Genomic DNA, 72089 nt, shown 5'->3' with positions numbered 1-72089 from the left:
CTCCCCAACTCTCCTTGTGCTCATTTCCTTGCTGCACCAGGGGCGCCTCGACTGGCCTCTCCCATGGTCCTCAGGTGGGGGGACGTGCCCTCTGGAGGCCGTGGCACCCTCTGGGCAGGGCCCCAGTCACGCTGGCTCCTTTCGTTCCTCCAGGCCACAGCGCACTCTCACTCAGGGCGGTCCCTGGGCCCTGTCCACCTCTTGAGGACCCTCCTACTGGTCCTGTGCCCTCTCTCCCTTGGGGGTCAGGCTCAGTGTGCCTGGAGCCTCAGTGCCATCATACTTACTACCCTCTCTGGGAACGCTCATCAAGGGGGCCCTTACCCATTTGACTCTGTTTCCCTGTAGGCTTGTCAACAGCAAGAGCGCAGGGCAGGTGCTGGCCCAAACCTGCAGGGTCATCTCAGTGCTGGCATCGCATGCAGTGGGTGCTCAGGAAATGCTGTGGACTCTGTGTGAGAGGATGAATTTGCAAGGAGAGGGCCCGGGGACAGAGGTCAGCCCGGACCACGTGTCTTCTCCCCGTTCTGGAGAGCTCGGGGTGGAGATTCTCCTGCGGAGCCTCAGTTAAAGGACCTGGGAAGGTGGAGGCTCGCTCTACTGCGGGCGGCCTCTTCCAGATGCTGCATGAAGCCCTCCCTGCCTCCTCGTCATCCCCACATCCCTTGGCCTTGAGATGGGCCTGGTTCTACCTTCTACCTTTGTTTCTCTCACCTTCCCAAGGATTCTGACTTAGCTGGTCTGCGGTGGACCCAGAAGGTATCTCCTTAAGTCCCCAGGCAGAGAACACCTGCTGATTTCGCCACCTCCGCCTCTCCTCCCTGCCGTGTGTCCACTCCCTCCGGCACCTGTGAAAGGGATGGGGATTGCCCCTCTCTCTCCCCTCTGGTTCACATTGCCAGGTCCTCTGAGCACTGAGTGGGCAAGGAAGAAGGAGGCAGCCCCTTCCTGGCTGTCCAGAAATGTCCCCTCTCATGCAGCAGGTTACCAAAGACCTGCTCCTCCAGGACTGGCCTAGGGGCCTGTCTCCTCCTCCCAGCAGCTTCTACCAAGTTGTCCAAGTGGATAAGAATGTCTCCTTGGCCAGGGAGACTTTGGGCTTCCAATGTTTTAGTGCCTTTCTGCTACGAGGAAAATTTCAAGTCAACACCGTCAGTAAATTCCCCGATGGACAGAACCCTCGAGTTGCGCCTCTGTCCTCCACCCACCCAGGAACATGATGGGTGGATCTGCTTCAGGGGAATCTGAAAAGAAACTGAATTTAGTAGCCCCACTGTTGACTACTGAAGGTGAGAGTCTTGAAGAGGCAAGAGGAAGGGCGCTAGCTTCTCCTTTCCCTGATGCTGTTGCCCTGAATGGTCCTCGGAACGTGCCCTTGACAAGAACTTACCCTTTCGCCACCCAGAAGGTGCTCAAGGTCACGTCAAACCCAGATCCTGACTCTCAAAAATGCCTCCGGCTGCCATGCTTGAACCCATGGAGTCATGATGGTATTGAAGGTAGCCCAGGTGAAGGGAAGATGAAAGAAAGAGAGAGGGACCCAAACTACGGGGAATACAGTGTTGGCCAGTTCATCTTTGACAGCAGACTGGGCAAGACGGTGGAAGTCTGGGGGCACCACTGTGTTATTTCTGCAGCATGCTAAGAGCTATCTAGAAAGGAAATTGTAGGGCAGCCCATGTAGCTCAGCGGTTTAGCGCCGCCTTCAGCCCAGGGCATGATCCTGGAGACCCGGGATGGAGTCTCACATCGGGCTCCCCAAGGGGAGCCTGCTTCTCCCTCTCCCTGTGTCTCTGCTTCTCTCTGTGTCTCTCATGAATGAATAGATAAAATCTTAAAAAAAAAAGAAAAGAAATTGTATGATAGGCAGTAGATTAAGCAAAGCTATCCTATAAGTTTGGATTAAATCATATATTGGTTTTAATACTTAATACATCATCATAGATCACATTTTCACAAACCACAATACAAGTTTAGTAAAGGCTTTAAGAACATGTTGGATTTTTTTTTCCTTCACTGAAATCTTCCTTCAAGTAAAGCATGCAATCAGTTGCATTTTATTCGAATATATATTTATATATATATAAAATCAAATGTCATTGACCACTGCTGCTGCTGGGTTTAGTCCAGTGTACAAAGGACAACTTCCATTCATATATTACCAGGACAACTCAGGTCTTGTCCCCAAAGAATCAAGTGCACATGCCCATTCCCTCTTGATTTATTTCGTGATTTTAAAGAAAATTGGGTAGAAGGTGGATAATAAAATGTGATATGGCATAAGAGGAAGGTTTATGTAGCAGAGTGTGCGAAGACCAGAATGGGAAATGGCTTAACGTCCTGCATATCGGGTCACATGCATCACCATCCACACGCTTCCACCCGACACAGGCCCATTTTCAGCTGATCAAATGTGTATAATGTGTATAGCAGTGTTGGTCCACGAGCTCCCGAAATAGGCATGAATTTGAACCCCATCATTCAGTTTTAGGTTCAGATTAGTGAGCCTACGTTTAGATTGATGAGTCACATAGACACAAAGGAGGAGGACAAGGTGTAGGGTAGAATGACCAAACTGTCTGGCTCACAAGAGGTCAAGACTGAGGGGCACATGAACAAGTGGACCAGAGAGGCCAGGAATGCCCGCCACGGATCCTACTGCTCACCCTCTAGCGGTCCTCTAACTGATGCCGGGAAGCCCAGGGCAACCTCAGAATTTTCAACATACTTATCTGCACTCGTTCAGCATCACATTCATGAAGTAGAGGGTCATCGAGCGCCAAGACTTTTGGTGCCCAATCGGTTCTGTAGACCTTTGGAGGACAAGAATTACTGTGGGGAGGAGTGCTGGTTAGAGAAGGCTGCTGCTGAGCCTGGAGAGACAGCAGGTGCACTTGGGTGGCAGGGAGGACAGGGTTTTCCATAGGGGTGAGCAGCCGCTGAGGGTGGGAGAAAGGGCGCAGGGAGCAGAGAGAGGTCCAGATGTGTCACGGATTGTGCAGTTCAGGAGGGTAGTGTGTGCAGTTGGAGCTGATGAGGGAAAACCTGGGAGCTCAGCAGGAGAATCAAGACACGGTGAGGAAGTCAGGAGCTGCTTCCAGGCAACTAAGGGGCTGATGGCATGGTGCTCTGGAGGACTTATGTCCAGGGGAAGAAATGAGGAATGTGGCTGTGAACCTGCAGCATAACCAAGTGACAGCCAAAGAGCCAACCGCACCGAGGAAACCCAGCTCCCCTCCAGAGGCTCTGCCCCAACCAGCCCCCGGAGAGGGCAGAGAAGCCTGAAGGGACAGGTTAGAGCCAGGATCCAGACCGAGGACTCCAGGTCATCTTTAGGAATGAGAGGTGCCCTAGAAATTATCCCAAGCCCCCAGATACACTGTCTTGCAATTCTGAGACCGCTGTGCGTGTTCTCTGGAATTGTGTCTGTACCCACGTGCATGGCAGGTGGTGACGCCGGGTGGCTCCCTGTTGGGGTGGGAGATTACAGGTAAGCGAGGGGAGGAGGCTGGAACAATCCTTGTGGTGGTGAGTTACAGGACAGACGCCGTGTGAGCTCGTGTTGAGTTCCTGTCGATGTAGACGCACGCCTGGAGAAGTACTTGAGGGGGCGTGAATATACGTCGTCAATGTGGTATTCGCACAAAATGTCCTTGCGCTGTCACCTGAGGGTCCTAGATGCGGTGACACCTCGGGAATGGGGAGCATCTCTGCCACCTGTTGTTGGCCTCTGTCAGCAGTCTCCAGCAACAGGCACCGGGATTCCTCAAATCTGTTCCAGGACCAGAACGGGGGATATTCAAGATGAACCTGTAGCATCTTGAGGCACTAGACAGCAAAGATATGCTCAACTCCACCCCCCACCCCCACCCCTCCCAGTGATGGGGATAAGTCAAAGGGATGCAGGCAGCGGGTGAAAGAGCTCCGATTGGCCAAGACTGGAGCAATTTGAACCAGAAAACATGACTTTGAGACAAAGTGGGTAGCCTGAAGGAGGGGTCAGGTGAGCAGAGATTTGGGGACCTTGGAGCATGAATTCAGAATGAGTTGGAGAAGACAGGTGAAGTTAGAAAGATTAAAAGTGGGTCAGAAAGAGAGAGTCTGGGATCCCTGGGTGGCGCAGCGGTTTGGTGCCTGCCTTTGGCCCAGGGCGCGATCCTGGAGACCCGGGATCGAGTCTCACGTCGGGCTCCCGGTGCATGGAGCCTGCTTCTCCCTCTGCCTGTGTCTCTGCCCCTCTCTCTCTCTCTCTCTGTGACTATCCTAAATAAATTAAAAAAAAAAAAAAAAAAAGAAAGTGAGAGTCTGGGGGAGTGGCTTCGGGTGGCCGGAGAGCCAGGCTTGTGGGTCATTTTGGTTCCATACACAGGTGGAGTAGGGTTTCACGGGGAAAGTCTCACCTACACCCTAAAGACTAGGGCACTTCTATCCTGAACCTCTCGTTTTCCTGAGAATTAAGATTTGCTTCCATTTTCCTTTCAGAATAGTCACTTGACATTTTCCTGGGAACGAGGCTGTTCTTCCCGCCCCAATTATGTTCCCTAAAGAGTGGAAGGATGCCCTTTTAACCACGGCCGTGCTGCGATTTGCTCCAAAACAAGCCAGTCAGTTGTACTCGTGTAAAACATCAGCAGGACTGACACGGCACCTGCTCTCCACATTGTAACGGGCCAACCGGGGAGCCAGGTGCTGATTAGTGTGGGAAGTCCCGGTGCCTCTCCTGCTTGAATCCATAAACACTCCAGGTGGCCTGGGGCGGGGAGCCCTGCTCCCTAGGGCGATGCCCATGTGCTGGAGGGCTCCCCCTCCGCAAGTCCCCAGCTGGGGGTGGGAGGGCCACTTGTCTGCTAAGGGGGCATAAGAGTTGTTTCAAATTCCTAGGACAAAGTTGAACAGTGTGGGTTTGAAATTATCACGACAAGAAAGTTTCCACAAACCTAGATGTAATTTGGGCCACCTTTGCTCCGGATGTGCTGCTTAAAAAGAAACAAAAACAGCCTCAGAAAATTCTTCCTGTTGGAGATTTCAGAAACGGCAGCGCTGCTCCGTAAGGGGGGAGGAGGGAGGAGCCAGGGCCCCTCCAGGTGAGCTCTCGTGCTGAGATGCTGAGCCCCTCCAGGTGCCCGTGCCCGGCACTGGCGCTCGGCACTCGGGGAGCAGCCTTCTCTCTCAGCCCACATGGGGGGGGGCAGGCTGCAGGTGCTGGGCAGCCCCTCGCCACAGACACTTGTGCCTGGGGATAAGGGTCCCAGTTTCCTAGCCCCGCAGGTGAGGTCATCCCCAGGTGTGCTCACTGCTGCATCCCGGGGTTTTCTGCTGGAATGAGTCCCAGCTGCTCACACACTGATTTTTAAATAAACTCTTCACTCTGTGACAGCACTCTATTTCCAGAAGAGTGACCAGGACAGTAGGACGCTCCCATATATCCCACATGCAGTTAACATCTTACAGGAGTCGGCTGCCCGTGTCACAACCCGTGGACTGAAATCGATCCGTTCTTATTAACTAAAGTCTGTACTTTATTCAGATTTTAACCAATGCCCTTCCTTCTGCCTCATAGATCCCACCCAGGGTAACGCCTTACGTTCACTCATCATGTCTCCTTAGACTCCGAGAGACAGATGGTTTCTTAGGCTTCTCTGGATTCTGATTGACGAGGCGGTTTTTAGAAATTCTACTCCAGCATTTCGTAGGACAGCCTTCAACTTAGGTCTGTCTGCTATTTTGTTTTCACAGGTTTACCCGGGGGTTATGGTTTTTGGAAGGAAGACTGCAGAGGTAAATTGCCTCTCTCCTCACAGCACATCAAGGGTACATGCTACTGACAGGACTGATCACTGTCTGTGTTGACCTTGATCACCCGGCTGAGGTGTTGTTTGTCTCCAGGTTTTCATAGTCTTTGGAAGAGTTGCTATGCACAGTTCACACCTAAGTGGTGGGGAGTTGCGCTCCACTCACTTGAGGGCGGAATATCAACACATATATTTAAAAAATTCTTCTACACAGAGCATCTGTCTTTCCTTCCTTCATTCCTTTTTTCTTGTCTTAATCATTGATTTATATTTCTTTATTTTTTAAAAATTGACAAACTGATTTTAAGCTTCATATGAAAAGCGAAACACCTAGAACAGCCAATTCAATACCAGGGAAGAACAAAGCAGGAAGACTGACACTACCCAACTTCAAGACTTACCATAGAGCTACAGTAATCAAGACAGAATAGTATTGATGAAAGAGTAGGTGTGTGGGTTGATGGAATAGAATAGACAGCCAAGAAATAGACCCACTGAAATATGGTCAACTGACCTTTCGCAAAAAATTAAAGGCAATTTAATGGAAAAAGGATGGTCTTTTCCCCCCAACAGATGGGGCTGGCACAGTTGGATGCCCACATGTGAGAAATCAACCAATCAAACAATCGATCAATGTAGACACAGACCTTAGAGCTTTCACAAAAATTAACTCAAGATGGATCACAGATCTAAAAAATAAAGTGGATTAAAAATAAAAATGAAATAAAATACTACGAAACTTAGAAACCAGAAGAAAACATAGGAGAAAACTCTGGTTTTCATCATCGTGAGGTATGGTGATGGGTTTCGACATAACAACAACTTTCTTTAAAACCATGTGCTCTGGGGCACCTGTGTGGTGCCAGTTAAGCCTCTGAGTCTTGATTTCAGCTCAGTGGGGGAGTCTGTTTGAGATCCTCTCTCTCCCTCTGCCCCCACCCCCGCTTGCGCTCACTTTCTCTCTTTCTCTCTCTCTCTAAGTAAATAAAATCTTCAAACTCCACCCCCCACATGCTCTGTGAAACCAACTGTGAAGATAGTGAAAAGACAGGCACATGCTGGGAGAGACATTTGCAAACCATATATCTCATCAATGTATGTACCCAAAATGTATAAAAGCCCTTAGAACAATAAGAAAATAACTGAATAAAAAATGAATAAAAGGGATCCCTGGGTGGCACAGCGGTTTGGCGCCTGCCTTTGGCCCAGGGCGCAATCCTGGAGACCTGGGATTGAATCCCACGTCAGGCTCCTGGTGCATGGAGCCTGCTTCTCCCTCTGCCTGTGTCTCTGCCTCTCTCTCTCTCTCTCTCTCTCTGTGACTATCATAAATAAATAAAAATTATTTTAAAAAAATGAATAAAAGATCATAACAGATACCTCACAAGTAAATATATCTAGGTGGCAAATAAACATGTAAAAATACCGTGCTCAGTGTCATTTTTCACCAGCTAATTATAAGTCAAAACAATGAGATACCACCACACACCTGTTAAAATGACCAGACTTGAAAATAACAGACACCAATAAGCACGGTAAGGATGCCGAGCAATGACCTCTCGCTCACCCCTGGTGGAAATGCAAAATGTACAGCCACCCTGGAAGACGCCGGGGTCGTCAAAGCAAGTTCCGCTCCATGACCCGGTGATTGTACCCCTAGGTATTTACCCAACTTTTGGGAAACTGTTCACGAGAAAATCTGCACATAAATGTTTACAGAAGCTTCATGCACAGTCTTTGAAAACTGGAAGTAACCCAGACATGCCTCAGTAGGTGAAGGGACAAACAAATTGTGGCATCTGGTGGAATATTATTCAGTAATAAAAATAAATAAGGTGTCAAGCCAGGAAAAGCCAAAGAGGAGACTTAGATGCATCGCTAAGTGAAAGGAATCAGTCTGAAAAGTCTGCGTACTGTATGATTCCAATTACATGACATTTTGGAAAAAGGCAAAAGGCACCTATTGACAGTATATCCACCTGCGGTTGCCAGGGGCTAAGGAGGAGGGGGCGGGAACAGATGAAGTCAGGGTATTTTGGGGAATATAACTGCTCTGCGTGGTACTGTAATGTTGGATACGTGACATTATGAATTTGTCAAAAGCCATAAAAACTTAACAGAACAAAGAGTCAGCCTTAATATGCAAATGTTTAAGAATCATTAAGAGGTTGAAGGATCCCAGGAAGAAATAAAGAGAATCTCACTGTGTACCAGCAGCGTAGAACGACCTCCCTGGAGGGGATGAGACAAGGTGCTGAGCTAAGTAACGGGAGTTTGTAGGACCAAAGGCAGAGGATTTGGACATGAGCACTGTTCCCTAGTGAATAAAGTTCCCCCACTCCGTGGGGATGTGGGATTATAATCCTGATATCACTATACATCTACACTGAGAGTTAACCGCCTAAACAAATGGGTGTCAGATGGAGGGATTCAGGTTCCCACTGCGAGGGTGGAGACTCCTGAGAAGCAGGGTTGCATGACCCATGTGGTTATGGATTAGGGTTGGAGGCACAGTGTGAACCCATGTTTAGGTTCACATAGAAGCAGAGGCGTGCATTTAGAGATATCTACAGATACGTGCAGACACACGAATTAGTAATATGAACATCTATTTTTTTCCTCGGTCAGCTGGGAAGACCCGGAAACCATGCACTCTATTAGAAGTGAGCATCCCTAGTATGCAGCTTAGTGCCCAGTACTATTCTCCTTGGGAGAATGGCTTATTCTGGGGATGTGCCTGGAGCATCTTGTCATGCAGGAAAGAAAGGAAGTGCTCAGACAAGCAAACAAACAAAACGACTCATTGATGAAGTGTGTGGAAGAGCACAGGAGTCAGCTGAAAAGCTCCCAGTGGCCGAAGCTGGAACAATATGAGCAAGAAAATGCATAAGGGAATATTGGACTAAAACACAAGTTATAGAATAAAGGTCCATTAGTCTGTAAGGATATACATTAATGATTAAATAAAGGAATCAATGAATAAAAGAGAAGAGACAAATCTCCCGCGCAGAATTCCAAGCAGTTTATGTAGATGCTCTGGGTCTTTGTGAGTAAGATCGTAACTCTCCACTGCCTCAGTGTTAGCTGTGCCCAGCACTTCCATCCAAAAGGCACAGAACAGAAAGGGAGAGAAACAGTAACTTTTCAGCAGAGAACTTTGACGAACACGGCCTCAGCCAGGTGATCAGCTCGGCCCAGATAGGGACGCGTCATGCCAACATTGTAGATCCTTCCTGGGATCTGATAGGAGTAGCGCTTTACTTCTGCACTCTTCCAAAACCCATCACCCCAGTGAAACTGAGAGAAAGACATCACACAAATCCCAAGAGAGGGCATCCTACAACACACCTGACCAATACTCCTCAAAATTGCTAAAGTCATTGAAAACGAGGGAAGTTGGAGACATTGTCACAGCCAAGCGGAGCCTAAGGAACCATGATGACTAAATTCAATGTCATTTCCAGATGAAATCCTGGAGCAGAAGAAGTGTGTGTGGGGGGATATTATGTGGAAGCTAAGGAGATCTGAATAAAGCATAGGCTGTCGTTAATGGTGCACCAACATTGGCTCACGAATTGGGACAAAGGTACCATAGTAATCTCAGATGGTTAATCAGAAAGAAAACTAGATATAACGCATATGGGAACTCTCTGTACTATTCTTCTCAATTTCTCCGTAAATCTGAAACTACTATAAAATATAAAGTCTGCTATGTAAAAAAAAAATCTCTATTTGAAGTACTCAAGATAGACGTTGCTCAAGGCCAGGTAGATTTTCCTGAAAGATGTAAATTTTGATTATTTTTCCAGCTCTGAGAACAGAGCAAAGAACAACGAGACAAGGTTCTCAGGATGCTCAAGATTTCTCCTCTGTGGTGGCGCTGCTCTTACCTTTCTGTGTGACACAAAGCGTGCTCTGCTTGGTGTTTTCTGGCACGTGCGTTTGCCTTACCCTCTCCTAGTGATGCGCTACCCACCTGGAGGCTCTCAGCTGGCCATACTCAGCTCCAAAGTCCCTGGCCCAGGGAAGCATCTGACAGAAAACATGTCGTTAGTAAATCCCCTTTTTCATTTCCCGTAGGCTTGTTAAATGTCTATTCTGTGCTGGACGCTGCCCTAGGTCAAAACCTAGGGCCAGAAGGCATTGAAGACACCACCTAACTCCTCCCCGTGGGACACCACACATGCTCGCAAACGACCTGTGGACGGATAACCACCAGGTGCGGCTTTGTGCCAAATGCCTCTGGAAACGATATGCATGCAGATAATTTCCACGCAGAGAGAATTAGACATTCACGGCATGCCATGCCCCCAAATGTAGTGAGCTGTTTGGATAATGACTTTGTCATATATAACTTACACTAATAAGAGCAAGATAGCTCTAAATTATTGAAGATACTCAGGAAGGCAAGAAGAGGAGGAGAAACCCCACACATTAACTGCCCCCTCGTTCCTCTTGGTCAAGAAAGGGCCATATCTGAATGGGAAGAACTGCGGGATTAGGGAAGCTTGATTCCAGTATGATCTTCCCCGCCCCACATTCTCCCCGTAAACCAGCCCACGTGCCTTAATTTTGAGACCGATCCGTTTACCAGCAATCATTTAGGCGTCAAGGTATGTTCAGATAATTCACTCTTTTCACTTCCTCATTTGATAACTAGTGAGGTGGACCATGAGGAAAATATCCTTGCCTTCCTGAAGTCTTCAGTCTACTGGGAAAGATAGAAAATGATCCAATAAGCAAGTAATGAATGTTTTTAGTACTAGTATTAGACATCTTCCTATGACCACCAACTTAGCACCTTGGATGAAGCCATCGCTCCTTATCTTTCCCCGTGCAGTCCCTTCCCTGGATGGTCATTACATGTCCCTGGCTCTTGATCACCCTCATCCCACCCACTCCTCCACCTGCCCACCCTCAGAGGCTTAACCCCACCACGGCTCCTCCTCAACCTGACGCACCACGCTGCTCCTCCCCCACCGCAGAGTCTTCAGTGTTGGAGTTCACTCTGCCTGGAATCGCCTTCACCACCCCAGCTCCTTCTCACCCTTTGGCTGTTGGATTAGATGTTGTCTCTTTGGCAAAGGCTTCTCCAATAATCTCCGTGTAGGCATTGACTCCTCCTGGCTCTGGAGGTGAGAAATCTGGGTTTCAGCCTTGAGTACACTTGTGGGTGCAGCTCTGAGGCATTTCCAGCTATATTAGAACTGTTCTATGAATTCATTATCTCTACCAACTTCTGTGAGATTTGTATTTTCTTTGGCAAAGAAGCCGGAATGTGGGTCTGAGTTGGGGCCAGAAAAATGGTACGTGGAGAGCGAGTATTAGTTGGGATGTGAGCAGGGGTAGATAGCTGGCTGCAATCAGCCAGGGTCAGGCAGGGCAGAGGGAGGGACAGGTCAGCCACATGTGTGCAGGTGAAGCCAGGAGGGCAAGGTTCAGGGCAAGTGGAAGTCCCATGGAACTCATAACAGCAGCATCCACTTAGCACCTTGGGAAGCTCCTGGGAGCCAAGGGCCCGGACAGATGGGAAAGGACCACTCTTTCCACCTCTAAAGGAGTAGCACCCACTCATGGGGTGACATGCAGGCTCAGCGAGTAACACAGTGCCGCCCACGCTGAGCTCTCAGTTTCTGACACAGGTGACAATTAATCATTCACTTTGCTACACACTGTTTGAGAGCCGGCTAATGGGCTGGGGACCCTCTTGCACGATGCAGGGCTCCACAGGACGCTGATGTCTGGAGTGGGACGTGGGGCATCCTGCAGAGTTGGTGCAGGTGCATTCCCATGCTTGAGATACCACTTCATTGTGGAAGAAGCTTCTGGAGCCAGGGAGACTTGGCCTCATCTCCCAGCTCCGCCACCCACCAGCTGTTTGGCTTTGAGACGAAAGTAAGATAATAATTAATAAAAGCACAGTTAAAAATGACTCCTCCAGTTCCAAGTTCATCATCCTTCTCAACTGTTGGGTTGTGGAAAGGCCAAGAAATAATGCTCACGGAGGATCTGGCACAGTGCTTGGCATCCGGCTGTCACCCAGCCCGAGAGCCTGCATGAGCCCTCGGGAGGGGCTCCAGCTTCCCAAACCCTCCGGCCCATCTTGCCAAAACCACAACATATGTCACCCTTACCGCGCATGGCACAGAAGGGGAATGTTGGTTGGACTTCATTGCACGTGTCACAACCACAGAACGTGCCTGCCTCCAAACACAAAAACAAAACCCCGCTGTTTCCTAACCTGCTACACTGCATTCAGCGCGGCCTGGTTGCAGGACGGGGCAGGTCAGGCTGGTCCGTCTCGCCATCACCACACAATTAATATGTGAAGCTCATCTCACAACATTGCCTTCCTAGGGCTTTGTCCATCTTCGTGAAGGCCTGGCTGGCCACTTCCTGATGTGAGCCCCTTGGAGGTATCCACCCTGGTGGTTAGTCCACCTTCTCCCACTGTCCACGGTGACTAAGACGACAGAGCCACCGGCTGTTCCCTGTCATTTTCCTGTCATTGCTGAGCGTGCATGAGGGCTGTTGTGAAAAACTCCAACTGTTTCCGGGAACAGGGGAGGTTGACTTGGAAAGCTAAAAGCCCCACCAGGTCCCCATTGAGAACCCTTGTGGCGCCGTCCCCTTAAAATATGTAAATATGTCGCAACCTCATGTAGAATGCACAGCCTGGAGCTCTCCAGGCTGATTGCTCAGATCTGAGGATTTTCTGACAGTTTGAGCACTGGAAACAATGTGAGAGCGAGGAAGAGGGAGGGAAGAGGAGCAGGAGAGAGAGAGAGAGAGAGAAAGAGAGAGAGAGAGAGGTGGTGGGGGGCAGACAGCACAGAGCATCGCATTTCTCTTCCTTAAAAGAGACACCAACGTTGACAGAACCATCTTTTTATTTTCGTGTTAGGATCTCCAGAGCATTCTTATTTAGGTAGCGGTCTTTCAGAAAAGATACCGTTTTCAGCAAAACACACAAACACCTAATTCACTGGGGTGATATTTGCCATGGCGATTTTGTAGATGAAGAGCTATTTTGTAGTGTTTTGTGAACAAACTATTTTTAATAGTTGTAGGCTGATTCTTTCTTGGTGGAAACAATCCCATGGCTCCTGGCAGATTCCTGAGCTTCTGTCTCCACTTCCTGTGGAGCAATGGGCCCAGGACTCATCCCTTAAATTCCAAACAGGGATGTCCTGGGGCATGGTGGTCAAAGCCTTTGGATATCCGACTTTCCTGAATGAGGGTCATGGGCATGGGAAGTCACGTCTCGGTAGGACCCAGGTGAGGTTTGTGGCAACACAGCAGGAAGATATAACGGTTATCAACATTTACACACCCAAGAACAGACCAGCAAGATATATGACACAAAGACTTACAGAATTGAGGGGGGAAGGAGATCTCCACTAATAGTTGGAGACGTGAGTTCCCCACTCCTAGTAACGGAGGGAACCCCCAGGCAGGAGATGTGAAGGAAAAGTGTAAATATAGAGAGTTTGAGCAGCACAGCTCACGGACTGGCCCAAAAGACACGCACAGAACACGCCACTCAACTATGACAACACACACACGCTTCTCCAGGGCACGTGACATTCTGCACCACAGATCATAGGTTAGGACTCAAGTTAAGGAAATACATTTCAAAAGATAAATCTCATACAAAGTCTCTCCTCTGACCGCAACGAGATGAAGTCAGAAATCAGCAGCAGAAGAGAAAGCCAGAAAACTGACAAATTTGTGGAGATCAAACAACAGACTCTGAAACAGCCGATCAACCACGGGAGAAGTGCAGGAGCAAAGAAGAGGTAGAAAATGCCTTGAAACAATGAAAATGAAACACAAGAGGCTGAAACTGGCCGGTGCAGCAGAGCAGCGGCAAGGGGGGAGCGTACAGCGACCCATGCTCACACTACAATAGCACAGGTCTCAAACCAACCGCCTGACCTAGAATAAGGAGAGCAAACGAAACCCAGAGCCAGCAGAAGGAAGGAAATAATGAAGATGAGGCAAGAGGGACGAGACATAGGGACGAGAAAAACACCGAATAATGCAACTGAAGATTGGTTCTTTGAACAGATCAAACAAATTGGCAAGCCTCTCCTTAAACGCACTAAACAAAAGGAGAAATTCAAATTACCGCGATTGGCAGTGGGAATGGAGACATTTCTAACCATTCTACAGAAATGAAAACTATTCCGAGACTACGATGACAACGGTGTGCCAAGCATTTGGATACCCTAAGTGAGAGGAGCAGCTACCTACAAACATGAGACCCACCAAGACTAACCCATAAAGAAGTAGAAAATCTGAAAAGACCTAGAACTCATTAGGATTATGATTTTAATCATAACCAAAAGTCTCCCAAGAAGAAATTTAGGAAATAAATAAAAGAGACTTATGAAAAGCAGACTCTTTTTTTTTTTAATTTATTTATGATAGTCGCACACAGAGAGAGAGACAGAGGCAGAGACACAGGCAGAGGGAGAAGCAGGCTCCATGCACCGGGAGCCTGACGTGGGATTCGATCCTGGGTCTCCAGGATCGCGCCCTGGGCCAAAGGCAGGCGCCAAACCACTGTGCCACCCAGGGATCCCGAAAAGCAGACTCTTAATACAGAGAACACACTGCTGGTCACCGGAGGGAGGTGGGTTAGGGATGGGGGAAGAGGGGACAGGGATGAAGAATGCATCTGTCAGGATGAGCACTGAGTCACATATACAACTGTTGAGTCCCTCTGTTGTACACCTGAAACTCCTATCACGCTGGATGTTAACCATACTTCACTTAAAAAGAGAAAGAAAAGGAAGGCGTTCGACCAGATGGCTTCACTGGTGAATTCTAACCAAACATTTAAAGAACTACTACCTATGCTTCTCAAGGTTTCCCAAAAAATTGAAGAGGAGGAAATATTTTCTAACTAATTGTATGAGGTCAGCAAAGACACTAACAGAAAAAAACCAAAAACACTGCAGACCAATGTCCCTCATGGACATTGATGCAAAAATACTCAACAGAACACTGTCAAACTTAATTCAGCAGCATATTAAAAGCATTATACACCACAACCAGGTGGGATTTATTTCTAGAACGCCAGGATGTTGTAACATATGAAAATCAATCAAAGTAATACACCACATTAAAAGAATGGATGAAAAACCCACATGGTCATCAAAATTGATGCAGAAAAAGCATTTGACAAAAATTCAACACCCTTTCATGATAAAAAGAAAAAAAATAACCCTCAAGAAACTAGGAAGAGAAAGAAATTGCCTCAACATAATAAAAGCCATATGTGAAAACCCACAGTGAGAAGCATCATGTTCAATGTCAAGGACTAAAAGCTTTCCCTCTAAGATCTCTGATCTAATTTAAAGGACAACTTAAAAAAAAAAAAGCAATGATTGTGAAATTGTGTTGATGGGTATAATGTATCAAATATAATTTGTATGACAATAACCGTGCAAAGAGGGGGAAGAGAATAAAGCAAAGTTTCTGAGTACCACTGAAAATAACTCGGCTCTAACTCAAAGTAGATTATTGTTTTTAAATATTTTATTTATTTATTTGGCAGAGAGTCAGCACGAGCAAGGAAAGCTGCAGGCAGAGGGAGAGGGAGAAGTAGACTCCCCACTGAGCAGAGAGCCCAGCGCAGGACTCGATCCCAGGGCCCTGGGAACATGACCTGAGCCGAGGGCAGATGCCCAACCGGCTGAGCCTCCCAGCTGCCCCCAAAGTAGACTATTTTAAATTAAGATGCTAATTATACTCGGAAGGAAAAGCACTAAGAAAATAATTTTAAAATACGGTAGAAGAAATAGTAGGGAAATTAAAATATTATGCTAGGAAATATATATATATTTAGCTCTAAAGAAGTCAATAAAGACAGGACAGAGGAATAAAAAGACGTAAGACATATAGGAAACGAATAGCAAGATGGCAGATGGCAAATTATACCTTATCAGTAATTAGACTGAATTTAAATTTATTTTTATTTATTTTTTATTATTTTTTTAAGATTTTATTTATTTATTCATGAGAGACACACAGAAAGAGAGAGGCAGAGACACAGGCAGAGGGAGAAGCAGGCTCCATGCAGAGAGCCTGACGTGGGACTCGATCCCGGGTCTCCAGGATCACGCCCTGGGCCGAAGGCGGCGCTAAACTGCTGAGCCACCCGGGCTGCCCTGAATTTAAATTTAAATGGATTAAACACTTCAATCCAAATCCAGAGGCCAAATAGACAAAGTCAGATCCAGCATATGCTGTCTACATGAGACACTACTGAAGATTCAAAGCCATAAGCAGAATGGAAGACACAGGATGGCAGATTACTAACATGCAAACAGTAACCAAACCAGAGCTGGGGTGGCTCTGCTAATATCACTCAAAATTCACCAAAATGCAAAAAAGGAATAAATAAATAAATAAATAAATAAATAAATAAATAAATAAATATAAAGTTGTTACTAGAGACAAAGAGGTATATTTTATCGTGCTGAGAGGGTCAGTTGACCAGAAAGGAATCATGATTAAATGCATATATACACTTCACAATCGGGTCTCAAAATACACGAAGGATATAGGGAATCGAGGCAAGAAATAGGCGATGCAGCGATCCGTGCAGCCTCCCAGGGACAACCCTAACGGGCTGAAGACTGAGGAGGAAACAGAGAGAGTCTCAATACCATACACCAGTGAGACCCTCACGTAAACCCGCAGAGCACATTCCAGAGCCATGGGACCTTCTCCAGGGTAGACCATATCATGGGCCAGAAAGCAGGATTTAATCAATTTTAAAGGGCTGAAGTCATTCAAAGCAGGCTCTCTGACCACAACGGAGATGACAAAAATTAATTACGAAAGGAAATTTGGGAAATTTGCCCGCACATGGAAATTAAACCACACACTTCCGTATAACCAGTGGGTCAGAGAAGACCTTTCGAGGGGGGATTAGAAAACACTTTGAAATGAATGAAAGCAAAACACAGCACAGTTCTTAAAAGTTTTTAAAGAAAAAAGATCTTTGGTCAACAACCTAACCTTCCACCTGAAGAAGCTAGAGAAAGCAGAGCAAGGCAAGCTCAGAGCCAGCAGAGGGAAGGAGGACAAACAGTGTAAGTTCTCATCCATTTGGGGAATATAAATAATAGTGAAAGGGAATATAAGGGAAGGGAGAAGAAATGTGTGGGAAATATCAGAAAGGGAGACAGGACATAAAGACTCCTAACTCTGGGAAACGAACTAGGGGTGGTGGAAGGGGAGGAGGGCGGGGGGTAGGGGTGAATGGGTGACGGGCACTGAGGGGGGCACTTGACGGGATGAGCACTGGGTGTTATTCTGTATGTTGGTAAACTGAACACCAATAAAAAATTAATTTATTAAAAAAATAAAAAATAATAAAAAAAAATAAAATTTGATTTTCTTCCTAAAAAAAAAAATTAGAGCAGAAATAAATGGAACAGAGGGTAGAGAAGCAGTGGCGGAGATCACTCTGAAATTCCTGCAGGAACGGTGCGCTGTGTGATTTAGGTTTGTTTCATGGAAATCAGTCTTTGAGAATGCGCTGCACAGAGGGAAGCTCTCGGGGGTTCAAAGGAAATCAGGACAGAAAGGAGCACAAGAGGGGTTCTTTCTGTGTCTTCTCGTGAGCAAGTTGAGAGGACAAGTGTGTGTTTGTGAAAACAAGCACACGCAGGAAAAAAAAATTTTCTCTTGGTGAGAAGTCTTCAGGGACATTAGAACCTTTGGAGCAAAATGCCATATGTTCTTTCGGATTGCTTCCATTCCTTACTTTTAATCTCTGCGCATTTTTGTCCCCATCGTGGCCACGGGCAGTGACATTATTTAAATAAATGCATGTTTTTAGACATCGATAACATTTTACAAAACCACATTCAAAGAAAGTTGCAGGCTTATTTTCATTCCCTGTTGATTTTTCCAATCTGATGAGTTAAAAAAGTTTCCTCACTTTGTTTGAAGTTACATTTTCTTGATTAATACTGATTAATGGGTTCTTGATTAATACTGATTAATGCATTTCCTCTTTTGTCAAACAAGTGTTTGCATTTGTCATATACAATGCAAATAAGTTCCAAATTGGTCGTTTAACTTGAAGCATTTTTACGCCTATGTGTGTGATACAATGCTTTGGTTTTGTCAACTCTATCGGTATTTTGTATTTAGGATTTCTAATGTCATGCTGAGAATAATATCTTCTTCTGGCAAGACTGCATACTTTAAAACTAAATTTTCTTCTAGCTATTTGATAATTCTTTTTTACATTAAAGTTTTCATGTATCTGGATTAATTTGATGTAAAGAATGAGATTTTGAAGTAATTTTATTTATTTCCCAAAACTTGATTAATCCCATCATCATTTACATGATGATACCTCCTCCATTAACATGGCTGCTAAGCCAGACACTAAACCCTTCCAATATGCAAGGAGATCTTGTTCCATTGATCCATATATTTTGATACCTTTGCCACAATTTTTAAAAAAGATTTTATTTATTTATTCATGAGAGACACAGAGAGAGAGAGGCAGAGACACAGGCAGAGGGAGAAGCAGGCTCCATGCAGGGAGCCTGACGTGGGACTCGATCCAGGGTCTCTGGGATCACGCCCTGGGCCGAAGGCGGCGTTAAACTGCTGAGCCACCCGGGCTGCCCAACACAATTTTGTTTTTATTGTGGCAAAGTGCATATAACATTTGTCATCTTAACCATTTTACTGTATCTTATTTTTATTTTTTAAAGATCGATAGATTGATTTTAGTGCGAGAGAGAGAGAGAGTCTCAAGCAGATTCTGAGCTGAGCATGGAGCCTGTCACAAGACTCTATCCCAGGACCCTGAGATCATGACCTGAGTTGAAACCAAGAGTTGGTCGTTTAACTGACTGAGCCACCGAGGCACCCCCACCTTAACCTTTTTACAATGCACAGGTGAGAGGCGTTAAGTAGGTCACTCGGTTGTAGGATGATTACCGCCACTCATCTACAAAAACTTTCCCATGATTTTATGTTCAAATAGATCCGATAAGACGCTTTATTATCTTTTTCTTTTAGCATTTCTATTCCTGACGTTTATTCTTCCCAGTGAAATTTGAAAATATTCTGTTTGGTTTTCCCTCAAAAAAATCAATCTTAGGAATCCGGCTGGAAATAGATTATTGAGTAGGGTTTGCATTTCGAAAACAGTCAGTGTCCCCATTTCAAACCTGGTATCCTCAGGTTTTCAGTATCAGGTCACTGATAACGTCTCATTGTGTCTACTTATTTAATTATTTTCTCCTCTTGCTAAAAGCTCCCAGAGATGCTGAACAAGCTCATGTTGTCTTTTGTGCATTTCTAGCACTTGATTCTGGCTGGCAAATTATAAGAACTCAGTAGATCCCCAATATGTTTATGAATGATAGATGACATATTTTTATGTGTGATTTGTGTATGTGTATTTTATGTGTGATTTGTGCTTGTTATTTTATTTAACGGATATTTGGTGCAAGTTACCGGTGTCACTGGAGTGCATGAAGCATGATTTCCTGGAGATTATACTCCACTGGATGTGGAATGTTCTGAAAAGCCATCTGTTACAGATGGAATTATGTCTCCCTGGAAGCCCTATGTTGGAATCCTAGCCTCCAGTACCTTGGAATGTGACATTATTTGGTAATGGGGGTCACTGCAGATGTAATTCATTAGGAAGAGGCCATATTGGACCAGAATGGGCCCCAATCCAATATGACTGGTGTCCTCATGAAAAAAGGAAATGTGAATGCAGACATGCCTGCAGGGAGAAAGCCATGTGATGGTGGAGGCAGGGATCCAGATGGAGGCGCATCTACAAGTCAAGGAACACTGCAGATCACCAGAAGGCTGGGGACACTCATAGAATAGATACTTTGTGAAGCCCTCAGAAAGAACTCACCCTGCCCACACCTTGATCTTGACTTCCAACCTCCAGAGCAGTGAAGCAATGGAGCCACCCAAGGTGATATCCCGTTCGGAAGCCTTATCACACACAGCTTCAGGTTTGGCTGCTTCTGAGCCGTGTCTCTTTGCCTTGCAGATGGCCACCTCCCTGCTGTGTGTCACATGCTCCTTCTCAGTGCTCATGCCTCCCTGCTGTCTCTCTTTCCTGATAAGGACATCAGTCCCATTGGGTTAGGGGCCCACCCTTAGGGCCTCACTTAACCTTCATTATTTCCCTAAAGGTCCCATCTCTAAATATAGACATGCTGGGCATTTGGGTTTCAACAGATGAATTTGGGGGAAGGGGGACACAATTCAGTTCATAACATACATCATCCATCAATATCTGAATGTGTGTCTGAAAGGGTCCTGGATTAGGCAGTGATATTTTAGCTAGCACTTCCACCTATAAGGCTCTTAGAGAATTGAAAATTGGAAGAGTTCCTTGGAGTGGCTGTGGAGGTAACAGCAGAGCTGGGGGGGCTGGGATCACAGAGGGTGGGCTCTGCTTGGTGTAGAAGGCCTTAAGGCACATATTTCAGTTTTCTCTGTTTTACTCAAGGCCAGCTTCTCTTCTCTGGATGCTGGTGTCTTGTCTAGATGTGTCTGGTCACCTCACAGAGGTACTCAAGTGGCTGAGCCACGTCACCTACTTGAAACGGCAAGATGCCTCCTTGCTGCCTCCAAGGAGAGCTGGTTACAGAAGAGGATCATTTTCTTTCTTTCTTTCTTTCTTTCTTTCTTTCTTTCTTTCTTTCTTTCTTTCTTTCTTTCTTTCTTTCTTTCTTTCTTTTTTTCTTTCTATTTTTTTTTAGAAGAGGACCATTTTCTATTGAAATAATCACACATTTCAGCTACAGGTTGGGTACTCAAAAAAATTAATTACACAAATAGGAAATGCATAAATTCTCTTGCAGAGAGAGAGAAAGAGGATCTTCCGAATAAAACTAAAACCGCTGTATTTCTTAAGGTTTAAAAATATTTTATATACATTATGTATTTGCATAGAAAAATACATACTTTAATCAATCTGAATCAATCTGAACACCCCCCCCCACCTTGTACTCTGTGTGATGTTTAGAGACCCATCCCTGCTAAAGGATGGATGCTGTTCTTTCATTTTGAATTGCATGTGGTCTTCCACTGAAAAAAATAGACTGGTGTTAATTTAGTCAATTTCTTACTGACAAAGTTTCTCCCAATTTTTTCCCTTTCTGAACAATACTGTGTAGGTTTTGAGCACAATCTCGCCATTAATGGGATAAAGTAGTTGTAATACATATTAACCTCACTTTGCTGTAGCCCTCAGGTGAGAGTTTTATTTTGTTTTAGTGTTTGAGTCTTGTAGTAATTTTTGTGTGATTTCTTTAATTTTCATTTCTATAGGGATGCCTGGGTGGCTCAACGGCTTAGCGCCTGCCTTCACCCCAGGGCATGATCCTGGAGTCCTGGGATCAAGTCCCATGTCGGGCTCCCTGCATGGGTCCTGCTCCTCCCCTTGCCTGTGTCTCTGCCTCTCTCTCTCTCTCTCTGTGTGTGTCTCTCATGAATAAATAAATAAAATCTCTTAAAATTTTTCATTTCTATAAAAGAAATGCATTTCTTTTTTAATCCAAAAGTGTACTTGGTTAGAACAAAAATGAGTTGAGTTCCCAAACAGCCCCACCCATGTTATTTAAAGCCTGCGCTTCTAGGAATAGTATTTCTGCAGGGCTGTGTGTGTCAGCAAAGCCCGAATGTCCCACCTGACTTGGAAGGAAGGGCTGGTGCGAGGTGACTTCTGTGACAAAGGAGAACAAATAACCTTCAATAAATCAACTCCGAGAAATGTACGCAAAGAGCCAAACCAATAAATCAAGCTCAACAGCTCCGGAGAGAAATCTCAGGCTTATCCCCTTCTTCCTCAGAGGCTCCGGCAGCAGGCTTCTCTCCAGGCCGCTGCAGCAAGGCCGCCAACCACAGACCTGGCTGCAACGAGAGCTCAGCCTTCGTCGGGTCCAATCAACGAGCCAAGGGCAAGGGGTCTGCACCCTTAAGAGTGACAAGTTCCTGTCGTACCACCCAAACACAGGCTTTGTGCAACTCTGTTAAGTGTGAAGACTGTTCTCTTTGCTTTACTCCATTCCTTTGTCTGGTGGCCTCTACCTTTCCTTCCCCAGCAAGGCCATCGCCAATCGCTTCTTCTTTGATGCCGGTGATGGAATCTTTCACTCCTCTCTGGTGACATCCCTTTCCACTGAATAGAGAGAAAGTCCACCATCATCACGGTCACCATCAACCTTACACCATCATAACCAGACACACCACCACCACCAACGTCCCTCTCCACCTCTGTCATCACCAACATCTTTCTTCTCAGGGGTCATCCCGTCAGCTGGCATTCAGGGAATAGTCTGAGTAGGACATTCTGCTCAGAGTGGACCTCATAATTCTGGTACAAGGTAAGTGCTATTATTGCCTCCATTTCATTGATAAAGAAACTGAGGCACAGAAGGGTGAAGTAACTTACTCAAGGTTATATGAGGGTCTGAGTCTCTTGATTCCATTGGATAAGGGAAGAGTCAGTTTCCTTTATGGCTTAGTTTGAATATCCTCCTCTCATTTGGACTAAGTTTTCAAAGAAAGATCAGCTATAATAATATGACCTAGGCTCTTGGCTTTTTTTTTAATTTATTTTTTATTGGTGTTCAATTTACTAACATACAGAATAACCCCCAGTGCCCGTCACCCATTCACTCCCACCCCCCGCCCTCCTCCCCTTCTACCACCCCTAGTTCGTTTCCCAGAGTTGGCTTTTAAAGTATAGTCTCTCAACAGCAGCAGCAGCAGCAGAGTCTGAGCTCTTAATGTAAATACTGATTCTCAAGCCCCGACCCCACCCAGATCTACAGAATCAGCATCTGAATTTTAATTCAGGTGATTCACGTGCAGGTGATTTGAGAGCTCATTGAAGTCTGAGAAGCACTATACAGATACACATCCCTTGTCCTTGTGTAGAGGTACATCTGAAACAGGCCTGTGGCTTGGTCCTACGGAGGGCCAAGACACCCGTTAAGACTCATCTACCATTGTCCCACTCTCATAGGCAATGTTGAGAATGTATTGGGGGCAGGTGTTACCAACTATTTGCACTTGCAAAGCAAAAGGACTCATGGCCAGTGTTTCCAGAGCAGCATGGAGGGCTGGAGGTTGAAAATTCTCCTTGGAATTGGAGTTACGGATGAGCTATCTGCTAGACCTAACCATGCCCTCATCCTAATGGAAGATTGGTTCACAGCTGGCTCCCTGCACGGACGCAAGCTTGCTGACCCAACTCCCGCTCGGTGTAATTGTGTCTGTGTGGACGGGACGCACTCTGTCTTTTACCTACGTCAAAGGAAATTGAACATCAGCCCCATTTGTCAGGCTTTTTGGGACCTTGGATTCTTCATGCATAAACTGGGATAATAGAGTGGGGTCTGTCTTTATGATAGGATCGTGGCAGAGACCAAACAACAGAGTTCACGTAACGACTGGTGACAACTAAACAGAATGAGGTCTGTGACGTAGTTAATAGCATTGCACTAGGGTCAAGTTTTGGTTGATGTTGTGCTGCAGTTGTATAGGATGCCAGCACTGGGGGAGGAGTTCAAGGGACTCCCTGTGCTACGTCTATAACTTCCTGGGAGCCTGGAATCACACCAGGTGATAGTATCATGCAGGGACCTTTGCTTGTCAACAGCACAGGTTGAATCAAGCCAGGAAGGAAATCTTTGGGAAAATGTGGAGGAACTTGGGAGGGCAAAGGAAAGTACAGAATGGCCAGGGGAAGGGGGCCAACCTTCTGTTCCGGAGGGACCTGCTGGCAGGAGCCAACTAACAGCCCCGTCTGAGAGACCCTGCTGGAATGCAGGTGCCCCTAACTCAAAAAAACTATGTATCTCCATACTTATTATACTCCAATGATTCTTAATTATAACATTTAGCCTTTCCTGCCGTCTCATGCCTCTTCTTGTAAGCCACACGCTAGGCTGGGAGCCTGCGACCGGCCCTGCGCAGACCTCCTGCGGGAACCTGTGGTCAGAGAGAGCAAGGTACATGGGTCCCAGTCCTACCTCACTAAACTCAGGAAATCTCCAAAAGGATTTGGAAGTATTGTCACCAGAATTTAATAGGCAGCCAAAGAAGCACCCAGAACGCCATATGCCTGTGCAATGGCTGCCAACGCACAGACGAGCTGCTGTGGAGGCTGGTGCCTGGCGTGACCCCTCCCATCCCGGGCATGAGGACATCCTGATGCAGGCATAGTGGGGATTTTCCTGCATGGCTGTGCTCCACAGACTTCTGTTTATCGTGTGTGTGTTTACACTCCTGTCATGAATTTTAGTATGCACAGATTGATTTTTTTTTAAAAGAGGAATAAACAATAGCCACCTAGAATCCCTCATTGCTCATATTGACACATTGTCGGGTATATATCCTCCTAGCTCTTTTTTTATGCACTGAATGATATTTTCTCAAACATTTAAAGCTGACACTAGGTAGGAGTTAGAGCCTGGAAGCACCTTCTCTGTCGATTACTTTATTTTGATTTTTAAAGTCCTGACGGAAGCAACGTTGCTGTAATTTTCTGGCTGGACATCTCCAGGGTGGACGTGGATAGACCCCTCTGTCAGTTTACACCTGCAGAGTGACAGCTTTCAGAAAACTCAGATGCTTGTCTCATAAATAAAACCTAATAATTGTGTGGCACGCCGTCTCCCGTTGTCGGGAGTGACGGGGGCATCTCATTTTTGGAGTCTCAGGAAAACAAAATCTTTTTAAAAACATGCAGAGTTCTCACCCCTTGCCCCTGCCGACATGGCGGTACCTATTACCGATGACAGCTGGGGCCACCCGGAGACGGAGGATGCTAATGCAGGGGTGACACAGCATCATCGTGCGGTTCATAAGAGCTAAGTGAATTGTCTGGGGCCGGGGTCTGCAGGGCATCAGCGTGGGCTGTGAGGCCCCCCGCTTGGTTGTGGAACACAGCCGTGGAGTTCTGGGAAGAAATACTGCACTTGGTCAAGGCGTTCCATGCTCATGGCACCGATGTGCCAGTTCTCACTGTAGCAGCCCCTCATAGGCGACTTTCTGGAAACAGTGCTCCGGGATGGAGCTGCTGGTGGAGAAGAGCATCTCTAGGTGGGCGATGCCAGCTACACATGTCTCAGGAATTAGTGACCTGCACGCCACTGCCTCCGACCGCAGAGGCGCAGTCAGGAGCCAGCCAGACTGCGTGGGGTCACGTCCTGGATCGCTGTGTGCAGAAGGACCATCTTGTGGGGTTGTCCTGAGGACTCCAGGAGCCAGTGCTCCAATAGCATGAGCCCCCAAGGCTGCTGGGCCTTATTGAGCCATGGGAGATGTTGCAGAGGTAGTCACCGGGCACTGGAATATCAGGCCTGTGGCCCTAACTGATCACCCATGTGCATGTGGATGTCGCCACGGGGGTCTATGGGATCCGGGCCCCGCTCACCCCTCCCACCTCTTGTCACCTCCTGCCTCTCCCTGGCTCACTCGGCTCCCCTCGCCCTCACCTTCCCTTTCCTCTGGTCTTCTGATCCTTGCCTTCACCCCTTCTTCTCCCCGACTCATCTTCAAATGGCTCGTTCTTACCCTTCAGGTCTCAGCTCAAACATTGCCGCTTCCCTGCCCTGCCCCCCGGGGCCTCCTCCCCGCCCCGTGATTCTCTATCATGTTTATGTATTTTATTACTTTATAGCACCTGCTGTCATCTGGAATCATCTTGGTCACTTGTTCCTTTGCGGCCAGCTTCTCTCCTCCCAGCGGACCGCATCCTCCATGAGGGCAGCATCATGTTCGTTTTGTTTGATCTTTGGGCCTCCAGCACCTGAGACAGAATCTGACTCCTTGCAGGGACCCAAGGTATATTTGTTCAATGAAAGTATAAATCTTTCTAAGCCTGTTTCCTCATCTGCAAAGCGGGATAAATGACAGCACTTGTGACTCAGCATTTTCATGAGAAGCGAATTGAGCAAGACGTGAAGACGTGGCACAGGGGCTCATCCGGGGGCTCAATCCACTAACCTCATCCTTAATCACGTGGGTGAGAGAAGTGCACCATTACCCACGCTACGTGGCCAGCTGAAGAAAGTGACAAAGAAAGACACAGTACGATTGGGGTCCAACAGCAGCAGGGTGAGGCGAGGAGTGCAGGAGGGGGTGGGAACAGGAGGGAGAGACATGGGGCAGAGAGGCAGGATGACCCCCCACCCCGGGCAAGGCTGCACGTGAATCTGCTGGGAGGACAGAGGGAAAAGCCAGTGGAGAGTCTGGTGGGCATATGGAGAGTGTGTGTGTTTTGAAGGCCCCCTTACCAAGGCCCCAGAAAGCAGATGCAGGAGGGCTGCGGCTGGGGTGTGAGCGTCAGAGAAGTCTGATAACACAGCGCAGCTTCTCTCTTTGGAATCCGACGTTCAAAACAACCCCCAGAAAACAAACACACCTCCTCTCACCCTGGTCGGGAGGGAGAACAGGCTGTAGAAGTGATCCAGGGAAGGACTTGGAATCTCTCTGCACCGAAAAGTCTCCCAGGTGAAGGAAACACAACAATGTGTGAGGAGCATCAGGAAGGCGTCTCTCACGCACTTTCCCTGGGAGCGGCTCCCTGCTCCAGCAGGAACCACCAGCTAATTTGGAGCAGGGTGATTTAGAGGGCTGTCTTTGGACTCTAGGTTTGCACCTGTGGATTTTGCATATGGGGCAAGCTGCAGGTGCATAGACGTAATTGCATGTCAGATGCTGGTGCTTGGTTAGCAATCCATCTTTCTTTTGGATGAAAATGCCTCATCACTTGTGCACAGCGAGGGCTGCTCCCTTCCTCCCACGCACACCTCTTCTCCACCTTCCTTCCAAATAATGCAGGTGTGCATTTGAAGCCCACCTTTGAAACAACTGGGACTTAGCGATGTATTTCCAGCATGCGATCTGGGAGGGGATCCCTGTGGGGTGAGTCAAAAACATCACCTATCCCGGGAAAGCCAGCGATGGACAGTGTTGAGGCTGTTGTTGAGCACAGAGGAGGCCGACGGGCTCGGGAGCCCTCGGCTCCGCAGGCTCCCAGCTCCCTGGTTTCCAGCTGAATGGAGCGGAGGCCGCCTGGTGTGCAGACGCTGTCTCATAAAGCAGCTCTGGATTGCAGCCGCCTTGGCCACGGCCCACTCTCGACCCTGTTGTGAAACCACAGCAGTTCCCGTATAATCCATCTTTCAGCAAGTTGCGGAGCTGGGGAGCAGCCGCTCGCGGAGGCCCAGCCGCGTGGTTCCCTGGTACGCGCTCTGCTGAAACCATCACAGATGCGACTCTTTGTGAAGCCTCAGTAAAGTTACCATGAACTGGCCATAAATCAGGAGCATTTTAATGACCTCAGTGTGAGAACAGTTTGCAAGGGAGGAGAAATGTGCCGGCTGGGTCTGCTGGGGTCCCCCCGCCCCCAGGAAGGGACACCTGTGTTTCTGGCCCGCGTCCACCGCCCTTCTCTGCTGCTCCCCAGCTTTGTCTGGGACATGAAAGTGAAGAGTGCTGTGTCTCCCTCTCTCCAGGAAACACGACCAACTGCAGAAAATCCTAGTTCCCTGCACCGAGGATAGAATGAGCTTTCCTCCACTGAGCCGCATTCTCCAGGGGGAGAAGGAAATTGCAAAGCAAAATTTTGAATAATTTGGGATGAAATGGAGAACAGAAATTAATGTTCACATGCTTTAAGATGCGATTTGAAACTGGATGTGTGTGTGTGTGTGTGTGTGTGTGTGTTTTAAAGTAGAATTGTTCTTAAATCCATTAGGGCACTTACATTCTTAAAGCTAAGTTTATTTGGATTACTTTTTGGTTAACTTCTTAGTATGGAAAACATAAAATACACAGAAAAGTATAGAGAGAATAGTTTAATGATCCCCCTGTGCCCATCATCCCACCTCCATGATTGTACTTGGGTCATTTGTAAAGGACTTAATTTTAAAGTTCTCAGGCTGCCTTCTTAAATCAGGTCAAACAGCACCGTCCACTGTTCTGCTTGGGGCCTCCACGTCTTCCCTAAATATGAGCTCACACCATAGTCGAAAGCCTAAACCACCAACTGCTGTTCTCTTATTTGTGTCTAAAACTGAAAACCAAAGGGGAAATTGCATCCTGAAGTGCTCCATGGCATCTCTTTGGAGAACGGCCAGAATGCTGGAAGGATGGAGGCCTGAACAGAAAGAGTCCTGGGTACCTTAGGCTCCCAGTGTCAGCCAGAGGTCACCTGCTCTCCTTCATGGGGAGTTCAGCAGTCACACCTTGGCAGCCATTTGGGAACTGAGTCACGAGCTCTCACACCTTACATTACAGTTTTTCCGCCTAAAGGTGTGATGTTAGCAAGCCACGTGGCCCCATGCCTGTAGACAGGCAGCCCCCTCCCCACAACCGACTCACAGAGTTGCTGAGAGTGCTCTTACACACCCAGTGTGCAGCATTTCTCATAAAGGACATGCAGATAGGATCAAGTGGAAGAAAGAGGCTTCAGGAGGTAGCCAGGATTGGAGGTAAACTGAGGAAGAGTTGGAACCTCCCCTACTCTGGAGCAATGTGCTAAAGACACAGGCAAGCCAAGCAGGATGGGGGCTAACTTGCTCGGTGTGCCCCCTCCTTGTGCAGAAGCAGCGAGCCTGCACCTGGCGGTGGGGCTGGAAGGGAAGGGCGAGCGCTGGAGACAGCAGTGACCTCACTCTGACGGAGGTTTAGGATGTTTAGAACAAGGGCAGGATGGGGCAAAGATTCCAAGTGCGGGTGTCAGGTGGCTCATCAGTGCTTTACTCACAAAAACAAAAGACTTGGAAACATCTAAAGTGTCCCAGATAAGCAATTGATCATATAAATTAGACGTTGTTTATCTAATATGACATGTCACCATTCAGAAATGATCATGAAGGTCTATACTTAGTGATTAGAAACTGCTTTCACAAAATATTATTCAGATAAAAAGTAAATTGTGAAGAAGCATGAGATCTAATTTGGTAATCTGTGTGCATCCCCATCTAGGTATTTATTTGTACACAGAAAACAGAAAAAAGGGGTGTAGAAATGAAAAATTTACATGGTCACAGCTGTGTTTCAGGACTCGGGGATATACCTACTTTCTTTTTTATGACTTTTTGTATTCAGTAAACACCTTGATCTTATACAGAAATGACACGTTTTACATGAAAATAAATCTCTAAATATTACCAGGAAGACCACATTGAGGCAACAGGACACACCGATGGGCATATGAGCAGAAAACAGAGCAAGTGAACCTTCCGGGGAGCCCGGCTCTTCTGCACCGTGTTTATCTTCTCAAACCCTGAAGTTGTTTTCCATAAAGCTGCTCATCCAATCGAGCTGTGTTCTCCACAAGCACGTCTGCCATCTTTCAGCACCTGTCAACTCTGATAGAAGTATCAAAACCAACCTTTTCTGGTCTTACGCCCGTCTCATTATCTCTGCATTTACTGCCGACTAATCCAAGAATGCTGTCTCGCCTTTGCCCGTGGACGTGGTGGTAACAGAAGCCCGGAAAAGTGGATGGGATAGCCTTCGTGGCCAAAATTCCTCTTTCCCAGAGAATGGTGAGGGATTTCTGCCTAACATTTCCCCTCTCTCGTTTAAAATGCGGATCTGAAGCCATCACAGGTGGCTGGTGTTAGCTCCGTGCATCTGTCTCATTTCACGAAAAAGCCACTCAGACATCAGGAGCATTATTTGGGAATCAGTAATATCTGTTTCAGGGAGACCCTGTGTCTTTCTGTGGCATGAGAAGAAGTTCAAATCGCGAGGGAGCAGATGCTAAAGCAAAGGAAACTATTACCCAAATTAAGCCCTTTTAGACCATTTTTAATGGTGATAAATGGGCAAAGTTGCTAAATTAGACTGAGACCATAACTCATGTTGGATGGTATGAAGAAGAATTTAATTTAGCTTTATCTTCTTAGAAAAATCCCAGAAAAAAAAAAAAACACCACAAACTGAAAATAGTAGTTCTTTGAGAGAATGAGTTTCAGAATCAGAGCATTAGCTGCCCGAGACAATAGTGAGCACTTAAGCTCTCCCCAAAATCACAGCAATAAATCACTTAAAGGCAAAGCAAAATTTTCTCCAGTGGGTCTACTTAACGACTGACAAACTTAAAAGACCATATCATGTTCTGTGCAGGAAGCTTGAAGATGTTTATTTGTTAGGGAGGATTGAACTGGCTTAATTCTGCTCAAATTTATGTAATGTTGAAACTTTATACTTTTTATCAGTTTACTTCCCAACACCTCCAGATCAAATATAATCCTCACTTAATAGACTACAGGATTAGAGATGCTTAAAGCAGTCTTGAAATCATGTCTGGTTTTGGAAGACCTGTATCTGGACCCCATGAAGTGTTTATCAATGACTTGCCTACAGACCACCTGCCCGGGAGCCTGATCATAAGGAGACCCCTAAGCGGCTCTCAAGGGCACTAAATTGAGGAAAACAATGTTGATGAATACACGGAGTCTAATGTTCCTTCCTTTTACAGCAGGAGTTGTCTTCTTTTGCAAAGAGTCAAATAGTAAATATTCTAGGCTTTGTGGGTCATACAGTCTGTATCGCAACTACTTTACCGTTGTAGTCTGAAGATAGATAAAAACAATATGTAAAACGATGGGCATGGCTGTGTGAGAATAAAAGTTTATTTGCATAAATGGGAAGTGAGCCAGATTTGGTCCATGGGCCATAGATTACCAACAACCTACTCTACAGGCAGCATCACATGGACTTTAGCTTCGTATTATCACCATCATCATCATCATCACCATCACCACCATCACCACCGCCATCATCATCGTCACATCATCATTGTTCCATTATCATCTTATTATCGTCATCATCAATGGCTGCAACAACTTCATCACCACCATTACCATCCTATCACCATCATCAACATCACCATCCCATCACCATCATCATCACCATCCCATCACCATCTTCAGCATACAATTATTTTTTAAGATTTTATTTATTTATTCATGAGACAGAGAGAGAGGCAAAGACACAGGAAGTGGGGAGAAGCAGGCTTCCTGCAGGAAGCCTGATGAAAGACTCGATCTCAGGACCCCGGGATCATGCCCTGAGCCAAAGGCAGACATTCAACCACTGAACCACCCAAGCACCATCTACGATTACCATCGGTGTTCAGTAACGGCCACGACAGCCAGTGGAGATAGCGTGTTCTTAGAGCTCAGCGCTACTACTCTTGCTCAGGATACTCTTCTAGGTCATGTTCCTTTTTTTGTGATAGATAAATTCTTTTCCCTCCCCTACAAATTGTAGTCAGCTACTCTGAATAGATGAGAGGATCCTCTTCAAGGCCATGAGATTTAATCTGGAAAACAGACTGGTCTGACCCAAAAATATTAAGGAAATTTTGTTCATGTCATTATGCAGGATACCTTCTGAGCCTACATGTCAAATTCTTTGTAATTGAGTTGTTTGGAGGGACTCTATGAGCAAGATCATCTTGTTTCTCATTTATAACCCCCCAACCTCAGCCCCCGTCCCATGCAAGGGGGCTTTCTTTCTTTCTTTCTGTCTTTCTGTCTTTCTCTCTTTCTCTCTTTCTCTTGAATGAACAAATAGACATTTAATTCAAGTAGCACATTAGGCATTTCTTAGGGGATCACCCACTCCATCCCCCTTACAGACAGCACATCTGAGCACTTCCATGTGTCCTGCTGGCACATGGCCAGAGAAAATTCTCCCTCAGCTCAGGTGATACAAAATCTAAATGTTTTCAAAGAGTTTCCCCTCAAGACTTTCAGGGGACTGGAAGTTTTGGTATCTTCAAGGGAAGAAATTGAAATCTCAAAGCCAACCGGAAATGGACAAACATGATATGGTCTCATTCATTTGGGGACTATAAAAATTAGTGAAAGGGAATAAAGGGAAAGGAGAGAAAATGAGTGAAAATATCAGTGAGGGTGACAAAACATGAGAGACACCTAACTCTGGGAAATGAACAAGGGGTAGTGGAAGGGGGGTTGGGTGGGGGGTTGGGGTGACTGGGTGATGGGCACTGAGGAGGGCATTTGGTGGGATGAGCACTGGGTGTCATGCTAAATGTTGGCAAATTGAACTCCAATAAAAAAAGTAAAAAAAAAAAAAAAAAAAAAAAAAAAGTAAAAAAAAAAAAAGAAATCTCAAAAAAAAAAAAAAAAGAAAATCTCAAAGCCTCATGAAAGAAGTCAACAAGCACTCAGTGAGATCTTGACCATGCCACCACAATGCCTCACATGGTCTATACCAGCACTGAGCTTTGGACTGAAAGGCCTTCGGTATTATTACTGTTTGAACAGAATTATTAACTTCCCTGACTGTGCTTTTTTATATACTCATCAGACAGTTTTCTACATTCCATCTTTCTGTGGTGCCTGCTTAATGGTTCTCTTGCGATTGATTAGCTCTTGCTCACAGCAATTTGAGCATCACTATATGCATATAACCTGACCCTTCAGCTCAATACTGCTCAATGGATATTGCTCTAAAAAGGTGCATCTGGTTAATTTTACATACTTACCAAAGTTTGCTTGTGCATTTGTAGAGAGGACCATGGTACTCTCAGTTGCCATGACAACTAGAGGAGAATCAACGATCTGGGGATGTCTCTGTTCCCATGAGATTCCCCCCCCCACCCCCGTCACCCAGGCATGATTTCCAGAATCAGAGCTGGTCACCTTTTAATGGATACAGATCCCTTAAAATTCAATGAAAAATGTCAGTGACATTAATTAGATTCTCTAGGAGTCCAGAGGAGAAAGAAACTTATGCTTCTTAACCACTCACTGTGCCTGAAGTTGTGGGGTATTCCCACAAGTTTTCTCATGAGATGCACACCACCGTTTGGTATACGTGATGTTAGTTCTGTTCCTATTTTGTTGAAGCTGATGAAGGTCACCTAGCCAAGCTGTGGGATGCAGTGGGGACCTTCACCCAGAGCCTGTGTGTTTCCTCTCTGATGCCCACGTTCCTTTCCTCACCAGCCCCTGGGACTCCAGCTCACAGGAAGGGACTGGACCAGTGAGCGCTAAAGCCTCCTTGAATTTTTACCCTGACATTATCCACAGACACCCACAATAGTGGGAGCAATTGCTGAGTCTTTTTCTGTAATGTGACTCTTGACCAGGCAGAAAAAATCCAAGAGGCAGAAGACACTTGATAAAAAGAGGAGGGAGGAACAGTGGATTGATAGAGACCATCTCTACCATCCTCGTCTTTTATGTCCACAGTAGGCATTTCTAGAGTGTCTGTTTGGGCTCCATAGGAGCCCTTTAAACCAGGCAGGGTGCACACTAGAGGAGAAGGGACCAGCCCGATGGGTGCTTGAGTCCAGCTCCAGCCAGGGCGCAAGTTCTCCGAACCGCATCCTGGAGACCCACAGCTCAGAGCCTAGTGTGGGTGCAGAGCTGCCGTGTGGTGGGGAGGATGGGGTTTTGGAGAGAGGCCAGCTTTGACGTGAACACTGGTTCCGCCATGTGACGTTGAGCTACTCCTCCACTTTCTGAATTCTGTTCCTGGGCTGTGGAATGGGGGTGCCAGCCGCTCTTACACTGGGAAGGGTTACACGCAGTCAGGAAGCTCTCAGGGAGGCGCTCAGCATGGAGCAAGGCCTGTTGGGAGCAGTGGAAGCAACACATTTATTGATTGAATAATTGCAATTTTCTGTACTTGGGGGGTGGATGCAAGTGCATTTTTTCTGGGAGCTGCTATAAGTGTAAGCCCAAAAGGGGCGGCTTAAAGCAACAGATGTTTATTCTCTCAGAGTGTGGAGGCCAGAAGTCGAAAACCAAGGTGTCAGGAGGGCCGTGCTCCTTCTGAAGGCACTAGAGGAGGATCCTTCCTGCCGCTTCCAGCCTCCAATGGCTACAGGTGCTCACTGGTTCAGGGTGGCCTCACCTCCAGTCCTCTGCCTCTGTCTTCATATTGTCTTCTCCTCTGCGTGTCTGACTTGTACGGACACGTATGATAGCATTTAGGGCCCACGCAGAGGATCCCCACCATAGGCAGCAGGGAGGAGAGAAAAAACAGGGAGGAGAGAGGCCATAGCCATGTGCTTTGCAAAAGACACAAAACAACTTGCAGCAAGAAGCTGCAGTCTTTGAAGCAGGCATGCTGGGTCTCTGCACCTGGGTGGGTTCTGCAGGGATTCGTGGGAAAACCAGTGAGCCCCGAAGTCCCAGGCTCAGAGGCCACGTGGAAGCAGCACACAGGCATCATTTCCTGCAAGCGCTCACGTTGTGTTCTTCTACTCAGCTTCTCTTTTTCTCCATAAGCCCCCGTGGGCCCCAGCATTTGAGTGGGTGTAAATTGCACGTCTCTTCTGGGGGTTGAGTTGGAGAATGAGGAAAATGATAGATCTTCTGCAGTTGGTCGATTTTGCTGATGGAAGCGCATTTCCTACCTGAGGCATCCTGGGGTCCCCCGAGAACTATCACTTACTTCTTAAGCCAGGAGACGTATTTATGGCTGGTGGAAATGGTCCCATATCATCAGAGGATCTTCCCTGCTGACTCCCTGGGTGCTCATTAGTTTGGTATATCAGAAACTCCCCCACCCTTTGCAGAAATGAACAGTTCAGCAAAAAACAAACTCATTTAATTCAAATTTAATTAAAGTTGGAACCATGTTTTTTATTCTTCAGTCCTAATTATAATAATGTTACTGTGCATGATATCATTGAAAAACACGGGGGTTTCAGAGGGGGGAGCATATGGGACGGTGTCGGCTGATGCAGGAAGAATGCAGAAGAAGGCGGCTCATTTTCTCACTCTTGGAAAGTTCTGGTGATCAAGGGTTTTCTAAGAAGGTGGCTGTTTAAAATGGAAACTCCTCTTTCAGCAAATAATAGATCCCAAGGAATGAAACTAATAAAAGTGTGTGTGTGTGTGTGTGTGTGTGTGTGTGTGTGAAGGAAAATAAAAAGCTATCAAACAGTGTAACGGGGCTTCTGAGAGTAAACAGTCCTGGTTAAGACTGGATGTGTTCCATAGCAAATCTCAGGGTCTTAACCCCAAGAAAGTGATTTCTTACCCTGCAGGTGTTGGGAAGGTGGCGTTCCACAAGGTAACTAGGGAGTCCGGGCTCATTCTCTATGGGGACGACACCTGCTGCCGGGCCCGGGTCGGACCGCTGAGGCCTGAGAGTCGCATCCCTCCCACAGCAAGTCCACACACGCCAGGTGGTACAGGAAGCAGTCACACATCCAGGTGCGTCCAGGTGCCGTTCACGTGCGTCAGGTGTGTCCAGGTGCGTGTTGTCCATGGCGGCCTTCACGCCGCAGCAGCAGCACTGAGCAGCTCCAATAGAGGCTAGAGGACATGCAAAGCCCAAATTGTTTATCGTTACTACTACTGGGCTTTGCTGTTTGCTATCGTCCTTCCTCTTTCTCGGTCCTCTGCAGAAAAACAAGATAAAAAGCCTTGGTCTGGGGCCTCTGAGTCCTCGATGGGCGGGAGGAATCACGGTGGGGCAGCGAAGGCTGGTGCACAGCTGCGGGGTTCTAGTTCTGCCTCCCGGACTCGGGGGGTGGGGGGACCAAGGGGCAGATGAGGAGGGGGCGCTCAGAGGGGTGAAGACGTGGGCGGATCGTGGGCGGGAACTTGCCGAGGGCTTCCCAGAGCACCCCTCCTCCCCACAACAAACTTCTCTGCTATCAGGGTGAAGACTGTGGGCTCGGCTGTGAAGGATGTGCCCCGCCAGCCCCCCCATCTGCCCCAAGGGCCCAGGGACCTGGTGTTTCAAGGGACCCAGACCCCTAGGACCAGGAGCCAAGTGCAAGCTAGCTGTCTATAGATGCTGAGAAGCAAGTTCTAGATCATTCTTCTCCATCCCCCAGTTGACCCTGGCTGCTTCCCAGCCTCCCCCCCACCACGGGGACACCACGATTCTTCCCAATGTGAGGTGTAGGAGTCAAGCGCCTGCCCTTAGGAGTCAGGAAAACATGCCAGCCCCTGAGTCATGTGGCATTGAACCAATTACTTGTTTTTTTCTGGTTTTTGTTCATCTTTGACAGAGTAGTGATAGGGAGGATCAGAGGAGAAAATGATGTTTCGGGCACAGCATGGAGCACACAGCACCTGCTCCACTGTGTCAGCGATTTTTATTATTCTCAGCAAACCACTCAAGGGGAGGGGGGAGCGCCTAGACCCGGGAGGCTGGAGGACTCGTGACTCGACACCTCAGCCTCTTTGGCCTTCTTGTCTCTTGATTGTGACCAGCTGGTTCCACCTCAGGGCCTTTGCACTTGCTGTTCACTCTACCTGAATCCACTTTCTCCCATGTGTTTGCACATGTGGGTTCTTGTCATCTGTGAGGCCCTAGTTCAGATATCTGTGGCTCACAGAGGCCGTGCCTGACCACCTGATCGCTGCTTGCTTCTTGTCTCCCAATTGCCACCATAAGTCACATAGGCTTCTTTGTTCTCTTAGAGCATGATCGCTAATGCTGATTATCTTGTTCACTAGTTTATTCGTTTTCTCTTGGTGTCTCGCCCTCCGAGAGGTAAACACGAGACGCAGAGCCCCGGAAGGGGGCTTTGCTCAGAGCTGGATCCCCATAGCTGTGGGCTGACCCAAACAGAGCAGTTGGCTGGGCCAAAGGGTGCGGCAGTGGGAGGAGGGCCAGACTTAGGGAAGAGCTGGGGTGAAGGCCACGGGGCCCGGGAACGAGCACGCAGCCATGCCTTCTCCACCCTCACTGGGAGGAGAGTCATTGTGGGCTGCACGGGGCTAGCCGAGAGCCCTGCATTTTCTTCTCAAAACGGATTCAGTGCCTGTTTTCACGCATTCCCTCCTCAGCCACCCCGAGCCCTTTGGAGCAGAAATGCTCCCATTCCCTGTCAGAGCTTCGTGGAGAGTGACTTATCGGGCAATTTCAGAGAGGACATTCAGGAAGAAGACATCAGATGTAAGAGGTTGCAATGAATGTTCAGAGGTCAAAAGAATTGGGAAATGCCTTCATGATTTTTCTCTTATGAAGGCAACACAAATACTAAAATAACAAATGTGTGAAGCCCAAGCCCCTTTCCTGCTCTGTGTGTTTTATGCAGCCTAAAAACATGTCTTTAGAGCTTTCTTTGAGTGATTTAAAAACCAGATGGGAGGCAGCAAACAGACTGCATCTGTCCCAGTAATGCCGCCATTTATTTCCTGGGTAAGTGAGTAGAAATGGCGTCCGTGTGCTTCTTGCCGAGCGCTGAGTGCAGAGCATTTGGCCTCCAGCGAAAGCCCAAATAATTTCTATGCATGATGAATCCTTCCAATAACGAGGCCCTGCAAAGGCAGGATCAAATCATAGTCATTAGCTCCTGGTACTCTTTTCAAATGGATGCCTCAGAGTCTTTGCAGCGAGCGCCCAGACAGAAGTTGAGGGAGCTCCTTGCAATTTAGTCTGGCATTTATTATTCTTTTTTGTTCTTTTGGAAACATAATAGGTTAAGTTGAAACTTCAAATGCGATTGTTGAGAAAGGCAGAGAAATGTCAATTGAGCAGAATTCCTCACTCAGGAGCAGGTGATGGATCGGGACTCTCCACCCGCCTCCCCCAGGAGCATGTGGGCTTTCCTAGCTAGAGGCGAGGAAAGAGGCAGCAAATTCATATCAAATATTGATCCCCGTCCCTGATGCTTAGATACACAGGACTGGATTGATTACCATCCCCAGTGTGTGACACAGCACTGCCACCATGCAAGGACCAGCTTTTACCTTCATCTCTTGATCTTCTGCCCTCAATCCCAGATTCCTTCCAAAGAGGCTCCTCTGCTCCCGTTTAAATATCATCCAACGCATGTCATCGTGCACTTCATCCTGCTTCCCCTGCTTTCCTCCGCATTGATCCATGCCCCACGCACCTGCTCCTCCCTGGCACAGAACATCCGGCTGCTCGTCTCTTCCACACTTGGCTCATCCCTCCTCTCCTAACAGCTGCCAAGAAGGCTTCTTCTCATAGTCACCAAACTCACTGCGAGTGGACATCCCTGTGGTTATTTGCTGTTTGCATCTCTGTGAAAGCAGACACAGGGGTTGAGTCTGGGTCTGGAGGGACATTCTCAATGTCACTGGCTGTGTCTGTGAAAGGGGCAACGATCTTCACCGCCAGGCAGCTGATAGGGCTCCTCCAAGCCCTCGTCACGTGACTTCTCGTTTCTGCCAGTTGGGCCGACGTGGGATCCCACACTGATCCCACACTGTGTCAGTGTTCCTTTCTTCACTAGCGTGTCCCAGCCTTTTGATCCCTGTCAGTCAGGGCTTATTCTTCATTGGTGCTTTCCTAACATTTGTCTGTTTCTTTACTGGTCTTCTCTCCCTTCTCTTGCTGATTTGCTAGAGTTTCCTCTGTATTCCAGATATGAATACTTCATCAGTTATTTACATTGTAAATTCCAATGTCAAATACTTATCCATCAAAAGATGAGATAAAAAGAACTGATGGGCAAAGCCCAAAGTTCAGATATCTGTTATTTCATCTTCTGAGTGTGGAACACAGAGCACACCCTCCATACACCTTCCCCTCCGTGAGCAGACTGGATAAAGAGAATAATGGAGAAGCAGAGTGGGCTCATGGGGAAAGAACGGTTTGGAAGTGAAATTGACCTTTTAAATAAATCAACTCTAGCTTGGCCACTGCCAGGCCAAGTGACCCAGGACAGGGTCCTCACCTATGGTGACTTCAGATTTCACATCTGCCTCCCAAGAGGTGTGAGCTGGGGACACACTGAAAGCAGAGTCAATATGCTGCACGTGTGAAGGCTTCTAAACAGAAGTTAGGGCTTTTGTCTTTCTTTATCTCTTGCATGGGGTGGAAGAGAATCAATATTTAAAATAAAAACGCTGGAGCCTGAGCAGATTTGGATGGATGGATAGATGATAGATAGATAGATAGATAGATAGATAGATAGATAGATAGATAGATAATACAAATGGATGAATAGATGGATGGATGAATGAATGGATGGATACATAGATAGATGATAGATGGGTAGATGGATGATAGATATATAGATAGCTAATGATGGATGGAGGATAGATTGATGGATAGATAGATAATATGGATTGATGGATAGGTGATAGAAGGATGGATAGATAGATAGTATGGATAGTTGGATGGGTGGATGGATAGATATATAGATAAATGATAGATGGATAGATGATATAGATAGATAGATAGATAGATAGATAGATAGATAGATAGATAGATAGATAGATAATATGGATAAATAGATGATGGATGGATAGATAGATGGATAGATATAGATAGACAGATGATGGATAGATGATGGATGGATGGATGGATAGACAGACAGATGATAGATGGATAGATGATAGGTGGATAGGTAGATAGATGATACATGATAGAGCAAATGAGCCACTCTTTAATCCCTTATTCGTATTTTGTCTTCCTCTGATAGAAACAGAAGTGGAGTTAGCCATTAAACAAAAATCAACATTTAATGATGTTTTAATAGGATGAAGATAGTGTATAACTTATGGCTTCATTTTGCCCATCCAGCAAACACACTCAAAGGTAAAACCCGTGCCTACGTCTGCGGCCGTGTATGTGTCTTTATCTTAGCCCCCCTCTCCCCATACTAAATGAAACATGCAGAAACAGTAATAGCATTTACTTTTAAGTGTTGACATTATAATTCAATTGTATTTTTTCCTTTTGCTAAACATTTTCCTATTTTCTCTAGAGTTAATAAGCAATTACATGTATAATAATGAAAAGATAGAATGTACTAAAATAATATTTATGGAGCATATAACATCTTAGAAAATACTTGCAGTGTGTTAATGAAAGGAACCTGTTGCGAAGTTGTATATCCGTGCTGGTTGCGACTGTTGTTCAACCAAACCAAACAAAATACAAACAGGAAGAGAAAATACCCAATGCCTGGGACCCTTCCAGCCGCGCTGTTAGTTTCGCATTTTTCTTTTCATTGTTTTTCTTTCCCTGCTGTTCTTTCCTCTTTTCCTACATTCTTATCTTCTTCCTTTTTTTAAATCTTCTTCCTTTTTTTGTTCTTCTGAGATGTGTTTATTAACCATATTTCACTTTCTGACTTATCTCACTTAACATCGTGCCCATGAGATCTTTACTATGTTTAAAATACCATAGAGGCCTAGGAAAATTTCAGTAGTATATAACCATCATTTTAAAGAGATTTCTTCTACCAGCAAATTCCATACCTTAGCCCTCAAACTCCAGGTTAATCAGAATATTAATTTTTTTTTCTGACCTTCTGTAAAGCTGGAGGCCATGTGAAAAGTCTTTGTAGACTCCCATTTAGGAAGCTGCTTGTGTGTGTCCCAGGGCATGTGGCACATACACATTGCATGTATACACCTGCACACGGCATGCATGCATGTGCCCACATCCCAGCGCTTCCTCCAGTCCAAGCCTCACAAGCAACAAGTTGTCACCTGGAGAAGGGCCCTGGCAGGTGCCCGAGTTTGTCCTGCCAGCCTTGGTCAGCACAGTGATCAGACATGATGGCAGTGGTTGCTATGGACACTCTCCCTTCCTTTCTTGTTCCTCCCTGTGCCTAGTCCTTGAGCTGGAGCCTGGGCTCCATCATCTCCACAGGGGTAAGGATCTGGGATTCCAGGGGTACGTAGAGTGGACAGCCACCAGCCTGGGCCCCCCAGGATACCTGCTGCCTCAGAAGCCGCAGAGCCTGCGCGGTCACTGCCCATCCCTAAACAGAGCACACATAGACCCAAGTGCAAGGCTTTGTGGGGAAAAAATGCTCCAAGTTGGACGTTACCACAAAAGCCACTTTGGAAGGAGCAGAGGAACAGAACAACTTCCTTTCTGTCTACCAGCTCTTCCCAGTCCTTTCTCATTTGGCCCACAGGGTTCTTTGGGAGGCAGTCATCACAGACTCCAGCTTCTCTTGGAAGATCCCTACCACCAGGTGTGAGCTCTCCGAGTTTGGACCCTCTCTTATGGTTTGGAAAGGTTGGTCTCAGTACCAGACATTGTTTCATCCATATACATTTTATCAGGGATTTTTTACATCAATATCTAATTGACACATAACACTGTGTGAGTTTAAGGTGTGTAACGTGTTGATGTGATACATTTATATATTGCAATATAATTACCACCACAGTGTGAGCTAACATCTCTATCACATCACATAATTATCATTTCTTTTTTGTGGTGAGAACAATTGCAATTAGGATCTAGTCTCTTAGCAACTTCAAAGTTTATAATACAGTATTGTTGACAATAATAATTATGCGGTGCATCGGATGTCTGGGTCCATCTTCTCGTTCCAACTGTGTACCCTTAAACAGCATCTCCCCAATTCGTCCGCCCACGAGTCCCCAGTAACCACCATTCTACAATCTGTTTCCGGAGTTCAGCTTTTCTAGATTCCACATCTGAGTGATGCTGCACAATATTTGTCTTTCTCTGACTTATCTCACTTAGATCGTGCCCATGAGATCCAACCAGGTTAACACAAATGGTAAGATTTCCTTTTCTCATGGCTGAGCAATATTCCATTGTATATATACACCACATGGTCTTTACCTGTTCATCCATGATGCACACTTGGCTCTTTCCACGTCGTGGCTGCTGTGAATAATGCTGCAGTGGACATGGGAGTGCACATGTCTCTTCAATGGCCTATATTAATTTCCTCTGAATGTATACCCAGAAGTCGAATTGCTAGATCCTATGGTCATTCTATTTTTAAGATTTTCAGGAATCTCCATATTTTCATACTCTATGAACCAATTTACATTGGTTCATAGTGCACCAGTCTTATATTTTCTTCACATCCTCTCCAATACTTGTTATCCTTTGTCTTTTTGACAGTAGCCATTCTGACAGTTGTGAGGGGATATCTCATTGTGGTTTTCGTTTGTGTTTCCCTGATGATGAGTGATGTTGAGGATCTTTTCATGCACCCATTAGCCATTTATTTGGATGTCTTCTTTGGGAAAATGTCTATTAAGAGCCTCTGCCCATTTTTTAAAAATTGGATCATATGGTTTTTTGCTCTTGGGTTGTAAGAGTTCTTTCCGTATTTTGGATAATAAGCCCTTACCTAGTACATAGTTTGCAAGTATTTTCTCCCATTCTCTAGGTTGATTTCTCCATTTTGTTGATTGTTTCTTTTGCTGTGCAGAAGCTTTTTAGTTTGATGTAGTCCCACACGTTGATCTTTTTTTCTTGTTTTGCCTGTGCTTTTGGTGTCCTTTCCAAAAAAAAAAAAATCATTGCCAAGACCGACATGAAAGAACTTCTTCCCTGTTTTGTTTCTATCAGGGTGTTTTAAGTTTATTTTTTTCCTATCACTTGTTAGTTTACATTCAAATTGTGAGATGGAATGCAGCACAACATTTGAGCCAAGCATTGGAGCTAGGCAACCTAGGCTTAAATACCTGCTCTGCCACTCACCAGCTATGCAAACTTGGCAAGTTATCGATGCTTTGTGCCTCAGTTTCCTCATGTCTAATTGGGAACAAAAATAAGTCACTATGAGGATTGAATGAGTTATTACATTTAAAATGCTTAGAATGGTGCCCAATACAAAATAAGTGCTTAATAGATGTTAGTTATAATCATCATCATTATCATTGCCAACATCATCATCATTACCATCACTATCACCACCATCACCACCACCATCACCACCATCACCATCACCATTGTCATCATCACCATCACCACCATCACCAGCATCACTGTCCCATCACATCAGTGGAACATCATTACTGTCATCGTCATCAGTGGAACATCATTATCATCATTGTCACTATCATCACCATCACACTGATGATGGTATGGGTAAGAGGTCGGGCTTTGAACTCTGACACATACGGGTTTAAATCTCAGGTTCACTGCACAGTAGTAGTGAGATCTTAGGCAAGTTTATCCTCAGTTTCTCCATGAAATAGCATATAACACCTTTCTGAAGGGGCTTATTCTAGTGATTAAATTAATGACCCTTATGTGTTGATTATAGTACCAGGTACATGGCAAGTGCTTAATAAGCAATATATATAGTAATGTATAATAAGATATGATTATATTAATAATATTAATATTATAGTAGTACATAATATATATCAATAGGGCTATATATGCATATGTATGATATATATTTTAATTGAGTTTATGTATAATTATATATACACAAATGTATATATAATTATATATAAATATATTACTTATTATTATACATACAATATATAGTAATATTTTATTATCAATATACAATTATTTGATAATTATGTCAATATATTCTACATTATTTAGTAATTACATTTATATTATATATACACTCAATTAATAATTTATATCTCTCTATATAACACATGTAATATATACATCTATACACATACACATATATGTGCGGGTCCTAACCAGCTTTTCCTATCATGCTTTAACACTATAAACCCTTAAAATTTTAAGCTGGTTTTGCTGTTATTACCCTGGAGATATTTTGAAAATCCCCAGTCCCCTTTCCTTTTCTCACGGGCTCCTGTCTTGCATGATGAGCCGTGGGCTGGGCAAGCCATGAGCCGTCTGCAGGAGGATGCAGGCCTTGTGGCTCTGGAGGACCAGCGTCTGGCAGAGGCGATCGGCCCACCTTGGTAAGTGGAGGCGGAGGGCGTTCGCGGCTTGCTGGCCCAGCCTCTCGCTCTCAGTAGGAGGAAAGCCCTCTCTCTCTGCCGGTGTTTGTGCCTGGTAACTGGACCTACGGCCCAGGGTCTGCCATTTTGTCATGAGTTATTTATACGCCATTGTCTTTTCTGCTAGGAATCCTGGGAGCCTCTTGAAAGCACAAAAGATCCCACTTTTTTTGTTGTTGTTTTTTGAATGCTGGTTATTCTTTTCCTCTGTGGTGTCACATCTGCAAGTCATTTTAACCAGTTTGGGCTATAGTTTCCACTGGAAGCATGGGCATGGGCGAACTGGCTGGGCATGTGCTGGATAGCCACCCATTAAAGCATGTGTTTAGGGTCATCTACTGTGTGCCAGGGACTGTGCTAGGACAAATGAGGGCGACAGCTCCTGTCTGGAGGAAGCTCATTTAAATGGGAAATGTCACATGAGCGGTCACATAACCAGTTAGCACGGAGGCAGCTCATTTACTATGAGAGCACAGAGGAAGCATAATCCAAGTATCGTTGCTAGGAATGCATGAAATACAGAGAAAAAAATTATGAGTGCGAAGATTAAAAAAAAAGATTATATGGAGAAATATAAATAGATCCACGTTGCTGGACCACAAATTGTGATTCATTTATTAACTCATTGAACAACTATCTAGCCAAACACCTGTTATGTGTGGGAATCCAGGGAGGAGAGGTAGAAGTTGCAGAGAAGCTGACATGGCCCCCCGTCGTCCCATGTCTGCTTCTGTGGGTCACCTCCTCTGGCCTGTCATTCATGACACAGTTCCTCAAGAAGCATGGTTATGAGATTACCTGGGGCAGGGTGAAAACAAAAAGTCAGATTTCCAGACACCCTCCCTGGAGATTCTGATTCAGTAGGTCTATGTTGAGGCCAAAGAATCCGAACTGTTAATGAGCATCCCAGGGGATTTTCATTACCTAGAAAGTCTGGAAGCATTTTCAGTTGGCAGTGACAGAGGCGATGTATTTTTCCCTAATGTGATGCTGGCCTCGGGGGCAGGACAAGGGGCAAAGGGGCACCCAAGAAGTAGGATATGGTGGGGGGATGCAGGAGAAAGGGGAGATCTGGGGAAAGGATAGAGGCTACATTTGGGAGGCAAGGAGTGGGTCCCAGCTTCTTTGTGAAGATCAGCATGGCACCATCTTCTGAGAGAGACTTCAGGAGGAGGAACAGGTTATATGGGATCCAAGGGAGTGCTTTATGTGGACATTTTGATGGTCAGTTGAGTTTTGGAATCTCTCAAAACCAGGGATGACCCCTACTCTCTTCTGTAGGCCACACCCTAGTTCTGTTTAACATAACACGAACATTTCAGGGCATCAAGAATTGAAGATCCATAAAGATATCATACTCTCTTTGGCTCCTTTCTGAATGAGCATTTGATCACATTTAGATTCTGTCCACATAACCCCAGCCTTCTGTCCGGCGTTGGGAACTTGGACTGCGTGAGTGGTCCTGAGCCCGAGCAGCTGTGACTCACCGTGCGAGGAGTCATCCACAGAGGGGACGAGGTCTGTTCTCCAGCTGAATGCATCCCCAGCTCTCCATCTACTCCAAAATTTCCAAAGGCAGCGCTGGAGACAAAATTAACTCACAACTTCCCCCAATGCTCCCTTCCATTAGGACAATGGCTCTCAGCCCTGCTAGCCCTTGATCACCTGAGAAACTTTAAAGCACACAGATGCCCAGACCTTGCCTACAGAGATGCTAGTTTAGTCGTTCTGGAATGAGCCCTTGGCATGCAACCAAACTGGTTGCCAGGTGATTTTAATGAGCAGCCAGGCCTGAGAGCCACCACATTATACCTTACCCTGCCAACGTCTTCCCGTAGGCAAATCCTATTAGCCCAAGACATGGAGCCGGTCTTCTCTTTAAATAAATGTGACCTCCAGGCTGAACTGGAAAGACTTCCCAACAAAAGCAAGGACCTTATATATGTTATTCTTTTTCCTGCACAGAAATATGGCTTCACTCGGAAAGGATGCAGTGACCTTCGGCACACTTTCCTTAGAAACGAAAGGTCTATGAGCATTTCTTACCATTTAGAGCAATAACATTAGTATTTAATTCTTAGTTTCTGCTCAGTAGAAATAATCGGTCCATCCTTTGCCCCTTGTGGGTTTTTATTTTTGTTGGATCTAGAGAAGGATTTTCTAATGCTCAAGCTGCTTAACAACAGTGGAGTTATCTTGAGAGAGTCTAGGGTTTGTGGAAGGAGAGTGTGCCCTGGGATGCATGTACATGAGTCCATCCAGCATGTCATCACTAGGCACCTACCTGCTCTAGGTAAGGCGTGGTCTGGTCCCCATGGGCCCCGGGTTAGGGGGCCCAAGCTCCACAGTGGCACCAGCCTGCATTCGGGAAACCACTCTCTAAGAAGACTGATTATGACACGGTTGGCACAGCATCACAGAGCCTTCCCAGCCTTTTATTCTGAGTTGGGTCCTCTCCCTGAGATCAACCTGAGCCTTACTCCTCTACGCTGGAGCTGGAGCCCCTGCCTCAAACCCATACAGGTCCGGGAAGCCACACTGCAGTTGTGCAACTATGTGCTTCACTGCAGGAAGCGTGTGGATTCCTGAGGACACATGTCCTGACATCTGTCCTCCCAGCCCCAGCAAGGCAGGGCGCAGCTCCATTACTTGCTGTGGAAGGTGCGTCGTCCAGGAGGCCTTTAGGGCTGGTCAGAGTGGGGCGGCTGAGTCCTAGGGCTGCGGGGGTCCTTCCTGTTCATTTGCACCACCTCGAGGTAATCGGCTAAATGCTCTCTGACCCTAAAATCTTTGAAGATACATGTGGGGAATATTGGCCAAGAATGGGGAGGAATCAACCCAAATTGTTCCTGATGACGGCCCAGTACTGAGACAGTGTTTTATATGATTCCAAACAGAGGACGCTTTTCCCCGTGAACTGTTCATTCTCTGGGGAAAGTTCCAAGTGATTGGCCCAAGCTCCGTGTGACATGCTCAGGCGATAGACCGACTGTCCTGGCTGATTGTACGTCAGTCTATAGGACTCACGAGCAGGTCTTCTCCCGACAGCGGATCATCGACATCAAGAAAACATCACAAACGTGTTTGCAAGTCAGGCCCCACAGCATGTCTCTGGTCCAGGAATACTTGCCACCTCTTCCCCTTCTCAACAGCTCCATTTAACATTTCTGCTCCTCACGCTAATGCTTCATGCACTTTGTTTGTAAACTAGAAATCCAAATGAATTAAGGAGAAGGGGACGATGGAGAACGTGGCCAGATCATTTCGATTCTGGCCACAGAGTTGCTGCAGAGGCGTGAACTTGCTGCACGGATGTTCCTCCGGGAGGCCTGTAGCTGCCCCTACAGAGGCCAATTTGGGATGATTTCCTTCGATACTCGAGTCACAGAGCATTCACTACCTGAAATAAGAAGTACAGGATTTAAGATCATAAACTTTTCCTGAACATACTTGCATCTCAGCCCATCATGTGGTTCTTAGGAGATTCCCTGAGGCCCTCCTTGAGCTGTGGGTAAGGTGATGCCTTTGGTTGGGGCTGCTGGCCGATCTCTTCCTCCGAGAGGGCTGTTTTCGAATGGGTGGGTTGCCACTTTGGAAAGCACTTTGAGGCTAAAATAGCTCGTAAACATCATTTATCTCAATGGTTACAGGGCCCATCGCTACTGGGTGAGCTGCCAGAAGACCATCCTTTGCTTCTCTGGGTCCACAAAGTCAGCTCTGGACCAGAGACTAGACCGTCTCAAACCCAGGCAGAAGGCCAGGCGGGGCGTCGATGTAAGCTCTTTATCTTGGGCTCTGAACTTGCGCTCTGAGGCCCAGATTTAACTCAGATTCTCACATGTTGGGGAATCAATCATTTGAAAAGAGCATTTGTCAGCTCTGGTGTTGATTCCTAGGAAGCGGAGACCCGGCTCCCGCAACTCGCCCTCCGAGCAGGTGCTTGCACCTACTTCACCGGAGACCCGGTCTAAAACGAGAATCACTTTGATGCTTATCCTGAGAAGTGTTGGTTTCCCCGGGGGGAACCCCTCACTCCTCTGTAAACCCTTAAATTTTCAGGTACGTAAGGCTGAGAGCTTTGAGGATATGCCAGTCAGGTGTGTGGTGGATAGGAATTTTACTCAGTCAAGAACTTTATAGAACGTGGGTGTGCAAAAGTTTAACTTTATTACATTTTGCCTAACTCAATTTGAATCTATCATAAGCCCACATTTTCCTAATAACAGAAAATTAATGGAGTCACTTATAAATGGGTTTTATCCAATAATGTAACGTGTCAGTTAATTCCGGATTAAAGCCAGTCACGTTCCAAGCTCCCGGCACCCCCTCAGGTTCCTCTCTCTTCCTCACCTCAGGGTTAATCTCTTTCCCCGGGGGACCTCGGAATGTGTCCCAGTGGGCTCCATGTGCCTTCTTGGGCTCGATCTGCGTTGCCCCGTGCCACCCCCCCCATCAGGCGTCGGGCACCCTCTGTGGCCCCGGTGCCCCCCACCAGGCTGTCCCGCTCCTTCCACGCGCAAACCGCAGGCCCCTTCGGCTCCGTTGGCCTCGCCAGACTCGCCGTGACCTTCTCCCGGCCCATGGGAAACTCGGCTCTTCCCTGGCTTCTTCCTGTCCTTGCGCCTCAAGGATGCCCAGGTGGCGTGGCTTCTGGAGATGGAGAAGAGGCATCGGGCGGGCCCCTGAGACCCCAACAAGGCTCTTGGCTGACATCAGGCTGTGCAGCTACATCCTTGAGGTAATTGGCTCTGCCACACGTCACTCTCTGCGGAGACGTCAAGCCACCTGGCACCGGGCTGGGGTCCCACCATTCGAGAACAGAAGCACGAGGGTCCTGTGGGTGTGGACCTGGTGGCCTGTTTGCTATTCACGGGGGGCCGGCTGGAAGGGAGGTGCGGGGCTGAGCAAGTGCAGGCTCGGACCGGGGTCGCCGTCCCTACCAGGCCGTCAGAGGGGTCGGAGGGGTCGGAGGTCCAGAGTCCTGCTCCGTGGAGGCCCCCTGTTCCCGGGGTGTGGCTCAGCAGGCAGCTTCTTGCTGCAGGCCGGTTCCCACCACTTGACTCAGTTTCACTGTTGAAATATTGAAATCAGCTTCTTTAAAAAAATATATATTTTATTTATTTATTCCTGAGACACACAGAGAGAGGCAGAGACACACAGGCAGAGGGAGAAGCAGGCTCCCTGCAGGGACCCCTGATGCGGGACTTGATCCCGGGACTCCAGAGTCATGCCCTGAGCCAAAGGCAGATGCTTAACGGCTGAGCCCCCCAGGTGTACCTGAAAGCAGCTTCTTAAATGGATTCCTGGAATCTGGAGACCGGCTTTCAGAAGCAGTGAAAATGTGCACAGGATGAAAGCAGAGAACCAGGTCTGCTTGAGAAAAGTAATTGAGAGGATCAGAGCTGCTACATCCTCTGGTGCCCAGAAGCACTGCTGGAGATTAGGTGGGGAGGTGGGTGGCCCAGCTTCCAGCCGGCTGGCTGCGCTCGCACTGAGCGGCCGTCCCTCTGGACACGTCAGTGACAGCAGCATCCACGCCTGTGAGGCTCCCGCTGGTGCCCCGGCCCCTGATGTCCAACGGTGGTGAATTCAAACTGGGCCAGCTGGATGCTAATTGCATGTCAGAATTCCTATTGTTAAAGCATTATTTTAAATGCATATTTTAATAAAATTATGCAAATGATATTGGTTGATTGCAATTTGTGTTGCATCTGCAGTATTTTTAGCAGGATTTCACTGAGGCACTTACAGGAGTCTAAAGCCTGGTAAAATGTTTTGCATGATCTTCTGAAGGAAGTGAGACCTTCCTCTCTTCTTTCATAGTCTTGGAATTTTTTAAAAAAGATTTTATTTATTTATTCATGAAACACAGAGGGGGGGGGGACACAGGCAGAGGGAGAAGCAGGCTCCATGCAGAAGCCTGACGTGGGACTTGATCCTGGGACCCCAGGATCACGCCCTGGGCCAAAGGCAGGCGCCAAACCACTGAGCCACTCAGGGATCCCCATAGTCTTGGAATTAAACATTTGAATTTCTTTAGGTCCTCCAGGGCTTGGGGAGGGGACAAATTCCATTGTCATGATTTATATGTGAGTTTTTTAACAACATGAAAGATGGTCTTTATGGAATCCCTGTAAAACTATAACACTGTGTTCTTATAAAGAAAAAAAATTTTTTGAAAAGAAAAAGGGCAAAAAAATCATTTTATTACTGTTTGCCTCAGTCCATAATGATCTAAACAATCATTCTAACTAGAAACATTTGGAGAAAATGCTTAAGAGAGAAAACACCCAAACAATTGTGGGAGAAGCTCCTTAAATCGCTCACAAAAGAAGCTCACAAAAGAAGCCCACAAAAAGAAGCTCCTTAAATCGCAGTACGTGTCATAGAAATATTAAAAGAAGAGACGTTCAGTGAGGTCGGGGGTGAAATCGTGCCTACGTAGCAGAGAACTTGTTTCCGCTCTAGGTTTGTTGAGTGAACAAGCGGTATCTGGCCGGCCGGAGTGTATGCGCTTGTACTGAGCACCTTCCCCAAACAATGCAAAGGCTGTGCCTGGAGCGTGGGTCCTCGGAGAGCAGAGAGCTTGGCAGGATTGCATCAACACACCCGCCGTCCAAGGGAGCAGAGGGTCTCCAGGACGCTGCCATCTGCCTCCCGGCTAAAAGGCTCCGTTTGGGAAGCTCTCAGGGGCTGGCTGTGCCCTGAGTTGACTTGTCGGGAGGCAGAGCTGGTGTCGTCACTGAGTAGAGCACTCGCTGCCCATGCAAACACCTTCCTTCGTTCTCCCTCCTCCTCTCCAGCCTTCTGCCTCCCTCTTTTCGTCTCTCTGGACCAATTCTGAATTCTATCCCTGTCAGTTCCTGCTAAATGTCAGGATGTTGTTCAGGAGAACCAGCGTGGCCCCTAGTGGTCGGGCTGTAGTCCCCAAATGCGTCCCGACTGCCCCCAGGGACAGGCATCCATGGAGCACTTGTCTCAGAATCCAGGAGGTGCTCTGGCCTCGGACGGTGCACTCACGACACGTGTGGCTAAGGTGACATCCCACGTGCATCTCCTAAAGCAGCTGTTGGGCAGGTTCTCACCTCTCCCCTCCGGTTCACACCCACCCCGTGATGAGCAATACTGGGGTCTCAGGTAAAACTAATTAGACTTCACACCACATTCACAGCTCACGTCATCTACTGGACTCTCGGGTCTTCGCTATGGACGAGAATCAGCATCAAATTAATAGGAAGCGGGCCAGGGTCTCCCAGATGGTTGGCCCAAGGGTACCATTCAGGACATAGAGTTTTTCTTCGAGTCCACCAGCAGGAGCCCGGCCAAATCCAAGATTATATAAATTCTAATAGTAAATAATCCTAAGGTAAAGAATGTAATCTCTACCTCAATATCACCCCCCCACACACCCATACCCATGACTATAAAATCCTCCAAGGTGGAAGGATGATGGTTTCCCAATGATGTGCACACCGGAGTCCCCAGAACCGGTGAGAATATTATCCGACGAGGCAACAGGGGCTGCAGATGAGATTCAGTTAAAGACCTCGAGGTAGGAGATTATCCTGGATCACCCAAGTGGGTCCGACGTCCCCTGAGGGTCCTTATAAGAGGGAAGAGGTCAAAGCTATGCAATGTGGGACCAGGTGGAGCCGCCTTGACTTGGACCATGGAGGAGGCACCGCGATCAGGGCGGGTGAGGCCCCCCAGGAGCCGCAGAACGGATCGTCCCCTGGAGCTCCCCGGCGCACAGAGCCCCGCCAACACCTTGGCTGTAGCCCGGGGTACCCTTCCCAGACTCTGGGCTCCAGAACAGCACAGCGAGGAACGTGCGTAGCTTAAGGCACGATGTTGGTGTAATTCGTTCCTGCAGCCACCGGAGATGGAGCCTCACCCCAAGGAAGAAGGTAACTGAATGGCAGTGAGACCGTTTGCTCCTCGACGGGCGGGCGTGGGTCCAGAACAGCCCTTGGGTAAAAGCCCAGGCTTGCTTCCTTAGGAAGAATGGGTTCCAGAGACGACCGTGAATGAGAAGTGACAGAGACGGTGACAAGCTTTGGTGGGAAGCTTACCGGGAGGACTGCGTTATCCCCAAGGGCGCACCGGTGACATTTGCACACCTGGCTTTGTCATCCTCCCTAAGAGGTTTCACTGATCTTATTAAGCGACGGGGCATAAACCGGGATCCTTCCCTGGGACATTTGTAATTTAATGGGAAGACTTTAAGACCAGAATGTCTTCAAGGCGCAGTGACTAGGGTATCCCGAGGGAGTGGCAGGCACAGAGGCTTCCTCTCCGGGAAGGGAGCCTCGGACACTTTAAATTCCACAGTCGCGCTGTTGTCCGCTGTTAGCACTTCTTGGGGTTAGGAACGGCTGGTCTAAGGCAGCGTTTCACGTGGACTGTATTGTTCGGACCAGACATTACAACACGCGCTTCAACAGCCGCTGGGGACATTTTGCTTCCGAGCTGCCCTCTGCGACCTGTAACTTGCAGTTACTTTGAATAAACTCGAGGTTGATTAAAAAAAAAATTATCTAGAATGCTCCCCACTGTGTGCAGTATCCTTGCTTTCAAGGGCACACTGTGTGCAGATCTGGGCTTCGCCATCCAGTGCCCTGGCTCGGGCTGCGGCCACCGTCAGCACTCCCCACGCCCCCTCATCTACACAGTTCAGATGACGACAGGACTGGCGTGTGCCAGCGGGCGAATGGTGTGAGTCAGTAAATGCCAAGCCTCAGCACAGTTCCAGACACGTAGGGAGCAGACCCCACGGACATTCACCGTACTGGTTTTCCAGAGAGTTCTCTTCCTCCGAGTATCCGGTGAGCTCACGATGCCGGTCCCCGGGCTGGCTGCCCTCCGTCTGGGGCGCACCTGTCCTCTGCACCTGCTCCCGACAAGCTCACCTGTCCTGGAGGAGCCCTGTTTTCCATTAAGGGGGCAATAGAGTCAGGGACGTTTGCTTTTCATCAGGAGCCAGCGGGTAGGGATGATGCAGCGAAGTGGGAGCCCTGGGTCCTCTGACAGATGGAAGGGGACACCTTTAGGCAGGTGGAGCCACCTGGAGGCCTTGCCACCTTCTCCATCACGCTTCTCATTCACGTTTGTCTCTGGAACTTATTCATCTTAAGGAAACAAATCTGGGCTTTTACCCAAGGGCTATTCTGAACGTACGAGAGCCCCGTTGAGGGGAAAAAATTAAGTGACTCTCCATGCTGTGAAAATCCTTCCGAGTTACTTTTTCCTGAGGTTTCCATAGCGACCCCTCTAGAGAAAATGCGCCCCTGACCGTGGGCTGGAGTGGGCGAAACGGAAAGCAGGATTGGTGGCGCGGGGCTGCAGGTTAACCAGGAGGAGCTTTGTGTTTTATACAGAGATCAGAGGGAGGGAAGCAAGGTTGAGGGGCAGCGGGCAGCCCACTGTGCCCCTCACGAGCCGGCCCGGCCTTCCTGCAGCCGGTCACCTCGCAACCCTCAAGGCGGCCCCCGAGGCGGCGTCTGTGTTTCCTCCTGCCTGTCCGTGCACCTGCTGAGGGACGTGGGGCCAGAGCACCTGAGAGCCTCATGCAAGGGACCCGAGTCTATGTCCACCTACTGTCATTCCCGGGGTTTTTATATAAGAGAATCACTGATTCTGGCAGCAGTTTCAAAAGCCTAACTAGGACAGATTCTCACACCTGCGCTCCAGCCGTGGGCACCTGTGAATCCCAGGAGGCGCCCGGCCTGTGCATCCAAGTCCTGAGTGGAGGGAGCAGTCGAGCCGTCAGGAAATGGGAGGCTGCCTTGTGGGGCGCCGATGCGCTCAGGAGGGTGCTGGCTTCACGGCCGGCTGAGCTGCCGCCTGAGGCCGGGGCCAGGGGGTGTTAGCACGTGATGCAGGGAGGCTCAGGCCTGCCCGGTTGGAGAGCGCCCAGGTAAGAGCCTCCAGGTAAGAGCACGGCCGGCTGCCTCTGAGCCACCCTCGCCCTGGCCAGCCGTCGGTGGTGTGGAGTGGCTCAGGCCTCTGCCACTGTCACGAGAGCAGCCCGTGGCCCGGCGTGTGCCACCCAGCTCAGCCTTGTCCCTCCGCCCCTCCCCAGTCGCCGCCGCTGCCGGGCCCAAGGTGCGCCGGGCTCAGGGGGATGCAGACCCCAGAGCGCCAGGCGGTGCCAGCAGCGCTGCCCTGAGGCCCCGACGCCGCCCCAGGCTGCAGGACTGCTCTCTCCGGGAAGGCGTCGGGGTGTCCAAGGCTGGGGCCCGCCGCTGTTCCCCAGGGCGCAGGGCCCGTCGTCTGGTCCTTCTCACCTTCCGAGGCTGTTGGCTCGTGTCCCAGTAGAGTGTGAGTATCACAGCTCGGCCCTAGGTGCTGTCGGCAGAAGCTTCTGCTCTGCATCAGCAATGCAGGAGGTTGTGGGGGCTCAGGAGAGCCCAGCGGAAGAGCAGCCCGTGAAGGAGGTGGAGGAGGATGGATCAGGGGCTTTTAAGAACAGCTGAGTTTAATATTCAAAATGATCCCTTTCACTTACTTTTCTTTCTTTCTTTTTTTTTTTTTGTACATGTGCTGTCGAAGCGAGCACTCACTTACTTTTCTATATGTGATCTGCACCTCCCTACCGCTCGCTGGCAATGGGGTGCCCTCACAAATGCCGGGTGTGCACGTGTGTGCATGTGTGTGTATGTGTGTGCAAGTGTGTGCATGTGTGCACGCGAGCCCACCTGAGCAGCTCACAGGACCGGGGGCGGCCTCAGCGGCTGCCAGGAAAGGTCCGCCTGGCCTGAGCCCTGGAGGAGCCTCAGAATACATCAGCCGACGCCGGATCAAAGTCCGCTTGTCGACGCTGGGCTTGGTGCCTGCTGCCTCTCCACATCATCAGGCTCTGTCAGAGGCTGTCAGTCGGCCCGCGGTGGCAGCCTGGGGCGAGTGATTCAGGACAAGTGCCCTGAGCTCCCACGCAGCACAGAAGCCCTCTCAGAGGCCAGGAGAAGAAACTGAATAATTTACCTCCAATTTTGTCACCTTCTGTTCTGTGTTGCCAACAGGGACGATTCCCGGGAACGCGGCATGTCACACACTTCCCTCCCAATGCACACAGAGGTCCAGAGTCACTGGCGTGGAAGTTACATTAATGGACAAAACCCGTTCTGGTGTCTTCTCTGGCCTGTGCCACGGGGTGATGGTCACCGGTGACTTGACATGCGGGGCACGCCTGTGGCTTGGGGAGGGGGTGGTGTGTCTGAAGACTCGGGAGATGCCGTGGTCAAAGAGAGGGCTTCAGGCTCGCAGGAGGATGGTGGGAGTCGTCCTGTCCCCAGGCAGAGACCCGGAGGGCATGTGCAGGGAGGCCGAGTCTCTCAGGTAACCTCCACCTGGGAATGAGCGGCCATACCCGAGACTGGGACCAGGCCAGGCCTCCAAGAAAGCACTGCTTCCAAGGGGTTAATGCCCACGTCTCTCCCCATGCACCGACCATGATGGGCCGTGTTGCTGCCCTCCTCGCCACCTCCCGTGGCTTCTGAAACTGGCCTTGCTAATCAGAGTTCATTTCTAAAGGCGTGCTGTAGACCTCGTGCAATAGAGCATGATCAACTGTGCTTCCCCAAGGCCCAGGGGGTTGTGCTCAAGCCTGGCTTTGTGGCTTCATGGCTTCATGGCTTCAGGGCTTCATGGCTTCAGGGCTTCATGGCTTCAGGGCTTCATGGCTGCATGGCTCCAGGGCTTCATGGCTGCATGGCTCCAGGGCTTCATGGCTTCATGACTTCATGGCTTCAAGGATTCATGGCTTCATAGCTTCATGGCTTCAGGGCTTCATGGATTCATGGCTTCATAGCTTCATGGCTTCAGGGCTTCATGGTTTCATGGCTTCATAGCTTCATGGCTTCAGGGCTTCATGGTTTCATGGCTTCATAGCTTCATGGCTTCAAGGCTTCATGGTTTCATGACATCAGGGCTTCAAGGCTTCCCGGCTTTCCGGCTTCAGGCTTCAGGACCTCACGGCAGTGGAGGCTGATGACTGACTTCTCCATTCCACCCTCCTTTACTCCTCAAGGCTCACGGCCTCTCTGACCTGCCCCTGCCACCCACGTAGGAGTGGCTGTCCCTCTGGCTCATGACCCACCCCTATCTATGGATCACTGCCATCCTACTGTGACTCTGAAGGTCTTTCTCTCTAAACCACGAGAGCCATAAGGATGCACCCTGCATTATGGCATTATGCCCCACATATTTGAACCAATGAATTAATGAGACCAAGCGTATGCACCAGTTTACCTACCGGACCCAGAGTCAGTGTCAATACTATCAGTTGGCTGGCTGTTCTCTGACAGAGGGCTTTAATGCTACCGGTGCCCTCTGCTTGGTGCTCTAGCCTTGCCCCCACCCTTGGGCCCCATGAAGATGGAGACAATTACTCTTGAATTCTGGCCTTGGGCCCTCATTTTCCAATAATAAAGGAAAATAATCCATCCCTTATGAGCCCCTGGCAGGTGCAGAGCACTGGTCTGGAGTCCAACAGCTCTAAAACCTAGGTGATTATATCCATTCCCCAACACAATGCAGCTAGACGTAGGGGAATTGGCCAGGTGTAAAACACGTGTCAGATTTATAGGCTAGGCGGCAGGTGTACAAGGCACTTCAAAGATGGCTTTGTGGATTTAGGTAAATGGCTGGAAGCCTGTTGTTTGTGCTCTAAGACCTGCTCTCCTCTCATTTGCAGCAGGTATCAGAATAGGAGTTTTATTTATGTGATTATCTGATTATGTTTATATCTCCTGCTAGTCTGTATGATCCTCTAGGGTGTGACTAGCTACATCTATTCAACCCTTATACCTGCCGCCTATAAGTGACAGGCACAGCACAGGTGCCAGTGTATTTATTGAAAGAATGTCTACCATAAAAATGTTTATCAGCATATCTATCGTATTCACTGTACATGTCTATACTGATAGCCTCCAGATTTTTTGTCCAGTCATGACGTAGCGATAAGAAGTGTTATCCTATGCACGAGGCTGTTGAAAATCTGTTTTTAAAATTCATTCTTCTAAAAGGAAGTCAGGATGGTTGCATTTCTCTCTCAGGGTATGAAACAGTGTATTTCCGAAGGCAAAGCCTATAAATCATCATAGTAATTTTTAAAGTTCGCCTTAATCTGGTCTCTTTACAAATATTGTTCTTTTTCTCCAGGCTATCGATGCCATATTATTGTAAAAATCAGGAAAAAAGAAACACGGGAGAGTGTTTCTTCTTTTAAGAAGAAAACCAGAGGCAGATTACCGGTGATTCTCTCGTGCAGAGGTAGCCGTAGCTGACATTGTGGTGTTTTCCAATGTAAAAACTCTCCCACATGGTTAATTAACCTTCTTCGTGGCATTGTTTCTAACGCGAGTATGATATCCCATCATATGCACATACCACTAATAATACTCAAGTTTGGGGGCATCTAAGTTTCTTCCCATTTCTGTGTTATTTGATGTTGAAACAGTTACCTGTTACGTAACGCCTGACGGCGGGGCGGGGGGGGGGGGGGGACCTGTGCCTGTGTCTCCATGGCGGTCGCCTGGTAACAGAATGCAAGGAGGAGTCTCTTACTTCGCATTTTCTTCCTTTTCTTCTATGCTTACGAAGCCTGTTCTTAATATACAAACAAATATTCACCTGTGATTTCTACAGTGAACCTTCCAACTGAAGTTAAATATGCATGCAAAGAAATGCACCACCTTTGTTTTTAGCATCTGATGAATTTGTACAAATGAATATACCTGCGTAACCACCGCTCACTCTAGAGTATTACTGTTGCTTCAGAAGCCCGTCTTGTCCCCCCATGGACTGATGACCCCTCAAAATATCCCGTTCTCCTACTTTTCCACCATAGATTTGTGCTGCCTGCTTTGAGCTTCATATAATGGAGTCATACACATAATCTCTTGCATCTGGCATCTATCACTAAAGACCACGTCTGTGAAATTTCCCCATACTGTTATACGTAACAGGGCAATTTCTTGTTATTCTGCAGCAGGGTTTGGCAAGCTATGGCCCAGGGGCCAGATCTGGCCCACCATCTGTTTCTATATGGCCCACGAACTAAAAATATTTTTATATTAATAAGTGATTATTTTTTGTAGCTTTGTTATCATTGGTTTTGCCTACTGGCTCACAAAAACTAAAATTTGACCATGTTTAGAAGAAATTCATTGACTTTGTGTTGTACTGTTCTGCTACATGAGTATACTGGCCACTTTAAACTTTTCCACTGATAGCGATCATTTAGATGGTTCATAGTTGTTTACTGTAATGAACAGTACCGACTTCAACAGTCTTGTGTGTACTACTGTTGTACAAACACGTACATACGTTGGTTGGGACACAGACCAATATGCCCGTGTTCAGCTTTAGTAGATACTCCCAGCTTTCAAAGTGGTTTTACCCATTTATGCCCTCACTTTATTGCATCACTGGTAACTTCAGTGCATTGCGAATAATAATCACAACAATGAGTATTGTTACTTGTTCCTGATTTTGGTATTTCACCACCCAATATGATTTTTTACATGGTTTTTAAAAAGATACTTTTTTATCAGATGAAGGAAGTTCTCCTCTTGCTAGTTTACAGAAATATTCATCATGAGTGGGTGGTGATACTTTTTGAATACTTTTTTGACATCTATTGAGATAACATAGTTTTCCCTTCCTCCAACTTTTGCTGCTAGTAATTGGTTTTTGAATGTAAAACCAATATTTTTTATTACTGAAATAAATCATGGATTCAACTAGCTAGTGATTTGTTTAGAATGCTGCCTTTAGGTTCATGAAATTAACTAGTCTGTAATTTTCTTTTATTGCAATCTGCTTGTCAAGTTTTATATGAAGTTTGTGCTAGTCCATAATGCATTATCAAGAATTTATTATGACTGATGTGATAGCATAAACTGATGAAAACATTCTAGAGCTTTCTTTTACAGAAGATTTTAAATGATAGGTTGTATTTACTTAATATATGATGGATTATTCAGATTTTCTATTTCTTCTTGTGTCAGTTTTAATTAAGCTGCAGTCTGTAAGCATTTTCAATTTTATTATCAAGAAATTGTTCATACAATCTATAGTGCCTATAGATGTTGTGATCATGTCCCTCTTTCAGTTCTGATTACCTTATGTTTTCCTGGAACTGAGTAATGATATATCAGTTTTATTCATGATACAGTTTTATTAATCTCTTTAATCAACTTTTAACTTTATCAAGATTTTCTCTAACTTTTTTTTTCTATCTTATTGGTAGTAATTCCTATTTTCACTTTTTCTTTCTCTATCTTAAGTTGGTGTTTTTTTCCTAGCTGCTTCAGATAGAAACTTAAATTCTTAACTTTCAGATTCAGTTCTTCAATTCAGTTCAATTCAATTCAATTCAATTCAATTCAATTCAATTCAATTCTTCTTTTCTTTATTTTAAGAATTTTTTAAGATTTATTCATGAGAGACAGAGAAAGAGAGAGAAGCAGAGACACAGGCAGAGGGAGAAGCAGGCTCCATGCAGGGACCCCAATGTGGGACTCGATCCCGGGACCCCAGGATCACGCCCTGGGCCAAAGGCAGGCACCAAACTGCTGAGCTACCCAGGGATCTCCTTTTTCTAATACATATACCTAACATTATACATTTTTCTCTATGCACAGCTTTAGTTGCATTTCAGATCTGGTATGCAAATTTTTTAGCAGTATTCAGGTCAAAATATTTTATAAAGTCTACTGTGATATCTTTGTGAACAAATGACTTGTTGATATTATTTTTAATTTTTTCACCAAATATTTGGTAACTTTCCAGTTATTTCCTTGTTATTGATTTATAGCCCCATCTTCATCAACACTGGACCGTCCCACACTCTACCCATGATATTTGGCCCCTTGGCTCTTGGTGTCACCCAGATTCATGTGAGGGATGGAGACCACAGGGGCTGGCACCATTGGCTAATCTTCCTTCTGCCATCTATGTACGTAATGTGTAGTCTAAAACTATAAGTGAGCAATTGTATTTTCACCAGATAGTAATCTGTGGCTTTGGTCTGCCCATACATGTGTGTGTGTACATATATGCATACATCGTATCATAGCCATATAAGCATATCACATATATGTTTTGTGTGTGCTTGGCACAGATTAGCAGGGTCTCCAAAACATGGTGGGCCCTGCATTTCCACTTCTTCCCAGAGCTGTGAGACTATCAGAAACTCTGCTGGACTTTTTAGCTTCTAAGCTGCTGCTTTCCAACCAGCTTCTGGGAGTGTCCTCTCCTACCTCCAGAAGGAATTGAATTGATAAACATCCTGAAGGAAACTTGCCTGCAGAGTCCTCCAGCCTCAGTCTCTGTGGCTTCCTGCCCTGCAGTATCTGCCGCTAGCAAAGACTCTAGAAGCAGCGAAGGCCAGTGAGAGGCTCCCCACGGTGTGCGTCCAGCTGTCTTGGTGTTTGAAGTTCTGGTTGTTTCTGTTGCTGTCAAATTTCTTTCCTCCCTTCCCTCTCTCCCTCTTTCCCTTCCTTCTTCCTTCCTTCTGTTTAAAAACTTCCATGCAGTGTTTATAGTCGATTCCAGTGACACGGTTGGTCTGCTCCGAGCATTCTGCGTGGCCCAAGCAGACGTGCACACCTCATAATTTCTACAGCTGTGTAATGGTTTTCTGCCTCTACTTTTTACTCCCCCTGGGGCATCTTTGGTGAAAATGAGGGTGTGCTGCATGTTGTCCCCTGCAATTAGTCTTTTATTCCAGACTGTCCTTTTCTGTACAGATTTAACAGTTACTACTATCAAGTAAGATATTTTATGTATACTAAGGTTTATTGCTAAGCTATTTATATTTTACATTATTCTCCTTATGCCAGTATCAAGTCTGGCAATCACTGTGTTTTTATAACACAGAATCCAATCATATCTGTTTATTTATCAGGTGCCTATTGAGTGCCAGGAATTCTGCTAGTGCTTTTCATGGATTCCATTTTCACTCTGCACATCGGGTTGATATTATTTCTTTCTTAATTAGAAAACTGAGACAGAGAAAGGTCACAAAGCTCCCTAAGGTCACCTGGCTGGTGAGTCCCAGAATTGGCATCTGCATGCAGCTGAGGCAGACTCAGTGAGGGAGGTACATGCAAGAGATGGGATCTGACTCCACAGATCTAGCTGGAGATAGAAGAGTGGGTATTGGAGGGTGCTGACTCGGTTCTCAGACTTTGATGCCCCAACAGTCGTGTAACAAGGTTCCAACAATGAGCAGTCCTATGTACCCTTCCAGAAATCAGGTTCAGGAATCTGCATTTTTCAACCATCACCCCAGGTGATTCCCACTCAGGAAGGCGTGAGGACTCTCTTCTCAGCAACCCCACTTCTCACGCCTATTGAGCTGGGAGGTAGGGCCCTAAAATCTAGGTGAGAGCCCTTGAAGACTGGTCTGAAGGCAGGTTAACAGGGGGGATTAGTTTGGGAGGGCTTCCTATCAAAATAGCCCAGTCTGGGATCTTCAAGGACAGAAATTCCCTTCCTATGGTCCTGGAGACTAAAAGTCCCAGATGAAGGTGGTGGCAGGTTTAGTTTCTTCTGGAGTCTCTCCCCTTGGCTTGCAGATGACTGCCTTCCCATAGTATCCTACACAATCTTCCCACCCTGGTGTCTGTGTCCTAAGCTCCTCATAAGGATGACAGTCAGACCTCATTTGGGCTCATTGCATTGGAATGTAATCACCTCTTTATTTTTATTTTATTAAATATTTTAAAAGATTTTATTTATTTATTTATTGGGGAGAGGGAGAGAGAAAGCATGTGCACAAACAGAGGGGAGGGGCAGAGGGAGCAGGAGAAGCAGATCCCCCACTGAGCAGGGAGCCCAATGCAGGACTCTATCCCAGGACTCTGGGAATCTGAACTGAGGCAAAGGCAGATGCTTAACACACTAAGCCACCCAGGCACCACCACCATAATCACCTCTTTAAAGACCTTATCTCCAAATATAGTCACATTCTGAGGTGCTGAGGGTCAGGGGTTCAACACATGAATTTTGGGGAACATAGAAAAGGCTCAGGCTGAGGCAAAAAATGACCACAGAGCCACTTGTTATTCAAAATCCATTACTGCCTCCCAAGATGCACTGGATGCGGTGGTGACCAGGGCAGCGGGGCCTCTGGTGCTGTGTGGTTGGAGGGTTGGTTCGGGTAACCTAGAAAAATGTGAGGTACACAATGGCCAGCAGCTGCCAGCTTGGTGGAGTAGGTACAGCGGATTGGGGTTCTTTGGGTTCCAACCTGGGTTTTGCTGCAGGGGGAGATGCAGGAGGGAGTCTGCCCTTCCTTACCTGATGTGCCAGGTGACTCCACCATCCTCCTCCCTGTAAACACAGGGACAGAGCCCCACCTGGATGCCCCCGGCCAGCAGTCCATGCTCCAGTCATCCAAGCGCTTCAGCTTCCTCCAGTGTCTGCTTCACGGGCTCACTTGAGTGTGCTCCCAAATCAATTTATGCAATTGTACATCTTATCACAATTATGTGATTTGACTAAATACCGTGTGAGCCAATGAAATGAGAATGCAAAAAGAGGGTTGTTTTTATGAAAACTAAGTTAAATGTTTTGGAAAGTGAGTTGCCAAAGAGAAAGTGCTGTCAAATCAGGCATGGAAGCAAAAGCTGTCAAAGATTGGGGGACGTGCATTAAAAAGAAGGATGTGCGCTCTGGTTGATTTGCATGTGCGTTTAAGTTATCGCTCTGCCAGAAAGAAACTGGATTGTACAAATTAACCACGCATTTCGATGGTGGTTAGAGGTTTGTGGAAGCGAAGCGTGTAAGTGCAATCAGGGCCACCGTACTTAAAGAAAAGACTTTGGTCTTCATTTCAAAAGATTGGCTAAAATAATGTGCATTTGCATGTTTCACATTAAAACAAATATTTTTAGATGGCATAATTTTTAGTGAGTTCTCATTTTACTGACGTTCCCAATTAATCTACTTGCAACTGTCCCTTCTTTTTTTTATCTTCACAATTGTTTGTTTATTTGTTTATTTATTTTTATTTTGTTCATCTATATTTTTTTTTATTGGAGTTCGATTTGCCAACGTATAGTATAACACCCAGTGCTCATCCCATCAAGTGCCCCCTGTCCCTTCTTACATTGTCACCTAAGGGAGCAAGTGCCAGGTAGGACTTGTCTCCCAGCTTTCAGAGGAATTAAGCAGGGAGGTGTAGAAGGAGCACTTGGCTCAGCGCCGGGCAGAGAAGCACTTCAAGATCTGCGGCGACTGCTATGCAGCCGCTACCTGCAGCCTCCGCAGGGGTGTCTATGGCGAGCCCTTCCAACACCCTTCTGTAAAGGACGGCGCTTCCTTGGAGCTGAGCTCCCGGCCGGGCTCCTGCCACCTTAATAAGTAAGAGCATCATCCACAGATTGATTTTCTTCCTAACAGCAGGTTCAAGGGGGTTTCAGGCACATTCTGCTTACAATCAAAACCACGTGCGTAGTAATGCCAAAAGCTTAGCACCAAATAAAAGCGAAAAACTACGTAGGCGAAGAGGAGAAAAAGGCCAACACTGAACGGATTTAAGTGACAAATTCCATAGCAGGCATTGAGAGTTCTCAGAGAGGAGGTTGCATTTTCTTTCCCTATGAAATTTTGTTTTTGTGTCTTTTCTTCTTGGAAACAAAGCCACAGGTGCCACATGTTTCCCTTCTGCGTTTCCTGGGGGGCGGGTGGACGGGGGAGCACCTTCGCTGCATCTCATAAACTCCCCCAAAGGCTCCTGCCCTGCTCCCCATGGCCGACTCCTTGTCAGTTGGCTGGATGCTGGAATTTGGTTCAAAAAGGAGCAGGTGAGCCTTCTTGTTTCCATGGAACCGAGCTGAGGTTTCGGGTTCTGGCTTCACAGGAGAATAAGAAGGCGATGCTCTTCAAACCTTGATCTGTCACCTGCAGACAGCTGGGACTCTGCATTCCTGCAAATGCTTCCTCTCGTGCCCTCCCAGCCTCTTCTTCAGAGCCACCACCCGGCCTGCAGTTTTGACTCTGCAAATGAAAATGTACCTCTCTGAACAGCACTGATATCTGCTGGTATGTTAAAAAAAATCGTAATACTCTTTGCAATATTTCACTTTTAAGCTTTACCAGAATAAATTTGAAAACACACACACATGCACACACCCAATCTCTCATAACAATATTGCAGAAAACCCAAAGTGTTTCATTTCATGGTTAATTTATTTTGTAATTATAGATCTGTTGGTAAACAGTACAATAATATTTTTTTCATTTTGCTTATTTATGCCATTTATGCTCTAAATGTTTCCACTATGGTGTGATAGCTGTTTGTGAAAGAAGCTTCCTAACTACATTAATTCAAATAAAATTATCTGCACTTCACATGTACCCACATACACTGTTTATGCATAATCTGAACTCCTAGGAAGGCTTTCTATTTTTTTTAAGAGGGAAGACAATGCATATAATCCATTTTTTACTTTTAATTAAAAATACAAGTTAAAAAGCAATATTAAATCTACTATTCCCATTTTTTTAAAAAAAATCACATTAGCACAAATATTTTCATTTCCAATCTTGGGATTTAGGTGCATGTGTATTTTAAAAGATAAGTAGCTATCACCATTTTCTCACTGCAGTTTATTTTTTAAAATATTTTTATAATCATGGGCTTGATTCAGAGATAATTAAACACATGCGGAGGAGAAAAAAAAGAGAAGCACCCTACACATTAACAAGCCTCGTCTCTGGGAGTCGGGCATACAGCTCTGACTGCACGCATGCATGCACATTTTCCTTACAAGTGGGTGTGGCCTGTTTTACTTCATTGGTGATTTGTGGTCAACCGGTTCCACCATCAACCGGTTCCACCATCAACATTGTTCTTTTATTCTCACAGGTTGTCTGCTGCCCATCCAACTGACAGAACAGACTCCATCCAATGGAGTCTCTGCTCTTGGATATTTTGTCATCAGTTCTGGCTCTATGGCAATCGGTGAATGCATGCTTTTCAGTACAGGCATGCCGTCTTGCATTTCTGCTTTTTTATAGTTTTTATAATGGTCCGGTTAATGGACAGAGTACATCCTCTCATTTTGAAATGGGTATAGTTTCTGAAAGTATTCTCCTAAAAATTCCAGTTATTCGTAATTTTTACCTTTAAAGACATCGCTGCAGTGAATGATTTTGTGTAAATTTTTTTTTTGGTCTGTTAAATTATTTATGGTGTGTAATTTTTGAGAAGTGGAATTTCTGCATCAAAGGTTCTGATAATCCTGAGAGTTGTTGGTCGGGAGAGCCCATTTCTTTCCAAAGGGCTTATTCTATGTTTACGGTGAAGGAGTAAACTCATTTCACTGCAGCCTTAGTAGCACTGGGGAGTTACCATTTTATTTATTTTTTTAATATAAGCTATTTTTATACAGTGGCCTCTAAGTGCAGTTCTTTATAATTAGAGTGACTTCAACGCAGAGGCTGGGATTAAACACTTTCCCTGCGCGGTGAGCCGTGTGACCCCAGCCTGGGTTCAGGTCTCTCAAAATGTGAAATGAAGGCTTCTTCGACTTGTTTTTCCATAGTCTGAAGATTTCTACCTGCAACTGTTATTTTAAAAATATTTCTAGTTTGAGGACAGTCTCCTGCTCTAAGGCTAAGAGGTGAGAGCGGGTGGCGGCTGGGTTGGGATGGTCCTTCGGGCCCAGACGCAGGCAAGGTGGTTCTCCCCTGGCAGACGATACCCCGCACGTGCCCTGGACCTGGGGCTCCTGACCCGACCGCAAACTGCAGCCAGTGGGACACGCTCCAACCCAGAGGGTCTGGGGAAGGCAGTTGGGGTCTGGACCCTGGGAGTCTGGAACCTTAGGAACGAGGAGGTCAGTGAGCAAAACAAGCTGTGAGAGATCACGGTGAGCCACAGCGGTAAACAGAGTCATCTCTAGGAGCCGTCGAGCCACAAGGTGAGGTTGTGTTTGTTCTGCTACAGTGTAAACATCCTGACTGCTCATCCCCATAGACACGAAAAACAAAGGTGAACTCTGGCCTCCTGTCTTGTGTCCTGTTGTCTCCCTGTGTCTGGGATACGGATTGCTAGAGGTCTGTCTCTTTTGTTTTTGTCTTTTTTTTTTTTTTGTGGAGGGGGGGGAGGTGGCCCGTGAGAAAGTAATTTTTAATGAGATACGTATCAATTATAATGTGTATTAGAAAGATGCTTTACCTGTTATTACCAAATTCACTATTTTAGGTTTATTATTTATCAAGGCAAGGCTATTTTTTAAAAGATTTTATTTATTTATTGGAGAGAGAGACAAAGAGAGAGCGAGCACAAGCAGGGGCAGAAGCAGGGGCAGAAGCAGAGGGAGAAGCGGACGCCCCCGCTGAGCAGGGAGCCCGACGTGGGAATCGATCTCAGGACCGCGGGGTCATGACCTGAGCCGGAGGAAGATGCTTAATTGACTGAGCCACCCAGGCGCCCCAAGATAAGGCTACTTTTAAAAAATATCTTTAAATATTAAATATTTTTAAAATATTCAATGGAAGGTTGAGTTAAAGAAAATGTTCATAGCAGCAATGTCCACAATAGCCATCTTTGGAAGAGCACAAAAATAAAAGAGAAAGAAAGAAAATGTTTCACTAAATGAGGCTGTCGGGCGGCGGCCGGGTGGGGAAGGCACACCTTGGGGACGTCCCGCTGCCCGAGCTCTGGTGCCACCAGGGCGTCATGACAGCCGGTGTGGTGCTGCTCCAGGCCAGCGTGCAGGGAGGCGCGCAGCACCACAGGCCTTCACAAGCAGACCCCGGGGAGGAGCCGGTGGCTCGGAGTCATCTCGGACTCTTGTGTCTTGACTCGGAGCCTCTTGGTGACGAAGAATCCACTTGTACTTTGTACTTCTCCGATGTCTTGTTTGTGTCCCGTCCTGGTCCCGCCTGTGGCCAGTCTGCCCCGCAAGACTACACCCCTCCCCGGCCTCCTCGGGGTCCCCCTGACCCACGGCCCCGAGCCCCCTCCCTGCCACCCTTCTGCGTGTCTCCGGCCCCGACCCGAGGATGAGGCTGAAGCTGGTTCAGCAGCAGAGGTGCAGGCGGCGAACAAGCTCTCACATCGGCCCCCACTGCGGCCCCCCCAGGGGCCAGTCCCCTTCCTCCTGGTGGAGCAGGACCCTCTCCAGCAGGACTGGTGTGAAACCTGGAGAAGTCGGCTTTCACTGGTGAGCAGAGCGAGTGGTGGGGACGCTGTCTCGGTGGAGGGGGCTGCGTTGCTCTCAAGCCTCCACGGGATGGGCCGGGGCGGCCAAGGTTACAAGGACTGTCCTGCCCAGAGAGTGCGTGGCCTTGGGGTGGCTCAGAGCCCCCGTGGCGGGTCCGAGGCACAGCTGGAGCCTCACTCCCTTGGTGGCACTCCCGCTTCACATCCCCTGTCTCTGTCCCAGTCACACAGGCCCTTCTTACTCCTCTCTACACGTTAGGTAAATTCTCCTCCTTCCTTTTTCTGGCTTCGTTGCTCTGGCTTCCCAGCCTCCCCTGCCCCTCAGCCCTGGAGGAGTACTGCCTGCATCCGTCACTTGGTATTTACTCATTGTGCCATTTTGATGCTTTTGTTTTTTTTGTCTTCCCCCCCAACCACAAAAATCACTTGTATATTCCCTGAAGTTAGAGACCACCCACATCCCGAAAGCGTGTGTGACTCCTCGGGCCTCCAGAGCCTGGCACCCGTAGCAAACCCCGGGCATGTGCGTGAAGGAATAGAGTAACCACGATCGTAACAACGGCAAGAGCAGCGCAGCGCTAGATCACGTGGCCACCATCCGGATTTTCCTGGGAAGCTGTCTCACCTAATATGGTTGATCTTCCAGAAAATCATGGATGCACATGAAGGCTTTGCTGAAGGTTCTCTTTTCTGCCCCTGGGCAAAATTTCTGATCTTTGTTGGCAATATACGCGGGACACCACAGCGTCGTTCAACCTGCAAGAGTCATGCCGGGGAGCATACAGTAGTCCCCAGCTCTCTACCCTGCTGCCGTATGCATGCACCTGCCTCTGCTGGCAGAGCCCAAGGCCACTAGACCCCAGGCGGACCCCAGGGAGTCCGCTGACCTCCCACCAGGCCCCTCTTCAGGGCTGGTGCAAGTCAGAGGGAACAGTGCCATCTGCTGGGACTCCGGCTGAAGTTTTTGCCCTTTTTCACTTGGGAACTTTCTGGAAAGCCCACTTAGGGGACAGGTACCACTGCCAGGTGACAGAGGAAGGAGGGGTCCCAAGGGAAGGACGGGCCAGGGGCAACGACAGGGCCATCACGACCCTCCCGACCTCGGAGAACTAATTCTCAACCACCAGCCCAAGACCGGGAAGGAAGGCCCGGTGCATCCGATGCCCCTCCCCCACCAGAGGAAACCGTTTTATAAAGAAAGAAGATGCGAGATTCGTTCAAGGTGCCGGGTTACGTGAAAGTGGGAGCTCGTCCCTAGCCTTACAGCAAACTCTATTCTTTATGAGCCCTTCATTCGTGACATGTTTTATTAATGGTTGTGCACTTACACTTTACACAAGCAAGATAAAAACGACATGGCGTGTGGAGATGTGCATTCGGTCCTTCTATTAAAATATCAGCCTTTCACTGACTTTTATGTCTCACATTGCAAAGTAAAACGGTAAAAGAAAAAAAAATGTCATGATTACTAACTTGGGAGCTTCTCAGTAGGTAATCTGAGTTTTTACTCTTAATATAAGGAATCATCGTTAGGGAAGAAGACTGGACTTTCTGGCCCGGACATGGGCTCTGACCCACCCTGTCATCTGGAAGAGAAGGAAATGAGCTAAAACTCACTGTCACCCACTTTGCATGGCGGCCAGTGTGGCTGAGGCCAGAGAACGTGCCGCCGCAGCACAAGCACATCCAGGGTTTGTGCACTGAGTCGATAGACACCTGACCTCAGTGTCCCCCTCTGGGGGATGCAGGTGCGCGCCAGGCGGCATCAGCTCACTTCCCTCTGCCTGCCCATCCTGCGGCTAGAAACCCAGTCTGCCCCGGTCAGTAGGGAAAACCCAGCTGGGTTGGCTTCCACAAAGAAGAAGAAAACACCAAACCTGCAAAACCTGCAAAACACCAAAGAAAACACCAGACTTGTTACCGTAGCAACAAGCCATCCCTTACCAGGGCATGGGTGGATTCTGTCTGTTGTGTTTTCACCGGCATCTTTTGGAGGCCTGGAGGGTGCTTCTTCTGTAAAGTCCTGATGATCATCCTAAAGTCGGGATGGTCTGCAGAGCCTCCTGCAGTCAGTACGGACGCCCAGCGAGTCCACCCCGTGCTCTCTGCTCGCCGCGGCCCACGCTCCGCTTCTGTGGGTCGGGACTGGGTAGAGACCACAGGACGGTGGTCTGACTTCTCGCCTCTCACTTCCTGCATTTGGAAAGACTCCGCTCCAGGAAAAGCTTATTCCTTCCTGGCTTTTCCTGCCAATATTAGGAAATGATGAATTCCAGTCCTGACCCAGCCTTCTCAATTAAATCTCTGGATTTTACTGAGCTTGCCGTTAAAATCCTTGATTTGAGTAATGACGGTGACCATCAGCTATTGCACACCTACTGTATGCTAGTCACTGCGCTCAGCATTGTATTCCTGAACCTCTCAGCAACCCTACAAAACCAGTATTTTGGCTCAGGCAACTGGATATTACATTGTTCTGAGTGGGTTGCTGGATCCTACTTTTCCTTTGGTTAAGTCACTGAGGCAGCATCACATGGAAGCTAGGAGCAGGGGCTTCAGTCAGCAACAGCCTCAAACTAGGCTTTGGCTCCAGTCCAACCTCGAGCCTTAGTTTCCTCATCTGTGTACTGGGGACAAGAGTACCTGATGCTCGGAGTCAGTGGGGGATTGACATAACCTTACATCATACAGAGCCCTGGGAGACTCTGTGCTCCACAGCTGGTCATGCTCATGATACTATCGCTCCCATTTCACAGATAAACACATGTATTTGGCTTAGAAAGGGAAGGTAAGCTCTCTGATGTCACATGAAAAAATTAGACGGAGGGCTGGGATTTGAGCCAGGGGTGGTCTAGCTCCAACTTCCTGCACATGTGAAGGATGTGTCACCTCCTGTGATGCCACGTGGCTCCTCGCCAGGACTCGGGGTGCATCATCATGTCACCTGCTTTCACGGGTTCAACCTCCCTCCATATACTGATGATTCTCAAAATCTTACCTGAATACTCACTTGTTTACAAGGCTCAAGGTGTCTCAAACTTCCTGTTGCCCAACCAAGCCCAGAGCCCACAGCCCCCAATTTGTCCTTGTCCCCACAAATCCCAGTATTGCTGTGCACTTAATGCAGAAGCCAGAAATCTGAAAATCATCTTGAATGTAAATAGCGCCCGGCACTGAGTGAGTGCTCGGGAAGTACCAGCTACGGGTGATGAGGATGGTGATGCTGGTGATGACAATTTTACCCTCCTTGTCATCTGTGTTGGGGTCATCTCTGGAATGGGCCATCTCCCTACACCTCCATCACCGTACCACCCCTGTCCAGCATCCCAACATCCCAACACTTTTCAAATTTGCTTTTAAATATTTATTTATTTATTTATTTATTTATTTATTTATTTATGAGAGAGAGCATGAGCAAGGGGAGTGGCAGAGGGAGAGAGTGAAGCAGACTCTCTGCTGAGCAGGGACCCCGATGTGGGGCTCGATCCCAGGACCCTGGGCTCATGACCTGAGGTCAATGCAGATGCTTTACCAACTAAGCCACCCAGGTGCCCCTTTTAAACTTTTTAAAAAGATTTTTTATTTATCCATTTGAGAGAGAGAGAAGAGAGAGAGACAAACATCCTAACATTTTATGACTGAATGCACAAGCTTCTGCACTGGTTTTCATGTGTTTATCCTCATCTCTCAAAATTCTTTCTGTATATTTTGACCGCAGTCAACTTTCTATTTTTTTTTCTTCTTATGTAAGCTCCATGCCCAGCATGGATTCCAATGTGGGACTTGAACTCACGACACTGAGATGGAGACCTGAGTCAAGAGCCCAACACTTAGCCCACTGGGGACCCAGGCACCCCAGCTACAATCATCTTCTCGAAATACATATAGGATCATGTTACTCTTTTTGCTCTCACTCTTCATGGGCCCCACTGACACCAGGGCAAAACCCACAGTGTTTCTATGGCCCCAGGGCCCTTGGGGCCGTGGTCCTTGTCTGCATCTCCGGGTGCACCTCCCAGAGGGATCTCCGTGGCATCTTCCCTCCTGTGTTTCTGCTCCCCCAAAAGTCTTCACTTCCTTACACGTCAAACCGTCTGCCTGGAACTTTCCCTGTTGACTCCTAGCATTGACCCCTAAGCACCGGATGAAGTGGCGAGCTATGGATGCTGAACAGAGACGATAGAATGTCTCTTGGACTTGCTATCACAACAGAAAACACCCAGGTAAACAATGAGCTATAAAATCATGAGACGAAATCAACACTCCTGTGTGAAGGAGGAGCTTGGGAGCATTTTCAGGCTGAAGACTTTAAAGATTTCAGCAAGTTAAATGAAAAATGTGCCGAGTGGTTTCACAGGCAGACTTGGGAGGGGTAGTAAGGGAACGGCTGAGAGCAGACAGGAGGGGTCTTAGTGGCAGTTCAACTACCCTCGAGTGGGTCCTGTCTGTAAATCAGCACATTTCTTTAAATATCTGTGGGCTATCTCTGGGTGAAAAAAAATCCTTTATTCTTCTCTTTACTATGTGCCCACTCTTTCTTCAACTGGTGGCTTGTTTATATAGCTCTTTGGAGAAAAATCACTCTTGGTGGATTTTAGAGTATTTTGAACATGTATTTGGGCCAAAAATTGAATTTTAGCAGATGTCTAATAAGGTATTTATGTTCATTTAGATTCTTTTTGATGATGGAAGAAGCAGAGGTCAATGTAAAGTCGGTATGTTTATCACATTGGCAGTGGGGCCCTGAGCGTATACCTGGTGTTGCCCTAAGAGGGGGGACAGCTCAGCTCTGAACGGCCGGGCCCTGTCCCTGAGCATGGAGCTGCTGGAGCAAAGAGGAGAATCGGTACTCATCTGGTGCACAGAAATGCCAGTAGTGGGGTCCAGCGCCCTGCAGAGCTTAGGGCAGGGCATGCTAAGTGCTCTGGAGAAGACCTGCCTCCCTGAGGAGGTGAGGGTTATGTGGAACGAGGATGAGCAGGAATGATGGAAGCCTCAGGGGAACAGGTGTGCTGGAAGGAATGCATTCATGGCTCATTGGAGGAACTGGAGACAGACAGTTGGACAGGCAGGCCCGTGTGCCATGGGGAGGACTTTCAACTGTGGGAATCATCGAGGGGAGTTAGAGGACGACCCTTTCATCTGACTGATACGGTTGAAGTGCGGACAGGATGAAGGCAGCGGTGCCTGGGGGGTGCTGGCCCCACAGCAGCAGCAGCAGCAGCAGCAGGGGACAGAAAAAGAGAATATTCGAGAGGGTAAGAGTCACATGGTTGAGGGGATAGGACCATGGAGGGAGCCTCCCAAAGACCTGGGGGAGGCGTGTCTGTGGAGAGGAGCCACCAGAGGGGCAGAGATGTGGGGCCCCAGCTGAGGCTTTGATCCCTTCACTGAGGGGTTCACTCTTATGTGAGCTGA

The 72089-nt window shown here is 47.2% G+C and overlaps 2 long non-coding RNA genes across 3 annotated transcripts; one reads left to right on the top strand and one right to left on the bottom strand.

Moving 5' to 3' along the window:
- Window positions 1-34427: 34427 nt before the first annotated feature.
- Window positions 34428-45864, bottom strand: LOC112674213 (uncharacterized). 2 transcript variants are annotated; one of them, XR_003145328.3, is made up of 5 exons: window positions 45771-45864; window positions 44974-45041; window positions 44136-44284; window positions 34869-35232; window positions 34428-34648 (listed from the first exon to the last, which is right to left on the bottom strand). It is a non-coding gene; the product is annotated as an uncharacterized LOC112674213 (long non-coding RNA). The 2 variants fall into 2 exon arrangements; XR_003145326.2 differs by lacking the exon at window positions 44974-45041.
- On the top strand, window positions 43118-49117 carry LOC112674214 (uncharacterized). The gene is made up of 3 exons (XR_003145330.3): window positions 43118-46997; window positions 47137-47260; window positions 48116-49117. It is a non-coding gene; the product is annotated as an uncharacterized LOC112674214 (long non-coding RNA).
- Window positions 49118-72089: the final 22972 nt, after the last annotated feature.

The sequence above is a fragment of the Canis lupus genome, chromosome 24 (genome assembly GCF_003254725.2).
Source record: "Canis lupus dingo isolate Sandy chromosome 24, ASM325472v2, whole genome shotgun sequence".
In the NCBI taxonomy this organism is placed as follows: domain Eukaryota; kingdom Metazoa; phylum Chordata; class Mammalia; order Carnivora; family Canidae; genus Canis; species Canis lupus.
Note: the sequence above shows the minus strand (reverse complement) of the source record. Positions and strands in the feature narration are given on the sequence as shown.